General features: G+C 42.1%; 5 protein-coding genes across 5 annotated transcripts in view; 3 read left to right on the forward strand and 2 right to left on the reverse strand.

The window, feature by feature from the left end:
- tapbpl (TAP binding protein like) overlaps positions 1-3,651 on the reverse strand; it is a gene marked incomplete at its 3' end in the record, with an annotated part of 21,650 nt that extends 17,999 nt beyond the window's left edge. The window contains exons 1-7 of the mRNA XM_080858035.1: positions 3,516-3,651; positions 3,045-3,260; positions 2,507-2,785; positions 2,072-2,272; positions 1,825-1,992; positions 1,352-1,455; positions 7-235 (exon numbers count right to left, since the gene is read on the reverse strand). Of these exons, the coding sequence (XP_080714161.1) occupies positions 7-235; positions 1,352-1,455; positions 1,825-1,992; positions 2,072-2,272; positions 2,507-2,785; positions 3,045-3,260; positions 3,516-3,561 (1,243 nt within the window). The 5' untranslated portion in view covers positions 3,562-3,651. The remainder of the gene's footprint in view (positions 1-6; positions 236-1,351; positions 1,456-1,824; positions 1,993-2,071; positions 2,273-2,506; positions 2,786-3,044; positions 3,261-3,515) is intronic.
- Positions 3,652-32,960: 29,309 nt separating this feature from the next.
- Positions 32,961-35,177, forward strand: LOC308380628 (piggyBac transposable element-derived protein 4-like; the record flags this gene model as incomplete). Its single annotated transcript, XM_080858036.1, has 2 exons — positions 32,961-33,001; positions 33,548-35,177. The coding sequence occupies 2 exons, from the start codon at positions 32,961-32,963 to the stop codon at positions 35,175-35,177; spliced, it is 1,671 nt and encodes a 556-aa protein (XP_080714162.1).
- A 2,868-nt stretch (positions 35,178-38,045) lies between these two features.
- Positions 38,046-40,383, forward strand: LOC308380629 (piggyBac transposable element-derived protein 4-like; the record flags this gene model as incomplete). Its single annotated transcript, XM_080858037.1, has 2 exons — positions 38,046-38,164; positions 38,769-40,383. 2 exons carry the CDS (start codon positions 38,046-38,048, stop codon positions 40,381-40,383), a joined length of 1,734 nt encoding a protein of 577 aa, XP_080714163.1.
- Positions 40,384-53,511: 13,128 nt separating this feature from the next.
- Positions 53,512-55,976, forward strand: LOC308380378 (trypsin-like; the record flags this gene model as incomplete). The annotated part of the gene is made up of 5 exons (XM_080857699.1): positions 53,512-53,551; positions 54,081-54,228; positions 54,938-55,191; positions 55,364-55,509; positions 55,827-55,976. 5 exons carry the CDS (start codon positions 53,512-53,514, stop codon positions 55,974-55,976), a joined length of 738 nt encoding a protein of 245 aa, XP_080713825.1.
- An 8,754-nt stretch (positions 55,977-64,730) lies between these two features.
- c1r (complement component 1, r subcomponent) overlaps positions 64,731-68,260 on the reverse strand; it is a gene marked incomplete at both ends in the record, with an annotated part of 8,546 nt that continues 5,016 nt past the window's right edge. Inside the window, 6 exons of the mRNA XM_080857698.1 lie at positions 64,731-65,094; positions 65,187-65,407; positions 65,752-65,945; positions 66,471-66,545; positions 66,984-67,121; positions 67,792-67,870. Of these exons, the coding sequence (XP_080713824.1) occupies positions 64,731-65,094; positions 65,187-65,407; positions 65,752-65,945; positions 66,471-66,545; positions 66,984-67,121; positions 67,792-67,870 (1,071 nt within the window). The remainder of the gene's footprint in view (positions 65,095-65,186; positions 65,408-65,751; positions 65,946-66,470; positions 66,546-66,983; positions 67,122-67,791; positions 67,871-68,260) is intronic.

Consider the following 68,260-nt stretch of genomic DNA (forward strand, 5'->3'; position numbering starts at 1 on the left):
GCTCACCTGTCTCTGCGGCGAGGACCCTGGTGCTGACATCGACTGCCGAGCCCAGTGCCTGATGGGTAACCCTGCAGGTGACGTTGGTCCCGGGAGGGAGTGCCGAAAGGCGAAGCAGTAGGTAGGCGGTGACGGAGAAAGTTCCATCACCATGCTGCCTGTGACTGGACAGGGATGTCCCCTCAGTGATAGAGGCGGGCTCTGCCTCCGATGAGCTGATTGACAGCCACTCAACCTACAAGCCCAGATAAGGTTGACAGATTGTAATTACAGGCCAAACGAGCGTGATGTGCAATAACAAATATGTGTATAGACTATTCTATTTCTGTAGCTCAAGTTGTAGACCAAGGTGGCTGTTTAAGTTAGCTGCTGTGTATTATCGATGTGGGTTAAGTTACTCATTGAGTATTACAGTTTTTTCAATGACTTACACACTGGGCCTATTAACATAACATTCTAAACCATGATGCCATCTACCAAAAGACAGACCCATTTCCTAAAACTATACACTAACACATTTCCTCTGTTTTCACACATGATTCAGATTTGTTGAACTATTTGTGCAAAACTCTACACACAAATCCCTTCAAACATCACTTGCTGCACCATGTGCTGCACTTGCTGCACCATTACTAAGCACTGTCATTCAGTATCATTAACTCAAGTCATCACAGCTCGAACCCAACTGGTACATAATTCTTAAAACCAATCAGAACCTCAGGATAGATTGATAAAAGGGATGCACATGGACTTACAGTTTTTTTCATTGGTTTATATTGGTAAATATAATTATAATAAAAAATACAATTACTGTATACAATTTTACTGTATTCTATGATATTTACGTATCAGTTGCATATTTTGAACGTTCATTTACTTTTTCCACGGAATTTCAGTTTATTTTACTATACTACATTTAGGATTAAACAAATGTGTTGTGTCTTTATATTGTGTTCATCTTTTAAAGAGATTGTTTTTGGGTAAAACCATTCCTTATTGCAGAAACGGGATTTTATGGTAGTGTTCTGAATTGATCTCAACAGTGTGTAATTTTGTACCGGATGTGTATTTGATGGCTTTTGTGTGAGTTAGGTTAAGATGTAAGATGACATGGTTTTGAGTGGAGAGACTGGTTTTAACATGGGAGTTTAACGTTTGTGAAGATGAGTGTACAGCTGTGTGGTTGTGTTCAGAGTTAAGGGGAAATAGAGCATAATTTGAAAAAAGTTATTTCAAAACAAGTTATTTCAAGACATGTACGTAAGTCACTGTGAATACAAAGTTCTGCTAAATGAATGGATGGATGTAAATTCCCCTAGTAACAGTTGAAGACCTGCTGTAAAAGACAAACCTCCACATCAAGAGGATAGTAGTTCTTGCAGTGACAGCTGAGTTTCTGGGCAGGCTCCTCTTGATATATCACCTTCTCCTCAGAGAGAGACAAAGTAGGAGGTTCTGGAGGAAAGGAGACAACGTAGGAGACACACACTTTTAACTATCTCATGGCAAGGCTGCACAGAAGCATGTATCGGCTGTCATGCCAACTAGTCAGGACAGGTGAAGGTACCATGTCAGGTGCCAAAGATGGCGTCATTAAGCACGCATGCACATTGAGATGAGAAGAAGACCCCACACCAACTAGTAATGGGGTGTAACCAGAAGTCAAAAACATGGGAAATAAGGGTAACATTCCTATATTATGGACAATACGTGTGTATAGGAATACAGATGGTAACTAGATGGCTCTGAAAGGTTTTGCCTCTTCCAGGTGTGTTTCAGTGAATGAGTAAGTGTGTGTATGTGTGGGCGGGTGGGGGGACTTACTTGTGATATGTAGCTTGACAATCTGTTGGGTCTGGAACTTTCCAGTAGTGACAGTGCAGATGTATGTTCCTTCGTCAGCCACTCTGAGCTTTGTCAGCGTCAGAGACACATTACCCTCCTCCACCGCCAGGACGGGGTCCACACTAGCGCCCTCCCGCCCTGCAGACACTGTCAATCAAAACAAACAGCTAGAAGCTGGAGGTTTTCAGGTTTATTAATCTAAGTGGCTGACTGAGCTGTCACTCACCATGAGGCCCCGCCCCTGCCTCCTCCTCAACTGTGCTCATCTCCAGGACTTTATGACCACTTCCTTTGTACTGCAGCCGCCACTCAAGCCCCAGCCCTCCTACAGGGGGCGTGTCCTGCTGCCTGAAGCCGCAGTCCAGCTGTGTGTCGCCTCCCAGTGGAGCAGTAAGGGACTGTGAGCGAGAGAACACCACAAACACAACTGTGGGAGACAGACAGAGGGAGAGAGAGACAGGGAGACATAATGTAATGAGGCTGTGGAGCTTTTAAGATCTACTTTTGGCTAAAATAGGACCCCACATTAAGACTTTACGGCTTTAAGTGTTACCTATAGCATACACTGTAAAATAATGTGTGTTGCAGAAGCCTCTATGCAAAGCTGTAAACATTAGTCTACAGTCTATACACATTCAGCATTCACAGTGGTAGACCTCACCCTCTGTGAGCAGGGTCCCTGATTGGCTAAGAGGGAGTTCCAGCTTGCTCTGTATCAGAGGTTGAGTTTCAGATGCTGCCTCCTCATTGGTTAAGACCTGCAAAACCATGGTGAGGCTGATCCCCTCCCCCCCCACCTGCAGGGAGCCAATGAAGTGAGTGGATCGAGCACCGGGGTCAGAGCCACGGGTGACGTAGCGACTGATCTCACAGTTTACTTCCTGTTCATTACAGTCAGCATGGAGGAGGGACTCAGCATCCGGGATCTCCACTGAGGAGCCTGCTCCACAGATCAGTGTTAGTGTATTTTGTGTGTGTGTGTGTGTGTGTGTCCGGTGTACAACATAAAAAGGAACAAAGATGGGTAGATGAAGTAATCTGTAACAAGAACTGCATCCAATTTATTCACAAATACCATATTAGGCTATAATACCAGTATAACAACATAGGGATCAATCATCAGTTCAGGCAGTTTAGCTGATGCAGCTGAGGTTGTGTATGGCTCTGTCAGATTGAGACCTTGGGTTTTACTGACCAACCTTTCACTTCAAAGATGAGATCGTCTGCACTGGGGTTCTCGGGGGGGTTAAATGGGGTCACAGAGTCCAGAGAGGAGTCGGGGGCGGCCGGCAGATCCCTGAGAACCAACATCACCGGTGTCCGGGTGAAGAGCCCTCCTCCACCCATACCCCCCATCATTCCACCTCCCTCCTCTACAAGGAAACAGGACAGCACCACATCTGCGCCCTCAAGAGCTGTCAAGGAAAAGCGAGATTTTCTGACGTGATACACATTTTGCACACTAGGGGGCGCAGATTTACAGAGCTACACAAATTTCAGACTGCTCGTCTGCTTCCTATGGTTCTTTTCACACTTGCAACACGAAAGATACACTAAGAAAAGTCCTTTTGAACAAATTTCACACAAGCTTTCTACGTCTCTTTTATTGTCATGTAGAACTATAAAATATGTCTGTAATAATATAATTATTAGCTCTACATATATCTTACCGTATGCTGATGAGACCAAGCATCCTATCATGAAGACGTTAAGCATAACTTGGCTGGTATATGTGTCTGCTCAAAGGATTGTCATTGGTAAGCTAAAGATAATTAAAATATGAAAAAAATATTACGCATTTCGTACAGGAAAGATTGATTCTTGAAGTCAGCCTACATACAAAAAAACTTTCGCTTTCGTTTTCACAAATGTCTTTCACTTTGCTCAAATTTATTTTACAAACAAACGTAACAGTACATACATTAAATGTACATATAAAACCTCTGACGCTTTACCACAACACTATTCCGTTGAAGGGCAATAGAGCCCGGAAGCTGTGTCGTCAAAAGTCTCCCGTGAGAAGTGAAAGTAAATAATGATCCGCTTTATTTTCACAACCAAAGCGTGAAACACCTTTGACGAATCACAGAAGTGGAAGAAGCTGACATCACAGGGGTGTCTTCCAGTTCTGTAGCCTATCAGACATGCGCTTCAACGAATGGTTTTGTGTAGTTGGCCCTGTAATATGACATGGCAAGGCACGGGTATTTCACGTCTCATACATAAGGTCATTTATGCAAAATAAGTGTAAAAGAATTATAGACAAATGACCCAATTACAAAAGGTAAGTAAAGTGGGCAGTGGTATTATGTACAAAACTGGCAAACCTGTGGCCAATAACGATTAGTAGTACAATACAGATACATACAGATTTATTGATCAAGAAATCGGTCCATTAATTTCACTGTCAAGTAAACATTTCAAATGACAGACCAAATACCACTTCATTGTGGGGATTGAGAGGAGGTGATTCATATTCATTCCAATGTATCTAATCCTAGTGTTGTGTCGGGTAATGTGTTATATATCATGTATGTAACATCTTGCATGGAACTGCCCTATTTCTCCTTCTCCATAGTTTCTCTAATCCAGTCCAGGTAATTCTGTACTTTGGTATAGTAGGTCTTACTTCCACAAGCTGGTCCCCAGGACACAATGCCCTTCACTCGATAGGGTTGCCCAGGCGACCATACCCCCACCATGGGCTGAACCAGAGCCCCTCCACTGTCCCCCTGGCAGGTGTCTGAGCCACCCAGCCCTGCACAGAACATGTTGTGGGTGAAGGCCATGGGCGTCTCCTGGCACTGTTCCTGGGAGTATTCCCTGATGGCTGCGTAGCGAAGCTTCCTGCTCCTCCGGCCCTTCTCCCAGGCTCCAAACCCAGACACCGTCCCCATCTTCCCCTCCAAGGCAGGGTCCTCCGCCCTCTCTGGCAGACACACGGGGAGGAGAGCGGGGCTGAGCCTCACCCTGGAGGAGAGCTTGATCAGGGCGATGTCATTGTCGTAGCTCCTGTGTTCGTCATCAGACAGACCCTTCTGGAAGCCGGGGTGAACGACAACCTTCTCGCTCACCATAATTACTCGCTTGTTGTCTTGGCCGTCGACGATGCCTCCATATAAGGTGAAGTTCTGGTCACTGTAGCCGTCCACCACAGAGGCGGCGGTGAGAGCCCAGCGATCGCTGAGCAGGGAGGCGCTAGCACGGTGCGGCTCCCTCACCAGGAGGTGCCAGGGCAGCGCCCCCAGCCTCGCCACTCGGCCACCCAGGATACGAACACTGCTATGGCTAGGGGTGTCTGTGATTCCACATTCTAGGGTGGGGGAGAGAGAGAGAGAGAGAGAGAGGGAGGGAGTGTGATGTAAGGTGTGGCTCTTCATTCTGTCGGGAGAGCTGCTAACGTGTAGACTTGTCTTATAGCTCTCACAATTTACCATGACCAGTGGTCCCATTTGTATTTTCTATTGCTTATGTGCCTAATTGGTTTTGATTGTCATATCCATTAAGTGTTTTATAAGTATAAGTAATTATGTTATTTTACCACCTTATTGGCCTTATTTGAGGGAAATAAAGAAACCCATCTTACAACTACATCTCCAAGTCCTCCTGAGAGTTATTCTACCTTGCTCTTACTGGCTCACGATCCCCTACCTTTAACAGGGAGGGAAAACATTTATTTTCTTGATAATGATCATGTCTGACTGTACACATATGTCTGGGGCTAGGTGACAAAGCAGACTACCACACTACCTGGAACACATTTTGGCCACATGGAATGTCCAGCCCCAGATCTCCACAGTCCATCATCAGCGCATGTGTAGGTCTCTGTGTGTAGGACAGAACACAGCCCAGTGCAGTTAGCCTATCATCTGCATCAGCATGGCCCGTATGTGTGAGCAGTATTCTGGCGACAGCGCTCCAACCTTGTCCCTCTAGCCTGTAGTACTTCGACACTTCCGCACATTTGAGCTGGATTTCACTGTTGTGCTCATATCTTATGCTGCTGTTCACCACCTCAACCAGGTCTGGTAGTTCAGGGGGATCACAGTCTGTGACGGAAAATTATCAGGAAATGCTGGAGCCAGTGCCTATTCCCATACCCTATTCAGGCACCTCATATCATTTTTAGCATAAGCATTTGCATTACTAAATGTACACGCTAAAAGCTTAGTGGCTGTGCTGCTGCCTCTCAACCTATAATCAGAGTAAAACATGGATCTGCGGCAAAAGAGAAAATTAATTATATAAATTATATAAAAATATATTTATTACTGTTCTGACTATTCACCGTTCTGCTTCTGCATCAGGCCAATGAAACACTGTTCATGGTAAGGTGAGTGAAAACCACTGTACTGTATTTATAATTTATGTTTTTGATATTGATCATCTTTTTAAAGACGTAAGAGATTGTGCTGTGTTAATGCTGAAGACTACTCACAGTGTTGCTGCATGGTGCTGCTGATCCAGTGATGATACGGAGAAACGTGGGTGTAAACACCATATGTACCTTCCTGATTGGCCACTGCCCGAAGGAGGACCCCCGCCACCCCAAACCTGCCGTCCTCCTCCACCCCGAGTGCTGCCCCCATGTCACCGCTGGGGAGGGACGTCACTCCCTCAGGGAGCTTAGAGCAGAGGGTATGGTTAGTAGGGACTGCATGCCTACTGCTGCTGTCAGATGTGCAATACCTCACATGATCCACTAGTTGGAGCCAGACACCATGGTGGCCGCTAGAGCTGGACTTGAACGCTGACACCAAGCTGACAGAGACAAAGAAACACATCAGTGGAGTGAGTGAATGTGTGAGAGTGTGTGTGTGTGTGTGTGTGTGTGTGTGTGTGTGTGTGTGTGTGTGTGTGTGTGTGTGTGTTTGTGTGTGTGTGTGTGTGTGTGTATGTGTGTGTCTGTGTGTGTGTGTGTGTGTGTGTGTGTGTGTGTGTGTGTGTGTGTGTGTGTGTGTGTGTGTGTGTGTGTGTGTGTGTGTGTGTGTGTGTGTGTGTGTGCGCGTGTGTGTGTGTGTGTCTGCTAAAACCATGAGAAGTAAGCTCTACTGAGTAAGACGACAGAAAGGAGCATACTGGAGAGATGAACCAGACATGGTTTTCAAATTTATAAAACTATACAAAAAATTCAAGTTTCAAGCTTCAGTAAATGTTATTGTCAGTGAAGAACAACCATGAATAACTAAATGTAAGCAATATCAATCTTACAGTAGCCTATACTGAATTGAGGTTGGACCGTAAGACTGGTATTAGTCAACACTCTTCTCCATGTCGATCTCCAGTAAGATGGGGTGTTGTGTCCCTTTGTGTTAAAAACATTATTTTAGCATGTAACAGCTCTTACCCACGCTGCCCAGTGCTGTAAGATCAGTGCTGTAAGATCTCTCTGTGGGAAGGCACAGAGGCATGACATCTGCATTGAATGTGATGGGACTCTTCAGTTTGACCAGGGCAATGTCATGGTTGAAAGCCGTCAGGCTGTCTAACTTGTTGTACGAAGGGTGAACATGTACGGATGCAGCCTGAAGAGCCATCTTCCTGATGTACAGCTGAAAAACACACAAAGGATCATCACACATGTGTCAACTGAACAGATCTCAAACTGAAGTCAGTGTCATTGATAATGATAATTGTTCTATCTGGGTAATGGCTGGGATCTATTTTCTTGGCCCTCTAGTCTCCCAGTCTCTCTGTCCCCATTAACCCAACCCTCTCTCTTCTTCAACCTCTACATCATTTTGTAAACAGTTAATCAGATTCATAAATTATTGCAGCTGATATTAATTAACCATTCATTAGTTATGTGGCCAGACTTTACCATATCTCTGCACAGTCAACATTTTAGTTTTTAGTTATACACAGAAAAATATGTTAAATTCCTTGTGCCACTGGTTGGGGACTTCCCACAGCGTGGAACCTTTCAGTGTCACAGGCATGTTCTCATACTCAACAACCTACCCAAAGTATTATACCACAAAAGGCTGAACTACCACCATGATACCGATACTTAAAAATACTCAACAACTACAACAAATATACCTTTGTGAGCATTTCACTGAGGTTGTCAGGTGGACACCTTCCATCATCAGTGTTTCGTCGAGTTCGGCCCCCTCACAACAGTTAAAAGCCAGTTGTACCATACAGACCTTCCTGGCGAATAAGGTTGTCATTCACCACACTGGCCTTGTCACACTACCGGTTCTGTATGGATTTCCTGAATACCACAGCGTACATCTAACATACAATCCAGTCAAATACGGTCTGACGTCTATGCGGACACAAGTGTGTGTTTTTCTACAGAGTTTGTTTCTCACACACCAACCAATCCAAATGCCATGCAGCATTGTGCACCAATGGGTATTTCATAGGGGCTGTGACGGCAGCTCCCCCTTTCATCTGTGTTTCCTTAAATTAGGCCCACGACAACCCCAGAAGGATAAACAGCGGTGTCTGCAGTCCCAAACCCACTGCCTTCAATACTCATGACAGTTTAGGACACGTCACTATATCAGAGACAACCTCATACACCTCCAGATAGACCATGGCAACATTTCACAAGTATAACACTGCACTGTAAACCCGAACAAGTTCAGAGAACTCAAAACTTTTGATGTAACCGATTACATAAGAACATTTTTAGTAAACTTAACTCAAAAATTATACATCGGCTATTCTGATTTATTTTGTTATCATTTTCATAATTTTTGAGTTCTCTGAATTCATATTATTCCAAAATCGTACAGGATTTTGCCTAGTCAGATATTTGCGTTTCTCTGGGTCTTTCACAAACAAGTTATTACGCCCTTACAAGTTTTTGAAAGGGTATCTTCCTTATGTTTCAACTTCTTGCGCAAGCTCTTACTGTAGAGAGAACTGTCATTGGTCAACTGCCTTCCCAGTGATGCCATTGCATTTACATTTACATCTGTGATTTAGCAGACGCTTTTATCCAAAGCGATTTACAAGGAATTTTGCATTTATAGATCAGGAGCAGTTTAGGGGTTCACACTTATACACTTGGTAAGGAGGAGTGGGGAATCAAACTAGCAACCTTCCAACCTCTGGATTACTAAACGACTTCTCTACCTTAAGTCTGCTGTCTCCGTCTCTCATCACAAGAGCTTTGCAATGGTGTTCTCAACGACGTTGATGACGTCAGATACTAAACAAATTTGAGTTATCAGGCAATGTTTACTCAAACAAATACATTCCAATACAATTAAAAGTCTTCACTTGCTCAGAAAACTAATACATTTTAAGTTGGGTCAACTAAACACCAGGTTTTAAGTACTGACACATAATGTTAATGAGTTAGTAGAACTGTCTGGGTTTACAGTGTGGTATCCCATGTAATACAGGTTAAATCCCTGACCCCAAGAAGTCTGTGAGCCCCTTTGGCAAAATCCACAGCTCTCTTTTGAGGTTGCATACGTGAGGAGTATTGGGCTGGAATAGGCTAGGTGCACGAAATACTTAGTGTGGGCTGTTCGTTTCCTGTTTAGCCAGGTGTGTTTGAACCTGCCACTATTCTGAATGTAATTAGTGTCTACAAGTCCTTCTTTATCGTAATGCTGATTCACTAGGTGCAACACCTAACCAGGTCCGTGTAGACGCTAATTACATTCAGAATAGCCGCAGGTTCAAATACACCTGGCTAAACAGGAAACAAACTGCCCACACTGAGTATTTCGTGCACCTAGCCTATAGGATGAGGTTGCATACGTGAGGAGTATTGGGTTGGAATAAGATGAGGTAGCATAAGTGAGGAGTATTGGGTTGGAATAAGATGAGGTTGTTTTCCTCTAAGAAGTATTAGGCTGGAATAAGATGAGGTTGCATAAGTGAGGAGTATTGGGTTGGAATAAGACGAGGTTGCATACGTTGACTTGATGCGCAGTGATGGCTGCTCCTTTGGGCAGCAGGTTGCTGGCAGCAGTGAGGACCCATCTGTCTCCTATCACAGCTCCCGCACCTTTAACTCCTTCAACACTCACAGAGATCTGCCAAGATACCTTCCCATTTTTCGCAGGACGACCACATACTTACGCAGACACACACACAGAAACACAGACACATGATGAATTCACACAAAAACATGACACAAGACAAACACTTATGAGCATGAATACAGCATGGATGTAAGTACAGAGACACATACAAGCACATTAAATATTAATTAGGGATACAACCAGTTCTCCAAGTGAAATTAGTTCCTGTTAGTTACCAGGGATACATGCAGGTATGATGTCACTGTTGTTCCTGTTCCTCCAGACTCCATCTGCTGCACAGGTGTATTGCACTGCACATGAAACATCCAACATAACACCCATTTAAGTCTTCCAGTATATATTTATATATAGTTTTGCTTATCCATTAAGGCCAATAGGACATTGCACTGCACATGAAACATCACAACAGCTCCTTTCAACATCAGGTTTTAGGTCTTACTGAGTATATGACAATATTGTACAAAGGAGAGGGGGAGGACACTACTGTATGCTGATTGCTCTCCATAACAGTATGTACAAGCACCAACAATAACAACAACAAAAACAGAAAGCCTTATTCAAATTTTGTGTGTACATGTCACCTCTGTGTGTTCCATGGAAAGCGTAGTACTCATTGCAGTGGTACTCAATGACAGACAGGTACTGCTTCTTACTGATGGAGAGAAATGTCACCTCCCCATTCAGCAAAGGCTTGGGGTCTCCACAATCAGTGACTGGAATAAGGAAGAATATAAGTGGGGATAAGGGGATGTGAGCAGGCAAACAAAGATAGTAAAGGTTGCCTAAAATTCACCTTGTTACATGGCACATAATATGAGATTATTATTTAATGTAATCTGTTTTCTCATGTGTATCCCGCCATGTATGAGAGTTTGTAGTCAGCTGACCTGAGGAACGTGGGTTTCATTGGGGCTCTTATTGCACTTTCTTTAAAGGGCAAGAGGGACGTGACGCGGGGGGACTGTCGCTGTTTTGAGTATAGGTGGAGAGTGGAGGCGAATGCGCTCAGAGGACCCAATTGTTTGGAATTTACCCTGCCTTTTTCGGCACTGGATTACCCGCGACTCGGATTACTTCCAGCATTGCAGCAAGCAGTGGATTTCCCCAAATTGTGGATTACTATCTGAACGTCGTTAGGGGTGAGATTGCGTTTGGGGTGTTTGTTTGGTAAATTGTTTGGCGATGTTTGTTAATGGTCGGCTTGTTTCCGACTTGTGTAGGCATGGTGCGCCAGAGTAGCGCTTAAGATCATTGCATTTTCAATACATTGTCAGTCGCACTTATTTGCCCTGTGTTTGTGTCGTGTTGTTGGGGAAACCTCGGGTTGTCTCTCTTGGTGTTTGTTCTTCAATAGTTGTGCCTGCAGCAGTGTTAGAAAGCGCAAAATAGGATCGGCCAGTGACCTTAATCGCGTTGAGTAACTGTTTACTCTCCATGAGAAGGGGCGAATTGTTACAAGATATATAGTACAGTATATGTTTTATATTAATATTGTCTACTGTATGCCTTCTAATAGCATTAACATCCAATAATTCATATTCAAAATATTTATATAAACAATATATATATATATATATTTACATAAAGTAAATAATATCATTTTCTTACTTTACCTTGACATTTTGTATTACACTCTTTTGTAACATTCATGCAGTTTGGTTTTGGGATTATATGCTTTACTTCTTAAAAATCCTCACTTACATTGGTTGTCCATAATCCTGTGTATCCAGTCAGTGTATTTTGATACCCGGGTGTACACTCCGTAATACCCCGGTTCACCACAGCCCAGTCCCCAGCTGACGATCCCGGCTGCCCAGTATCGCCCATCCTTTTTAAAAGCAAAAGCGCTCCCACTGTCTCCAGTGCAGGAGTCCTTGCCCCCTTCAGGGAAGCCAGCACAGAACATGTTCTCAGTGTATCTGGAGATGGCGTCATCTGGTTTGGCCGTACGGGCATTGTTGACAAAGTCATGGCACTTCTTTTGATCCACCAGGGGAAGTTGGACAAATCTGAGATCCGAGTCCAGTGTCTGATTTTCTGTAACCCCAAACCCAGACACCATCCTAAGAGGGACACAGGGATAACATGGGGGAGTTAGTACACTAAAACATACACATTTTACTTAACACTAAAAGGTCTATATCCCTCGTCCGGGATATTTTTATTTTTGAGTTTTCGTCTTAGAGACATAAAAAGAACAACCACGGAAACATTGAACATTTTCTAATATTATTGCTGAGGTCTTCTAGAATAGAATCATATATTCCATTTGTGCATCAATGTTTTTAGTTAAGCAAAATGTACAAAAACATCAAGGCATGTCAGACAACTTAGAAAAGTCTAAAAGGCCTTGGACCTTAGAGTGTTAATGTGTAAATCAGGGAAGGTATAGTAATCTTGTAACATTGACAGTAAGTGGTGTAATGCATTGCATTTTCTATATTTGAAGTAAGGGGCGATCTGGAATGGACTGCTTTCTTTGAGTAACTCCCTGAACACTGATAGTAATGTAATACAAATAAATAAAGGTGATCTGAAATGTAATCATGTTTACAATTCTGGTATTTAGTAAAGGTCTGGTATTTAGCAGACACTTTTATCCAACTACAAATATAAATTATTGAGGGCCAACAGTTTGGCACAGAGAGGTCACTGGTTATCAATTGTTCATGAGTATTACAGTTTGATCTCTAGCTGAAAGGCACTTGTGTTCCCTCTCACCCAAGGCGTCCAGGGCTGTACTGATCTTCAGTGGACGGCAAACACAATGGCAAGACACTGGGGCTAAACGTGAGCTTCTGCTTGAGCTGTATCAGGGCGATGTCATGATCAAAGTTCTGATCATCTGGGTTGTTATACAAAGGGTGAACCCGCACAGACTGCACCTCCAGGTGGGGTTTTTCCCGCATTCTATCAACACTGTTTCCTCCAACATACACCTACGGAAACACCCAAATGAACATCTAAAATGCCTCACTTAATGTTTGTTAGTAGATAAATATTTAATTCTCATACGAGACTATTTGGTATTCAAACCAGGCCCTTTATTTCATGTACATAATAGACATAATAACTACTTTTATGATCGCTTATACTAGCACTTTTGTAACTACTGAAAGCATACTTCTGATCTCTGTGTGTCATACTGTTTAGAAAGTGACATATGCCTGTGAAGATTATGTTGACCTAATAGAGGCTACTTCGAAACAGTTAAACATACCTTTATTTCTTCTGCATCATAAATGATTTGATACTTTACCAGGTTTATATCTTTATCCCGAATTTCTTGAGAATGCACAAGGTTGTGAGCTGCAGTGAGTAGCCATTGGTCTTGAATCACAAACGCCCCAGCTCGACCATAATACCCCAGTAACACCTGCCAAGGCACAGATCGTGGAGGGGCTTTCATCCCTCCAAAAATCCTTTGACTTTGGAGACTAACTGTTGGACGACCACATTCTACACACACAGACACACAAACACACACACACACAGGGAGTGAGAAACAAACACACACTTGTGTCCGCATAGACGTCAGCCAGTATTTGACCGGATGGTATAGTTACCCGGAACACACTCAGGACGAGTGTCCATGTGTTTGTGGTCTCTCCACTTGCCATCCTCTGAGCAGGTGTAGTGGACTGCAGAGAGAAGGAATGGCAGAGGATAATCAGGTGCATACAGTCACAGGAAAATATATTTATGATAATATACTGTACATGTGGGTTTGGGTATTAGAATGAGTTATTGTCTTTTTGTAAGGTCTATACAAAGCAAAGGTGGTTTTGGTGGCTTTGAGTTTGCATATGTGTTGAAGAGTGTGAAAATATGATGGGTTTGAGAGTGTGAATGCGTGTTTGGGATTGCGCATGTGAATTTGAAAGACTACATTTGCCTTTCGGACCAGGACTTTGGGTGTGAACGTGTGAATGTTTCCAAAATAACCAGAGAAAAAGAAGGAACAGCGATGTTCAGGAAGTGCCACTCACCAACTGGTGTGCCATGGCGTAGATTGAACGGCTTGTGACAGCGGTACTCAACAACCTGATTGTTTCTGTCAAAGGTCACCTTTTTTTCCCCATTCGTCAAGGGCGCTGGGTCAGAGCAGTTACTACCTGCCGCACAGGAGGGAGAATGGGAAAACCAACAGTCATGTTTAAGTGAGGGAGAAGCAGAAACTCTCTCAGAGAGTTTGTATGACGCATCACACTGGTTTTGGTTCAAAGGCATTAAAGGGAAACTTTGGGATATTTCAACCTGGGCCCTATCTTTTTTAGAACAAACTTTAACTAAGGACAATTAATGATCAAAATCAGTCCATTATTGAGTTTGAATGCGATAACCAGCAACTGCCAAACGGCTATACAATATAATCTCACAGGGCTCATTATTGTAGGTGTCTAACAACAAGGAAAGGATCCAAACAGAGACAGACCTGTGTCTTTTTACCCCAATAACTGTAAAGAAACTGTGGAAAATGACTTGGCACTCACCAACATAAAAGGCATAGAAGCCCTGGTGTGAGCCTGTGTTCATCTCAGAAGTCCTAAAGACAACATGGAGGTGGTTGCCTGGAGATGAGACAGAGTGGTTACCAGGGAGATGACCACAAAGGTTTCCCAGACTCTCCAGCCCAAATGTTATCTGTTTAGAAACACAAAGAATGAAAGAGACAAATGAAAAACAAAAACATACAAACACGACATGAGACTGTAGCAGAACAGAACTGTTTGCTTCTCTGTTGGCAGCCGACTTTGAAAGGGTTTTTGGTGACGTTTTTCTTCAAAACTCCACCGAATGACTTCCAGTCCTCCCCTTATCTGAACTGTTCTCCAATTTGTTGTTCTTTAACTTAGCACAGTCCTTACAGTGAGTGAGTCCGTGCTGCAGTCTTCTGAAGGCTCAATGTCCAGGTGTGTGAAGGTGAGCTGGATCCTGTAGCCGGTGGGAACAGTCAGATTCCACTCGTACACACCAGCTGGGTAGGGCTGAGGGTACAGAGGAGATTTCACCTCCCCATACAGGACTGCAGGAAGAGGAGAAACCCACTCACACACACTCACGCTCACGCTCACACACACACTCACACACAGCAGCCTGGTACAACAATTCAGACAGAACCAGGAGAGGCTACATTACTTGTAGCATCACCTAAGGTAAAGTGTCAATGAATTTAATCTTAACCAGAAAAATTACTCCACAAAGAAAAACAATAGTGTAATGAAAAATAGTCCTTAGCTAGTCAGAGAGCTGTTGAGATATGAGATAAAAGATGATAACTCACCCAATGGGATACCCCCAGTTTAAAGACATGATGGACAAAGCACTTTATCGGAACTATATCGGACTACTGAATGACTTTATCGTCGTGTTGGACTGGAGTTCATCTCTTCCCAGCAAGAGTTTCAGTGTAATCAATGACGGTAGTCCAAAGGTCACCATGAAACATGACAAACATTGTTTGACAACAGCAAGTTACAAATAAATAACTAGAGCTCTAATGTATAAAGGGCTGGCGCTGGTCTTATGCCGGGCCTAATGCTATTGAGGCCAAACCGAAACAGACAGCCTCTCCTAGGTGGATACACCGTTTTCAAGATGATAACACAGATGATCGAGTCAACTGATTTTAACTGCAACTGATTTTGGAAGCTTTTCCTTTAGAAAGTTAGTTCTTCAAATGAATTTCCCTGAAACTATACTTTGCTCTGGTATATGCACTTGGATACCTGTACTCCAGCTTGTCATCACACGTTCTATACTGATGCAACCACTTATGTTACTGTCTGGGCAGGTTGATTTCAGAGACATCCATGTTATAGGTGAGTGCATTGCAGAGGTCATTTTCCATACAGGAAATTCAGCTTGTCTTGAAAGTACTTTTATGATATTATACACTACCGTTTAAAAGTTTGGGGTCACCCAGACAATTTCATGTTTTCCATGAAAACTCACACTTGTATTTATCAAATGAGTTGCAAAATGAATAGAAAATATAGTCAAGACATTGACAAGGTTGGAAATAATGATTTTTATTTGAAATATTAATTTTGTTCTTCAAACTTTGCTTTTGTCAAAAAAGGCTCCATTTTCAGCAATTATAGCATTGGAGACCTTTGGCATTCTAGTTGTTAATTTGTTAAAGTAATCTGTAGGTATTTCACCCCACGCTTCCTGAAGCACCTCCCACAAGTTGGAATGGCATGATGGGCACTTCTTGCGTACCATACGCCTAAGCTGCTCCCACAACAGCTCAATGGGGTTGAGATCTGGTGACTGCGCTGGCCACTCCATTACAGACAGCATACGAGCTGCCCGCTTCTTCCCTATATACTGTAGTTCTTGCATTGGAGGTGCGCTTTGGTCATTGTCCTGTTGTAGGGTGAAATTGGCTCCAATCAAGCGCCGTCCACAGGGTATGGCATGGCTTGCAAAATGGAGTGATAGCCTTCCCTATTTAAAATATTTTTTTACCTTGTACAAATCTCCCACTTTACCAGCACCAAAGCAGCCCCAGACCATCACATTACCTCCACCATGCTTGACAGATGGCGTCAGGCACTCTTCCAGCATCTTTTCACCTGTTCTGCGTCTCACAAATGTTCTTCTGTATAATCCAAACACCTCACACTTTAAATTCGTACACTTTTTTCCAATCTTCCTCTGTCCAATGTCTGTGTTCTTTTGCCCATATCAATCTTTTCTTTTTATTGGCCAGTCTCAAATATAGCTTTTTCTTTGCCACTCTGCCTATAAGGCCAGCATCCCAGAGTCGCCTCTTCACTGTAGAAGGTGAAACTGGAGTTTGGCGGGTACCATTTTAAAAGCTGTCAGTTGAGGACCTGTGAGGCGTCTAATACACTTGTCTTCTTACTGAGTTGTGCACCGGGGCCTCCCACTTCTCTTTCTACTCTGGTTAGCGCCTGTTTCTGCTGTTCTCTGAAGAGAGTAGTACACACCGTTGTAGGAAAAGTTCAGTTTCTTCACAATTTCTCACATGAAATAGCCTTCATTTCTAGGAACAAGAATAGACTGGCGAGTTTCACGTGAAAGTTACCTTATTCAAGACATTTTGAGAGTATAACCGAACCCACAAATGTGATGCTCCAGATACTTAACTAGCTGAAATGAAGGCCAGTTTTATAGCCTCTCTCACCCGCAAAACAGTTTTCAGCTGTGCTAACATAATTGCACAAGGGTTTTCAAGGGTTTTCTAGTCATCCATGAGTCTTCTAAGTGATAAGCAAACACAATGTACCATTAGAACACCAGAGTGATAGTTGCTGGAAATGGGCCTCTATACACCTATGTAGATATTTCATTAAAAACCAGATATTTCCACCTAGAATAGTCTTTACCACTTTAACAATGTATAGAGAGTGTTTCTGATTAATTTAATGACATCTTCTTAAAAAAAAACAGTGCTTTTCTTTGAAAAATAAGAACATTTCTAAGTGACCCCAAACTTTTGAACGGTAGTGTATGTATTTTCCTTACACTGAATATGCAGGTGGTAGTGCTTACTTAGGAAAATTATTGTGTGTGAGAGTGATAAGTGTCAGAAAAATGCAAAGAAAACTAATTAAAAAGATAACATTTATTGAAAAGACCTTTCCATTGACAGTATATACACACATGGTGTCAAGACACACATGCGTGTCTAAAACCCCAAATTGAAAAGATCAAACCGTAAAACACAACAAAGTTTGTTCTCCTCCTAATCCCCGTCTTCTTTCTGTGTGGCATCCCTAATTCCCATCCTCTTTCTCTATGGTCTCCCTAATCCAGCCCAAATAATTCTGCACCTTGGTGTAGTATCCTTTATTGTCCCCTGTTAATGCTTGCCGGCGGCAATCAGAACCCCAGGACACAATACCTTTCAGCCTGTAGGGATCCTCTGCCTTCCCCATACCAACCATGGGCACAACCAGAGGACCTCCACTGTCACCGCTACAGCTGTCTTTGCCTTCCTCTCCTGCACAGAACATGTTCTCAGTGAAAATAAGCCGCTCTCCTTTTTCATTTGAAGGTGTTTCATTGCATTTTTCTTTCTCATATTCTACTATGTTTGCATATCGTAACTTTGCAGAGATGCCTCTATCAGTCCTTCCATATCCTGACACGGTGCCCATTTTCCCCTCAAGGGCATCACCCTCTGCCTTCTCTGGCAAACAGATTGGGAGGAGGTTTTTATTTAGTTTTACCCTAAAGGACATTTTGAGCAAAGCAATGTCATTATCAAAGCTTGTCCGATGGTCATCAAATGTGCCTTTGTTTCTTTCATACTGAGGGTGGATAATGATCTTCTCAGTCTCCATTTCAACTGGATTTCGGTGAGACACCACCATACCTCCATACAACCTCAGTGTTCCCGCTACTTTATCCACCAAAGAAGCTGTAGTTATAGCCCAGTTGTCGCTGATCAGGGACGCTCCTCCTCTGTTTGGATTTCTGATGAGGAGCTGCCAAGGTATCTGTCCTAGTTTGGCCTCCTTTCCACCCAGGATCCTGCCTCTGCTGCTCTGACTGTGTGTTTGTCCACAAACTGAAAATACAGTGAGTGAGGAGAGAGTGAGAGAAGGTTGCAGTTGGGCACAGGGCCACAAAGACTCCTTGGGGCAAGATATCCCTGCGCTCACAAACAGAGGTTTAACTCACCTCAGTCATGCAACAGACTTAGTCTCAGACGAGTCCAACACACAGGAGCTTTTAAGGCCAATGTACACTAAGCGGCTTGAGACAATTGTATTGTTTTGGCGCAAAATAAATAAAATGATTATTGTCTGAAATTTGTTTGTTTGAAATCATTTGTCATTTCGTGACAATTCAAACATTTGCAATACACTGAACATGACCCATCCATATGTGGACAATCCTTTTTTCTTTCATTCACATTTTCATATTGACATTCACTAATGTTTTTTCTTCAAGATAACAAGTTTAAGCTCATTCGTGCATTAATTAATTAATTAATTAATTCATTAATTTATTTATTTATTTATTTAACAATGCTTTGGAGTGAATGTGTATGACTGAATGCAATACATCCAAAGACAGAAAGTATTTGTCAAAGAGACACATACAAGCACATGAAATATTCATTAACGATACAACCAGTTCTCCTGTTAGTTACCAGGGATACATGCAGGTATGATGTCACTGTTGTTCTTGTTCCTCCAGACTCCATCTGCTGCACAGGTGTATTGCACTGCACATGAAACATCCAACACAACACCCATTTCAGTCCTTTAGAATATATTTATATATATAGTAAATATAAAATACATACATTAAGGCAAATAGGACATTTTACTGCACATGAAAAATCCAACAGCTCCTTTCAACATTGGTTTAAGGTCTTGCTGAGTATATGACAATATCGTACAAAGGGGAGGGGGAGGACACTATGCTGATTGTTCTCCATGACAGTAAGTATAAGCAACAACAATATCAACAACAACAACACAAAGCCCATTTCCAATTTTGAGTGTACATTTCACCTCTGTGTGTTCCCTGGAAAGCGTAGTACTCATTGCAGTGGTACTCAATGACAGACATGTACTGTTTCTCAGTGATGGAGAGAAATGTCAACCTCCCATTCAGCAAAGGCTTGGGGTCTTCACAATCTGTGACTCGAATAAGGAAGAATATATATTTTTATTACACATTTTTGTTCATTCATGCCGTTTGCTTTGGGGATTATATAACTTAGTTTTGATAAAGTCTTCCCAAATTGGAGAAATACCTCACTTACATTGGTATTCCATAAGCTTGTTTATCCAGTCAGTGTATTTTGATACCCGGGTATACACTCCGTAAACGCCTTCCTCTCCACAGTTGAGTCCCCAGCTGACGATCCCTGCGGCCCAGTAGCGGTCCTCGTCATCCTTCAAAACAAAAGCCCCCCCACTGTCACCCTGACATGTGTCTTTGCCGCCCTCGGGGAACCCAGCACAGAACATGTTGTCAGTGAAGACGGAGATGTCACCTCCCACGGGCCTTTTCTCGTCAATAGCGATACGGCATTTTCCTTGATCCACTAGGGGGAGCTTCACATACCTGAGCTTATTGACCAACTTGTTATACTCTGTAAGACCAAAACCTGATACATCCCTAAAAAGGCAACCAAAATGTTTTGCTGTTAGCTAGCATATATCATAAGCTATCAGATGTCTATAAAAATACACATATTTAGTTTCTCTTACCCAAGTTTGTCTGTTGGGTATTGAGCATTAGTAGGGGGCAGACACAGTGGCATAACAGATGCTCCAAATGTGATTGGATGCATGAGCTTGATAAGGGCAATGTCATGATCATAGTTACTTTTCCCAGGTTGGTTATCGTATTGGGGGTGAATATGTATAGATGACACTTTGAGAGGAGGTGATTTTATCAGCTGTTCAACATCAGTGTGCCCCACATACAGCTGCCAAAGAAATTCAGATTAATCAACTGAGGACAGAAAATACCTGGTTTAGGTAGGAATAGGAATTTTGCACACAAAAAATTGTTGACAAAAGCTTTTATATTTTATAATCCTCCAGTGACTTTAATGATAATGCTGTCTCACATCCTATTCTACTACGACTGTTAACAGACATAGTTCCTGTGAAATTGTGTACTTCACAGATTTTCATAGATAAGCAAAACGACTTAAACGATTAACAATTAAACATTTAAACACATGCAGTTTTGTCAGCTGTCTCAACAGAAACACGTCCAGACTACCTTGATCTCGTCCTTTGACACAGACTCCAGGCTGTTAGCTGCAGTCATGATCCACTTGGGTGCGATGACTGCTGCTCCCCCGCGGCCAGGTGTGACCAGCAGCGCCTGCCATGGGAACTCCCCTGCACCGGCGAGATCCCCCTTTAGCACCCTCTGACGAGCATCATTAGACTTGTCTAGACGGCCACACACTGGACAGATGGACGGGAAAACGAGTGAATGAAAGGTGAATTTGGGGCAGTAACGTGAGGGAATTTGAATCCAGTTGCTAGTCCCTGGTGTTTATATGGGGCATAACATGCTGTTACTCTGACTAAAGGGCGATCGGAATGAACTAGCCTCATGTTAACACCTCAAATAAACACCATAAATAAACTAATTTTACTTCTTCATTTAGAAGAGGACACACCCTTGGTGTTGCTTTTAACTACCAGTTGACTACAGTTTAAGCTCATTCGTGCATTCATTCAGTCACTCATTCACTCATTCATTCATTCACTCATTCATTCATTTATTCATGCATTCATTCGTTCATTCATTCAACAAAGCTTTGGAGTAAATGTGGATGACCGAATGCAATATATCCGTTAAAGTATTTGTCACAGAGACACATACAAGTACATGAAATATTAATTCGCGATTCAACCAGTTCTCCTAGTGAAGCTAGTTCCTGTTAGTTACCAGGGATACATGCAGGTATGATGTCACTGTTGTTCTTGTTCCTCCAGACTCCATCTGCTGCACAGGTGTATTGCACTGCACATGAAAAATCCAACATAACACCCATTTCAGTCCTTTAGAATATATTTATATATATGGTTATTTCTTTCCATTAAGGCCAAAAGGACATTGCACTGCCTATGAAGCATCCAACAGCTCCTTTCAACATCCGGTTTTAAGTCTTACTGAGTATATGATGATATTGTACAAAGGGGAGGGGGAGGACACTATGCTGATTGTGACATGACAGTAAGCATAAGCAACAACAATAACAACAACAAAACACAAACACAAAGCCCATTTCAAATTTTGAGGGTACATGTCACCTATGTGTGTTCCCTGGAAAGCGTAGTAAGGCTCATTGCAGTGGTACTCAATGACAGACAGGTACTGCTTCTTAGTGACGGAGAGAAATTTCACCCTCCCATTCAACAAAGGCTTGGGGTTTTCACAATCTGTGACTGGAATAAGGAAGAATATAAGGGGGCAAGTAGGGGATAACTGAGAGATGTATAGTATATGCTATAAATTAATATTGTCTACTGTAGGCCTACTAATATAATTTACATCTAATAGTAAATATTCAAAATATTAAAATAAATAATATTCATTTTCTTACTTTACCTTGATATATTTTTGGTTTTGGGATTATATGCTTGACTTTTAAAAAAATCCTCACTTACATTGGTTGTCCATAATCCTGTGTATCCAGTCAGTGTATTTTGATACCCGGGTGTACACTCCGTAATACCCCGGTCTACCACAGCCTACTCCCCAGCTGACTATCCCGGCTGCCCAGTACCGCCCATCCTTTTCAAAAGTAAAAGCGCCCCCGCTGTCTCCAGTGCAGGAGTCCTTGCCGCCCTCAGGGAAGCCAGCACAGAACATGTTGTCAGTGTATCTGGAGATGCCATCATCTGGTTTGGCCAAACGGGCATTGTTAAATAAGTCACTGCACTTCTTTTGATCCACCAGGGGAAGTTGGACAAATCGGAGGTCCGAGGCCATTGTCTGATTTTCTGTAAGCCCAAACCCAGACACCATCCTAAGAGGGACACAGGGATCAAATGGGGGAGTTAGTACACTAAAACAAACACATTTTACTTAATGTGTAAATGAGGGAAGATATAGTTTATACATGTCTCATCATCATATTATCATAACTGTTTGGAGTTATGCACTGTAGTGCACTGTAATGCATTACATTTTGTATTTGAAATCAAGTAAAGTAATAAATAGTGTTACTTTTTCAATGTTAAGAGAAGTAATGAGCGATCTGTAATGGATGGCTTACTTTGAGTAACTTCCTGAACACTGATAGTAATTTATGAACTGAAATTAAATCGTGTTTAGAATTGTTAAAAGTGTTTTCAATTTCATAACGGTAAAAGTAAAGGTCCGGTGTTTAGCAGACACTTTTATCCAACTATAAATATAAATGAATAACAGTACTAATGACAGGGCCAACAGTTTGGCACAGATCACTGATTATCACTTGTTCATGAGTATTACAGTTTGATCTCCATCTGAAATGCACTTATGTTCCCTCTTACCCAAGGCTTCCAGGGATGTACTGATCGTCAGCGGATGGCAAACACAGTGGCAAGACACTGGCGCTAAACGTGACCTTCTGCTGGAGCTGTATCAGGGCGATGTCATGATCTGGGTTACTTTCATCTGGGTTGTTATACAAGGGGTAAACCCTCACAGCCTGCACCTTCAGGTGGGGGAATCCTAGCATTTCAGTAACACTGTTTCCTCCAACATAGACCTATAGAAACACCAGAGTACCAAAATGACCATTTTAAATGCCTCAGTTAAACATACAGCCGCGGAAAAAAATAAGAGACCACTTTTTAAAAATTATCAGTTTTTCTTTTCTTTTCTTTTTTTTTTACTATTTATTGGTATGTGTTTGAGTAAAATTAACACTTTTGTTTCATCATATAAACTACTGACAACATTTCTACTGAATTTCAAATAAAAATACTGTCATTTAGAGCATTATTTGCAGAAAAATGACAATTGGTCAAAATAACAAAAAAGATGCTGTGTTTCCAGATATTGATTTCTGATCTCTTCCTAAGTTAAAGCATTAGTATTGTGTAGTGCATTGCATTATCCGAGATCTGAAAACATTCCATTTATTTTGCTATTTTGACCAATTGTAATTTTTCTGCAAATAAATGCTCTAAATGACTTGTCTGGGAATTCCCCGCCCCTTCACTGCATTTCATTTGCTCAGTTGGTCTGGCAACTACCCAACAGCGGTCCACTTCAGTCACGTAATTGGACACGCCTTTAACCAATCAGACCAACGATACTATACAACGATACAACGATCGGTAATAAAGCAAACACATATTTTTTCTGTATGAATTGTTCCAGGGCAAGTTTCTGTCTGTGTCGTAGCTTTTGTTACGTAGCTGTGGTTATTTTAAATTCGCCAATGGCGCGCCAGGTAGCCAAAAGCCAGTTTGTGATTGGCCCCAAAGATCCTGGAAATCTTGAAATGAACTTCTGTACAAACTTTGCCAGACCCACTTCTCAGGCAAAATCAAATTTGCCGGAAGAAGAGGGGCGGGACTTCCCAGACAACTAAATGACAATATTTGTATTCGAAATTTGGTAGAAATATGGCCAAAATATAAAATATAATATAAAACTATAAATATAAAACTAAAATGTTAACTTTACTTTAACTCATACCAATAAATAGTAAAACCAGATAAACTGGTCATTTTGAAGTGGTCTCTTAATTTTTTCCACGGCCCCATATTTCATGTACATAATATATAACTACTTTTATGAGAGGTTATCCCAGTTGTTCTCAACCTTTTTTCAGTGATGTACCCCCTGTGAATTTTTTTTCAGCCAAGTATCCCTTACCAGCGCAAAGCATTTTTGATTTGAAAAAAATAATGATGGTGGCAGGGAGGCAACTGCTGTGATCAAGCTCTTCTCCAAGCACATTCTATTTCTCTGCTTTGTTTTGATCACAGTCATTGCATAGAAGGAGGCCTCACATAAATATGTGGAGGCAAAGGGTAGTAGCTGTTACAAAGCTTTCTCTCCCAGGTCAGGTTCACACACATCCAAAACTGTGTGAGTGTGGATGTGGCAAACTTCAGGCCACGGTGGGATGAAACTTCTAGAAGCTTTGTGTCAGGAAAGTAGGAAATTGAAAATTTAAATTTTGAATTAAATTGGTCAAATGCCCCACTGACTGGAGCTCTGTCCACATCCTCACTAGAGAGAAAATCCATCCATCTGGGGAAAGCAGGTGAAATCCCCCTGTGCAGAGGCTCTTCTCCACAGCTCTGCTTTCTTCAGGAAGCATCCCACCTTGTCATACAACAGGTTTAAAATGCTGGTGTCCTTTCCCTGCAGACATATTCAGTTCGTTCAGTTTGCTGAATATATCTGCCAGATAGCACATATTTTGCAAGCCAGTCTGTGTGGCATGGGGAGTTCTGTGCTCAATCAGAAAATTGTGTAGCCTACTTCAGATAGTAATTCCAATAGCCATTTGAGTGTTCTCCCTCGAGAGAGCCAACGCACTTCTGTGTGCAGCAGCAGTTGTGTGTGTTCAGCTCCCATGTTTTCGCGAAAAAATTTGCGCTTACTATACAGTTACTTGCCAAAACGATAGAAGACATTCCTCCAGAGTTAGTAAGTGTGTTGCCATTTCATATTCCTGCTAAGAAAAAAATAGTTCTTCACGCAAATGCATAGCAAACCACCTTCTGACTTCAAGTTTCAATGACCTTCCGATGATATGAAAGATGTGAATTAGAAGCAAAAAAAAACGTTGCCAATGACAGCGGTCTTAAACTTATTGCAGCAGTGAATATCAAGAAATTACAAACCTGCGAATGGAGACATTTAACCCACCCATATGGCCCATACAAATCAACGGAACTCCTGGAACATTCTGAAGAGCCGTATAATAATACATTTTTAAAGGATTTTTGAAGGCTAATTTTAATTATATCTTTTAAAAATCTCACGTACCCCCTGGACTACCTTCACGTACCGCCAGGTACGCGTACCCCCGGTTGAGAACCACTGGGTTATAGTATCACTTTTCTAATTACTCAAAGCATACTTTTGTGCTCTGTGTGTCATACTGTTTAGAAAGTGACAAATGCCCGAAGTTTATGTTGACCTAATAGAGGCTTCTCCGAAACAGTCAAACATACCCTTATACCTTCCTCCTGAATAATTTGAGACTGCACAAGGTTGTGAGCTGCAGTGAGTAGCCATTGGTCTTGGATCAGAAACGCCCCAGCTCGACCATTGACAATCAGGAACACATGCCAAGGCACAGATCGTGGAGGGGCTTTTTTCCCTCCAAAAATCCTTTGACGGCTTTCGAAACTAACTGTTGGACGACCACATTCTACACAAGCACCCACACACACACACACACACACTCACACACACACACACACACACAAACACACACACACACACACACACACACACACACACACACACACACACAGGGAGTGAGAACCAAACACACAAACAAACCCACACTTGTGTCCGCATAGACGTCAGCCAGTATTTGACCGGATGGTATAGTTACCCGGAACACACTCAGGACGAGTGTCCATGTGTTTGTGGTCTCTCCACCTGCCATCCTCTGAGCAGGTGTAGTGGACTGCAGAGAGAAGGAATGGCAGAGGATAATCAGGTGCATAGAGCCACAGGAAAATATATTTATGAGAATACACTGTACATGTTGGCTTGGGTAATAGAATGTGTTATTGTCTTTTTGTAAGGTCTATACAAAGCAAAGGTGGTTTTAAGATTGTGTAAATGTGTTTAAGAGTGTGAATGTATGTTGGGTTTGAGAGTGTGATTGTGTATTTGGGATCGTGCATGTGAATTTGAAAGACTACTTTTTGACCAGGAATATAAAGTGCCACTCACCAACTGGTGTGCCATGGCGTAGATTGAACGGCTTGTGACAGCGGTACTCAACAATCTGATTGTTTCTGTCAAAGGTCACCTTTTTTTCCCCATTCGTCAAAGGCGCTGGGTCAGAGCAGTTACTACCTACCGCACAGGAGGGAGAACGGGAAAACCAACAGTCAGTGAGGTAGTACCAGAAACTATCCAGATTTAACAAAGAGCACGGGCTAAAGCGCCAGAACAGATCCAGTTTGCTTTCCCTCCCTTCTCACGGGGCAAATATTTGCGTCAGAGTAAATCACTTGTTTACATAGACACAGACCTGTGTCTGTTTACCCCAATAATTGTAAAGAAACTGTGGAAAATGACTTGGCACTCACCAACATAAAAGGCATAGAAGCCCTGGTGTGAGCCTGTGTTCATCTCAGAAGTCCTAAAGACAACATGGAGGTGGTTGCCTGGAGACGAGACAGAGTGGTTACCAGGGAGATGACCACAAAGGTTTCCCAGACTCTCCCGTCCAAAGGTTATCTGTTAAAAACACAGAGAATGAAAGAGACAAATTAAAAAACAAAAACATACAAACACGACACGAGACTGAGGTGCAATGTAGAACAGAACTGTTTGCTTCTCTGTTGGCAGCCAACTATGAAAAGGTTATTGGTGGCGTTTTTCTCAAAACTACACAGAACACTTTCCGGTCCTCCCCTTATCTAAACTGTTCTCCAATTTGTTGTTCTTTAACTTAGCACAGTCGTTACAGTGAGTGAGTTCCTGCTGCAGTCTTCTGAGGGCTGGATGTCCAGGTGTGTGAAGGTGAGCTGGATCCTGTAGCCGGTGGGAACAGTCAGATTCCACTCGTACACACCAGCTGGGTAGGGCTGAGGGTACAGAGGAGATTTCACCTCCCCATACAGGACTGCAGAAAGAGGAGAAGCCCACTCACACACACTTACGCTCACACACACACTCACACACAGCAGCCTGGTGCAGCAAAGCAGACAGAAGCAGGAGAGGCTACATGTAGCACTTGTTGCATCACCTCAGGTAAAGTGTCAATGAATTAATCTTAACCACAAATAAAATAACTCCACAAAGGAAAACAATAGTGGAATTAAGAATAGTCCTTAGCTAGCCAGAGAGCTGTTGAGATATGAGATAAAAGATGCTAACTCACCCAATGGGATACCCCCAGTGTAAAGACATGATGGACAAAGCACTTTATCAGAACTTCATCAAGGCTACTGAATAACTTTATCGTCGTGTTGGACTGGAGTTCATCTCTCTTCCCAGCAAGAGTTTCAGTGTGATCAATGACGGTAGTCCAAAGGTCACCATGAAACATGACAAACATTGTTTGACAACAGCAAGTTACAAATATATAACTAGAGATCTAATGTATAAAGGCTGACACTGGTTTTATGCTTTCGAGGCCAAACAGAAACAGACAGCCTTTCCTAGGCGAATACACTGTTTCTCTGAAAAGAAACGGATTTAAAGTCAACTGATTGTAATATCAACTAATTTTGTAAGCTATTCACTGAAATCAGTTCTTCAAATACATTTCCCTGAAACTAAACTATTCTCTGGTATATACACTTGTATTTTGGATACCTGTACTCCAGCTTGTCATCACACATTCTATACTAATCATGCAACCACTTATGTTGCTGGGGCAGTTGATTTCAGAGATATCCATGTTATAGGGCATTGCAGAGGCCATTGCCATACAGGAAACTCAGCTTGTCTTGAAAGTATTTTTATGGAATTATTTATATATTTTCCTTTTACACTGAATTAGCAAGCGATAGTGTTTAATCAGGAAAATGACTGTGAGAGTGATTAGTGCATCAGAAAAATGCAAAGAAAACTAAATTAAAAAGATAAAATTTATTGAAAACACCTCAGCAGTGACAGTATATACACATATCATACATGGGTTTGTGTCAAGACAAGGCGTGGCGAAAACCCCAAATTTAAAAGATCTAACCGTAAAACACAACAAAGTTTGTATAAAGAAAATGGCCGCTACAATGGCAGTTCAAATCTCTTGGCTATAAGAAGCCACCATTATTTGTGCCATTTTTCAAAACAGTTTCTATCCACCTGTAGGCAAAGGGCAACATCACAAACCTTGCACATCCAAGGCGTCTTCAGTTTCTTTTTATTAATGCTGCACATTAGACACATTCTGCGGCCATTTGTGGCCCGCTTCCCAACACCTGGCACTGGAACGGGCACGTGATCACAACTGGCTCGTTTGTAAGAACGCTTATTTGATACCCCGCACAACTCTGCGATCAGCTCCTCCATGAAGGCCTTGTGGGTCATCACTTCTTGCTGCCGCTGAGTGGCCAGCTCGCTGTGGATGATGTATGCGTTCATGGCAGCAATGTCCAGGAAATTCAAAAACAACTTCCTGTACCATTCCATGGTTTTGTGCTGTGTTGTGAAGTACGGAATCAGCTGGACAGAAAGGTCAACCCCGCCCATGTGCTTGTTGTAGTCCATAACAGACGAGGGGCATGGATAACTCTTAGGCACCGAGCCACCACTTTTTGGCTTCACCCATCCCTTCACTTTGGTCCCAGAGTAGGCTGTGTGTATCGTGGAGCAGACAGACACTTCTTTTCTATCCTGCCACTTCACAAACACCAGAGGACCATCCCTAAACCACCTGATGGCCCCTCTGTCGGAACTCTTGTTCAGTGCGTTAGACGTTGTGCGTGGACAGTTCTTCCTGTTCTCCCTGTATTGGCCACAAGCACCAAAGCTTTGTCCACGCAAGTCTCTGAAGAGCTTTGGGCTTGTGTAGAAGCTGTCCGTGTACACATGATACCCTGAACCCAAGTAGGAACGGTTCATGAGCGACATCACAGCATCATAGGAAACTCCTTGTCCTTTTTGGAAGCGAGTCTTTCTTGTGTATACAGTGAAATCTACGGTGTATCCATTGCATGCATCAGCAAGTACAAATAACCTAAAGCCCTTGGTCGCCGCCATTCCATCACGCATGACAAGGTTCCGGTGAGGGTGGTAGAAGGCTTTGCAGGCAGTCCGGATTGTGTCCAGCAGTGGTTCCGCTTTGAACAAACTGTTGTGTTCTGGTGTTCCCTTCTTCTTGTCATTTTCCTGGTCCTGGTGTGGGTTGCTCATTTTAACATTCCAGTAGATAGATCTGTACCTCTCCCTGCTCATCATAGTCACTGGAAACGGTATGGAGAAAATGTCCCCCTGCTGCCAATAATCTTTGATCTGATCCAGCTTAATTGTGGCCATATAGAAAATCAGTCCAATGTATTTGTAAAACTCATTAATGCCAACATCAGTCCAACTGTACTTGCAACCTTTTGCAACATTCACGGCAGCTTGCTTGTTAGTGTTGTCACACAAAGTCTTGACTGTCCCCTCTGAGAAGAAGAGTTTGAACAGGTTCAGGGGGGTGTGGGTGTCTGAGGATCTCAGCTGAACACCAGGTGGTCGTACAGGGGAGAATCGCAGTAATGGTGGAGTTTCATCAACATCTTTCTCCGTCCTCCAGGACAGAGCTGGCTGGGCTGCTTGTGCACTGCTATGACGGCATCTTTTTGTTGGTGGGGGACGAGGCAGTTTCTCCTGCCCATCATCACTTGTGCCTGACTGATCATCTACCCCATCTCCATTACTGTAAACATAAACAAAAGTCAGACAGTAATTCACATCTGAAACACATTGTCCTCACAACTGGCCAATCATATTCACATGTAGACCTGCAAAATGGTGGCGCAAAGAAACACAATGAAACTATAGAACGGTCATGCAAGCTAAATTATTACTTGCCGTCTCTTAATTCGTCAAAATATCTTATCTTAACTTGTAAAAAGACGTGTTGAATGCATTCACTGGTACACACAGTAAACCGATGTAAGTATTACCATTAGGTCATAACAACACTAAACACGAACTAAATTTTAACACTTACAGTTCATCTTCAGCTGGATCAAGTCGTTCCAAATAATACAAGTCACCATCAGTGTCGTATTCGTCTGAATCTGACTGGGCATCTTCACTCAAGATGTCCTCGTTCATGGTCGTGCTGCAAGGTTGTTTTGGGCCGGAGTGGTCAACTGTCTTTATCACCATCCTCCAACGGCAAGGTTTGCTTCATTGAAAAAACTTCTAGAACAGGGTAGCACTTTATAATGTTTTAAGCGGCGTTCACACTAGACTTCTTTTTTAAGAAAAAAACGCAGCCTTCAGCGCCTTTTGAGCGCTTCAGAATTCATGGATATTATGTGACGTCACTGTCTTTTAAGCACCGCCATATTTGTGTCGGATGCAAACACATTACGGTCATAACATACGGTCACAACTCACAGAAAGTTCAAAACGCTAGGGGATATGTTGCGCTGTTGAATGTGACAACCTAAATATACAATTGCTAAAGATTTAGGGAATGACTGACCTGTTAAGTGAAACGCAGCACGTTGATACAGTCGTAGTAATGGCTGTGTATTATCAAAGCTATATCTTCAAAGCTAGCAAGCTATTTAGCCCTTCACCCAGGAATTTGGCTACAACTCGTTAGCCAATATTGGCACTCTTGCCTGCTCAGAAGAGTTTCTGTACGCTTGAAATCTCCAGTTTATGGGAATGGATTATGTACAAGATACATGTCAATGTCGGGAAAAGAAAGTTGGGGCAGATGCTTTGCAAAAACACAGTTAATCGCTAACGGCTAGTAGCATGCTAACATTAGTTAGGTAGCTCAGACACCTCGCAAATCCTCTTAGACGTATTTTTCAGTTACAATAATGTGGTTTGTAAATTGTACAGTGTCTATTCCTCGGTAACTTTCTAAAAATATAAGCAAAAAAAAGTTAACCTTAAAACTTCTAGGTTCAAATACGATGGTCTACGGCGTTTTGGTCGGTTAAACTAGATAGCAGGTTACTAGGGAAGGTACGCGACTACCTACTCTCCTCGTCCTGATAGGTCAGCTGTCAAAAAGGCGCTTGACGTCACCCGGCGCCTTTCTGAAAAGTTGAGAAAATTGAACTCAAAAAGGCGTCGGAGGTTGCGCTTTTTTAGAAGTTTATAAAAGGCGGCGCCTTTCTGAAAAGGCGTCCGCCTTTTTGCTTTTTCCCATAGAGTTGCACGTAAAAAAGGCGCAGAAGGCGGCGCTTTTTTCTAAAAAAAGAAGTCTAGTGTGAACGCGGCCTTAGGTGTGAGCTCTCGTGCACGCGTGACTTCGGACTCCTCCTCCAAAAATAATGTTGTAAGTAATTATCAAGCCGTTAAAGAACTGCAAATAAACGGAGCTGCTTTAGTTCAACTCCAGGAAGTATGAAAAGAACCGCCGACAACAGAGCCAATCGGCTGAGCTGCAGACCACACATGACTAGTGATCGCGGTAAAATGAAACTTACAATTGGCCACAGTCCTGTATGATTGAAACCAACACAACAGTGTATGAACCAAAACCCGCCAAGTAGTGCGAACGCGCGAAAGACTGACTTCCCTTCGGTCCCTTCTTCTTCTTGCTCTGCTGTGAGTAATGTCAGCCCTTTTAAGAAAACACAAACTACGTTTTAATCGAGTTTCAGGAGGAAACTGACCATTGAGTTTTAAAGAAACTATAAATGGCACCGACATGCGTTTTGTCCAGAGGAAATACACACTTGTTGTAGCGTTCAGACATTTCTGCAGCAGGCTATCGTTTTAACAGTCACCAATGTGGTTAGCTTATACATTCTAGTAGTTAATATTCACGGGAGAAAAAGTACAGACAACCATCTTCTCTTTGGTCTGGGAACTCACACACTGACCGTTTTCCCAGTGCACGCACGTTTTCATGTGACGTTATTGCACAGGCTATTTAACATGGCTTTGCTATATTATCAAATATGCTCAACAACACTCCTTATCATTTTGTCCACTCGTTTCCATGCATTTTTGTTGTGTGTAGGTATGATATACGCAATGAGTGATCAAATGCCTGTCAAAAGAAGTAAAGTACATTCGGTGATTCTGGAGATGCTGCCAATACAGATACAGCGACATCAATTCACTTCAGCTTACAGAGTTCAGTAGCCTAGATTCAACACGAAATTGACCGTAAATTAAACTGACCGTCTAGTTATAAAGAGACGGTAAGGGGATGAGTACATTAGGGGGATAGAAAGGATTGGATGGAAAGTAAGGAGAAGGAAAAATCAACAGGTAGCCGACGTGATCAAGTAAACGTTTTGTTACTTTTATAATAATAATAATGACTATAGTCGGTACTTAAACTTGGACGTTTCTTGCCATGGTTGAATCCAGTGCTAGGGTCTGTACACTTCCATGCAGCCCTTTCCCCCAAATATTTCCAATGACCAAAGACGAATGTTTTGAGATTGACTTCCCTGTGACACAATTCTATAAATGTCAACATGGTATTAACAAACCATTTTTTTTTTGCAGCAATATCCCTGGCAAGAAGGCTACAGTGTATTTTAAAACGACCTAAATGATACTATATTTGTATAAGTAGATAACACACACATACACACACAGGCGATAATAGCCTTTCAGGAGGAGGTAGAGGCCAGGAAACGCCCACTTGAAACACCATAAATTCCCCCTGCTTCAACCACACCTCACTCATTTCCAAACACAAACTCTGCATTTTAAAGATGGTGAAACGGATGGAAGGACGCAGTGATTCACTGAAAGCAGACGATGTGACCCTCAACGAGGAAGTCTGCAGTGAAGATGCCCTGTCCTCAGGACAATGTCACTGACCAACTCAATGGGTAAGTCATAACAATGTACTCTTCTCAAATTTTTGAGGGCACGTATATTTGAAACCCCTGTTCTCGTGTGAATATTGGCTAGCTTAGTTGATCCAGTAATGCTACAGGCTATTGGATTCTATTTTACATTAACTGTATTTGTATTGGTGTATTTGTTATTTATTAGAGTAAGCAGGTCCTAATGTGCACAGTTTCTGCTCAACAAGACAACACATACAATCAACACAGTCCGCTAAGATGGACTGATGAAAATGTGTCTGATTTGAGATTGCATTGCATATGTCAAAAATAATCTAGCCTGCAAGATTTAACTTGGTTTTGGGATAGACAACCTTCTGCACTGATGGGCAGTGATACTTGTTTTTACATGTGGGTGCTGATGGCCCTTTCACCTCTCAGGTGTGAATGGTTGGAATGTGTAAGGACTGCATGTATCAGGTGTGAATGGTTGGAATGTGTTCAGATCACTGACAATGTGGACCCTAGTCTGCAAGTATGGCTTAGCTTGCCTAAATGCAACACCTCTAAAACATTTTATGTTTACAGAGACGATGACGACGATGATGATGATGATGCGCTGGAAGAACAGTCCAGTTCCAGTGTTGAAGGAGAGGACAGCTCACCACCAAGAAAGAGACACAGACAAAGCGGCACAACAGCCCAGCCAGCTCAGTCATGGGGGACGGAGGAAGATGCTGATGAAGCCCCACCAGGACTGCAGTTCCACCCTGCACGGCCACCTGGTGTTCAGCTGAGATCCGCAGACACCCACACCCCTCTGGACCTGTTCAAACTCTTCTTCTCAGAGGGGACAGTCAAGACTTTGTGTGACAACACTAACATGCAAGCTGCCGTGAAAGTTGCAAATGGGTGCAAGTTCAAGTGGACTGATCTTAGCATCAGCGAGTTCTACAAATACATTGGACTGACTTTCTACATGTCCGTGATGAAGCTTAACTACATCAGGGATTACTGGCGTCCAAATAACATTTTCTCCGTACCGTTTCCAGCAACTATGATGAGCGGGCAAAGGTACAGCTTTATCTCTGGGATTGTTAAAATGAGCGACCCTCACGACGATCAGGAAAATGACAAGAAGAAGGGAACACCAGAACACGACAGTCTGTTCCAAGCGAAACCTCTGCTGGACACAATCCGGACGGCCTGCAAAGCCTTCTACCACCCTCATAGGAACCTTGTCATGCAAGAAGGAATGGCAGCAACCAATGGCTTTAGGTTATTTGTACTTGCTGATGCATGCAATGGATACACTGTAGATTTTGTTGTTCACACAGCAAAGCACAGCCGACGCATGGGACGGAAAGTGTCACACGACTTTGCGATGTCACTCATGAACCGTTCCTTCTTGGGTTCTGGGTATCATGTGTACACGGACAGCTTCTACACAAGCCCAAAGCTCTTCAGAGACTTGCGTGGACAAAGCTTTGGTGCTTGTGGTCAATACAGGGAGCACTGGAAGAACTGTCCACGCAACACGTCTAACGCACTGAACAAGAGTTCTGACAGAGGGGCCATCAGGTGGATTAGGGATGGACCTCTGGTGTTTGTGAAGTGGATGGACAATGAAGAATTGTCTGTCTGCTCCACGATACACACAGCATACAGTGGGGACACAGTGCAGCGGACACAGAGGCCAAAAAACGGTGCTTCAGCCACCAAGACATATCCATGTCCCTCACCTGTTGTGGAGTACAACAAGTACATGGGCAGTGTTGACCTTTCTGACCAGCTAATTCAGTACTTCACAGCACAGCACAAAACCTACGGCTGGAGCGGGAAGTTGTTTTTGCATTTCCTGGACATGGCTGCCACAAACGCATACATCATCCACAAGGAGCTGGCCTCTCAGCGGCAGCAAGAAGCAATGACTCACAAGGCCTTCATGAAGGAGCTCACTGCACAGCTGTGTGGTGTGTCCGAGAAGACCTCTCACAAGGAGACTCCAAACACACAAGTCAGCTGTGACCATATCCCAGTGGCCAGCCTGAGTTCTGATGTCAGCAAGCAAGCTACTCAGGGCCGCCACACCTGTCAGCTGTGCAGGATGAACAACGGCAAGAAATACAGCACTCCATGGAAGTGCAAGGCGTGTGATGTCTCCCTCTGCCTGCAGTTGGACAGAAACTGTTTTGAAGAATGGCACAAAAGGCCATGACTACTTGAGACCTTGAACTTTGCATCTACTACTGTATATACCGCCATCTTCCATGTACTGTATAGTGTCTACTTGCTATAGTGATATTACTGCTATAGTGGTTGTCCATGTATACGGTTTACTTACTAAAGTGCAGCCATCTCTGTATAGTCAACTTGCTTTAGTGATCTTCCATGTATAGTGTTTACTTGCTATAGTGATCTTCCATGTATAGTGTCTTCTTTGCTATAGTGATCTTCCATGTATAGTGTCTTCTTTGCTATAGTGATCTTCCATGTATAGTGTCTTCTTTGCTATAGTGATCTTCCATGTATAGTGTCTTCTTTGCTATAGTGATCTTCCATGTATAGTGTCTTCTTTGCTATAGTGATCTTCCATGTATAGTGTCTTCTTTGCTATAGTGATCTTCCATGTATTGTGTCTACTTGCTGTAGTGCTTGATGGGCCTCCTGGTCTTTTTGATTTTGCATGTCTGCAGTAACATGTGTGGCACTAATATGTGTGTAGTCTACACTAACACTTGTGGAGAGGGGTTTCCTTTAGGATAAGTAGGGGAATGCGTTGAGGAGGTGCATTTTAGGCGTATCGAATGTAAACAGACTCTTACTCCTTCTGCTGTTAACTGCTCCTCAAACACAATAGGAGCATACATTCTAGACAAGCCTTTTAATTGTTTATACAAGTTGAATTGTATTGTTATAATTAACCAACCAGAGTTATTTGTTATCAGAGAATTGTGATGTACAATCATTAAAACCTATAACTGACTGGTTATAGTTTGTTTGCTTCGGCCCAGCTTATTCTGCACCATGATGTTATATCCCTTGTCGTTTCCATGACAATCACACCCCTTTGACACAAAGCCTTTCAGAGTGTAGGAGTCCTATGGCTTCCCTATACCCGGTATGGACACACACACAGAGGACTTCAGTTATCACCATAGCAGCTTTAATCACCCTCCATTTCTGCACAGAGCATGGTCTCTGTGAAAATGAATCCTTGGCTGGCTCTATTCTTCTGAGAGTCTTTGAATTTCTCGTCGTCATGTTCCTGTTCATGTCCAAATAGTAACAATCTATTTGATCCATACCCTGACACAGTACCCACCCTGCCCTTTACTGGAGACTGGGATGAGGTTTTTATGGAGTTTTACCCTGGAGGACAGTTTGATTCAATTATTGTTATTGTCATAGTTGGCCCGATGGGTCCACAGGGTTTTGATTAATGACTGTAGACATTAACTGATGTTTTGTGACCTTATAAACACGCAGTTTATCATACTGGATGCTTAAAAGATCAGCAGAATCATTAACAGAGTGTAATGTTGTGGTCATTGCAATGGACAAGCATGTCAGATAAGGACAGTGGCTTAGGCCTAAAGTAAACCTCAAAATGTCTGCACAACACTGATGCGTACATTTATGTGTGCAGTTGTGTTTATGTATACTAGTATACTAGTTTTGCTGACAATAATTGCAGACTGTATGGACCAACATAATCAGTTTATCTTAACACATTCCAACCATTTATATCTTGAACACCAGTTCAGTCACGAAGAGTTCTGGGTAGTGACATTCCAGTCACATCTGACATCAGTAGATCTATATTTAGGACTGCAAAATGGCACAGAAAGACATTAAACTACAGAAAAGTCTTATAGGCTATTTTGTTTTACTTGGCTGTTGTCGAATTCATGCGAATTGCATTTATTGTCTCGTAATTGCCATTTTTTGCTTGACGTCTACAAAATATGACTTATTATTTTTGCTTTCATTACAACGTGAAGATATTTTAACAATAGTCACATCGTGCACTGTAAACCAGCAAAGAAAGCCTAGGGTGAGAGTGCTGCACCAAACAAGTTTTTTTTATCCTTAGGTTGGACAGAAGCAAATGTCAATGGGTGAAGTAAGCAAAAGCTGTAGTTACTTAAGTGAAAGTCACTTTAAAAGTTACTTTATAACTGACTCAAGTAGAAGTAAAAGTAGGCTACTCATCAAAAATAATGAGCAAAAATGTTTGTCCTAAAATGAGTACTCAAGTAGTGAGTAGCTTCATAAGATATTTTAAATCGATGTATTATAATAATTTTCCCTGATAAATAAAATATTGCACTTAACGAAATGGAGCCCTGACGTACTACACTTTGTGGAATGACAGAGAATGATATGCTAAAGTTACATCTGAAGCTGTAGAGAAATAGGGTCTATGATGTTCTTTTTAAAGAACCTTTAAACCTTTTAAAACCTAAAACCTTTCAACAGACGGCCTCTTTGTTAATCAGTCGTAGAATAAACCACACACTCACGAATTTTAATGCTGGCTAGCGTTAGCTTTTTGCCCCATAGGCTGTCTTGTACATTGAGCTCTCTAGCTCTACTTAAACCTGGACGTTTAATGCCATAGTTCCAGTGATGGGATGTGCACACTCTTATTCAGCCCGTTTCCACGCAGAAACTAATGTTTTGGAAATGACAGAAGACACGGGCATAATGTATATTGCATAAACCCCGTCGAGTGTAGGTCTTCGCTGGCAACGTCAAATCCATGATCTCGAATAAAAGCTTTTCATGACACAATTCAATAAATGTCAGCATGGTATATTTACAAACGTTATTTCATTTCGCAGCAAAATCACTGTCAAGTAGCCTCAAGTGTATTTTAAAACGATAATTTAAATTCTAAATTATATATTGTTATTAAAAGCAGATTTAGTCACAACAGGCGCCCCCGCCCCCTCGAATTCGAATCAAGAGTTAACTGCGTGATCATAGCCTTTCAGGTGGAGGGAGAGGCCAGGAAACGCCCACTTTAAACACCATAAACCACGATTCACTCTTTTCCAACCACAAACTCTGCATTTTAAAGATGGTGAAACAGATGAGAGGACGTGATCCACTTGAAGCGGACGACGTGTTGACCAACGAGGAGTTCTGCAGTGAAGATGCCCTGTCCTCGGAGGACAATGTCACTGACCAACTCAGTGGGTAAATCTAAACAATGTACCCTCCTCAAATGTAGGGCACGTGTGTTGAGTTTTTTTAACTCCTTGTTGTCGTGTGAATATTTGCTAGCTAAGTTGGTCCAGTAATGCTACAGGCATTGGAATCTATGCCAGGCAAAGCAACTTTATATGAACTGTATTTGTAGCCTATTGGTGTACGTGAGTTCTTGTTATTAGAGGTCCTAATGTGCACGGGAACAGTCCTGCTCAACAAGACAACACCTACAATCAACACAATCTGACCATGTGTTCGTTGGCTTTAAATATAGCACTGCTTATGTATACAAATAATTTAGCCTGCCAGATTAAACTTGGTTTTGCTGGTATGGACAACCTTCTGCACTGTTGGGCAGTGATTTTTTTTTTTTGTTTTGTTTTGTTTGTACTTGTGAATGCTTATGGCTGATGCATACTTGTGAATGCTCCTCTGTCAGGTGTGAATGGTCGGAATGTGTAAGGACTGCATGCATCAGGTGTGAATGGTTGAAATGTGTTCAGATCGCTGACAATGTTGGCCCTAATCTGCAAGTAGCCTCTTGCGTAGCTTGCCCAAATGCAACCCTTCTTAAAACATGTAATGTTTACAGAGACGATGATGATAAAGAGCTGGATGAACAGTCCGGTTCCAGTGTTGAAGGAGAGAGTTTACCACCAAGAAAGAGACACAGACAAAGCAGCACAACAGCCCAGCCAGCTCAGTCATGGGGGACGGAGGAAGATGCTGATGAAGCCCCACCAGGACTGCAGTTCCACCCTGCACGGCCACCTGGTGTTCAGCTGAGATCCGCAGACACCCACACCCCTCTGGACCTGTTCAAACTCTTCTTCTCAGAGGGGACAGTCAAGACTTTGTGTGACAACACTAACAAGCAAGCTGCCGTGAATGTTGGGAAGTACAAGTGGACTGATGTTGAGATCAGTGAGTTCTACAAATACATTGGACTGACTTTCTACATGTCCATGATAAAGCTGAGCCACATCAAGGATTACTGGCGTCAAAAACACATTTTCTCCGTACCGTTTCCAGCGACTGTGATGTGCAGGGACAGGCACAGACACATCTCCTGGAATTTTAAAATGAGCGACCCTCACGACGATCAGGGAAATGACAAGAAGAAGGGAACACCAGAACACGACAGTCTGTTCCAAGCGAAACCTCTGCTGGACACAATCCGGACTGCCTGCAAAGCCTTCTACCACCCTCACCGGAACCTTGTCATGCAAGAAGGACTGGGAGCAACCAATGGCTTTAGGTTATTTGTACTTGCTGATGCATGCAATGGATACACTGTAGATTTTGTTGTTCACACAGCAAAGCACAGCCGACGCATGGGACGGAAAGTGTCACACGACTTTGCGATGTCACTCATGAACCGTTCCTTCTTGGGTTCTGGGTATCATGTGTACACAGACAGCTTCTACACAAGCCCAAAGCTCTTTAGAGACTTGCATGGACAAAGCTTTGGTGCTTGTGGTCAATACAGGGAGCACTGGAAGAACTGTCCACGCAACACGTCTAACGCACTGAACAAGAGTTCCGACAGAGGGGCCATCAGGTGGATTAGGGATGGACCTCTGGTGTTTGTGAAGTGGATGGACAATGAAGAAGTGTCTGTCTGCTCCACGATACACACAGCATACAGTGGGGACACAGTGCAGCGGACACAGAGGCCAAAAAACGGTGCTTCAGCCACCAAGACATATCCATGTCCCTCACCTGTTGTGGAGTACAACAAGTACATGGGCAGTGTTGAGCTTTCTAACCAGCTGACTCAGTACTTCACAGCACAGGTCCGAACCCACGAATGGACCAGGAAGTTGTTTTTGCATTTCCTTGACATGGCTGCCATGAACGCATACATCGTCCACAAGGAGCTGGCCTCTCAGCGGCAGGAAGAAGCAATGACTCACAAGGCCTTCATGAAGGAGCTCACTGCACAGCTGTGTGGTGTGTCCGAGAAGACCTCTTACAAGGAGATTCCAAACACACAAGTCAGCTGTGACCATGTCCCAGTGGCCAGCCCGAGTTCTGATGTCAGGAAGCGAGCTACTCGGGATCATCGCCAAAACTGTCAGCTGTGCAGGATGAACAGCGGCAAGAAATACAAAACTCTATGGAAGTGCCAGGTGTGTGATGTCTCCCTCTGCCTGCAGTTAGACAGAAACTGTTTTGAAGAATGGCACAAAAGACTGACTACTTGAGACCTTAAACTTCGCCATCTTCCATGTATAGTGTCTACTTGCGCTAGTGATCTTCCATGTATAGTGTGTATTTGCTCTAGTGATCTTCCATGTATAGTTTGTACTTGCTCTAGTGATCTTTTATGTTTAGTGTCTACTTCCTATAGTGCTTGATTTTGCGTGTGCAGTAACATGTGACACTTCTGTGTGTGTAGTCGGGATTTACAACACTGACACTTCTCATAACGTTTATAAATGTTTAATTTGTATTATTATAATTAACCAACCAGAGGTACAAGTAACTGTGTAATATGATTATTTATTTGAATGTATCATTAAAACCTATAACTTTGACTGGTTATAGTTTGATTTGCTACTGACTGCTGGGTCATTCTGTCTCCTCAATGGTGTCCCTGATTCAACCCAGGTAATTCTTCACCTTGGTGTAATATGCGCTGTCTTTTCCATGACAATCACCCCACAAAGCCTTTCAGAGTGTAGGAGTCCTCTGGATGCCTTATACAGGTTATATACACAAACCGAGGACTTCCGTTATCGCCATAGCAGCTTTCCTCACCTTCCATGTCTGCACAGAGCATGTTCTCTGTGAAAATGAAGCCATGGCTGGCTCTATCCTTCTGAGAGTCTTTGCATTTCTCGTCGTCATGTTCCTGTTCATGTCCAGATGGTAACAATCTATTTGATCCAAACCCTGACACAGTACCCACCCTATCCTCTAGTGGAGATTGGGATGCGTTTGTCTGATGGGTCCACAGGGTCTTGATTAATGAGATATTTACTGATATTTTGTGATCTTATAGACATGGCCATGATGTTTCATGCAGTTTAGCATAATGGATGCTTAAAAGATCAGAATCATTAACAGAGTGTATTGCCATGGTCATTGCAAGGGACAAGCATGTGAGATAAAGACAGTGGCTTAAGGCTGAAGTAAACCTCAAAATGTCTGCACAACACGGATGCTTATGTGAGTAGTTGTGTCTGTGAAGTATACTAGTTTTGCTGACAATAATTGCAGACTATATGTATGGACCAAAATAATCAGTTTATCCAGTTCAGTCATGGAGAGTTTCAGCCACTGACATTCCAGTCACACCTGACATCGGTAGATCTATATTTAGGACTGCAAAATGGCACATAAACACATTAAAACTACATAATAGTCATATAGGTTGAATTTATGCAAAATGCATTTAAAGAACGGAATTGCCAGTTTTTGCTTGACGTCTACAGAGTATGGATTATAGTTTCTGCTTTCTTGACAATGTAAAGATATTTTGAAACCCCTCGTCACTGACTGAGTTGAACAACAGTCACATTTTGCACAGTAAACCATCAAAGCATTTTTCAGGGCGCCGATTAGCGTCCAGTCTGGTCAGTGGGGGGCCAGTCTTTTTTGATCTGTTGGCTTGCCTATCACAATGCTGTAGATACCACTTTTGAGTGTTGCAAACTTACAGTGTGTGATCAGTGGTACAATGGTTAGTGTTGCTGAATTACAAGTATCTGACCTGAGTTTCGAGTATGGGCAATGCAAGACACTCTTTGGATAAAGGTGTTTGTTATAGTAGCATTTTTGGATCACTTTGTCTCATTGGCCCATGAATTACATAGCAGTAAGCATGGTGGCTCAGGTGCTTACACTGCTTGCACTGGCGCCTCACAGCAAGAAGGTCATGGGTTCGATCCCCGCATGGGCCGCTGTTAGCTCTGGGGGGGCGGGTCCTCCCCAGACCTTCAGTGCTCAGGTGGGCTATCTCCCAGGCCTTTCTTTGCGGAGTTGGCATGTTCTCCCCGTGTTCACAAAGGGTTTTTCTCCACTAAGAACCCCAACAGAAAAAACATGCAAAATAACAGAACACATGTCCATCCCTGACCAAAGATGGACAGTTCACTGAACCTGGTCTCCGGGCGCTACAAGCTGCCCACTGCTCCTGGGGGGTCCTTGAGGAAGGATGGCCCAGGATGGAAAAAAAGCAGAAAATAAATTAAGCGCGACCTCGGGCCTGCCTGCATGTGTGTGTGTGTGTGTGTGTGACCTGTGTCGCCTCCATATATGCATGTGTTTGTTCCAGGGTGTCATGTGTGCCATTAAAAAACCTGAAAAAATGATGTAATAGTGGGACAATATCTTCATTGACAACTACATATATTTTTCCTTCATATTTTCACATTTCAAAGCTAATTCTGTACTGCACCTCTTTTGTATAGTTGGTAGCAAGGCTGCAAACAAACAAAACAAAGCGGAACGGAAATAAAGGAATACGGAATGGAAAACGGAATAAAGTTTTAACAACCGTGTGTGGTTATTCCTCAGAGGACTTTCATTACAAACCAGCATGCTCAATTGCGTCACACAGTTGCTCAAAATATATCCTAACTTGTGGTACGGCGGTTTTTACATAAAGCAATTTCTCTGTCACTTCAAACTGATTGTTCACACCGTGGGAATAAATTCAGAGCTGAGCATTGTCATTTATGTCAGTATACTGTCGTCCAGAGCAATAATATGCACTGAAACGTTTGCCTTTGTCACACCGCTAGATTTATTTTTCGATAATGACTGCCGGATTTTGCACAAAGCAATTCCTCTGTCACTTCAAACTGATTGTTCACACCATGACACACAGCTAGATTTTTTTTCCGATAATGACCGCCGGACTATACATTTCCCTGCGTATTATTCAGTTACTTGTCAAAACGATAGAAGACAATCCTCCAAAATACCTATTTATAATGATTTTGTTGCCATTTCGTGACTTCCGCTAAGAAAAAAATAGTTCTTCACACAAATAGAACTTTAAAGTTTCGGCTGTTGAGTAGCAACCCATTACTTGCTCACTTCATTCACACATTTCCAGCACGTTAAATGACCGCACTACTTGCGGAATGATATGAAAGATGTGAATTAGAAGCACAAAACCCGTCGCCAATGGCAGCGGTAAACGTTTGGGTGTCCCATTCAATTCAATCAAACTTTTTGCAACATTCTGTGGAGCCGGCGGGCCGGATGAAATAGCTTGGTCCGGGGGTATGAGCCACCTGATGTATAGTGTCTACTTGCTCACTTGATCTTCCATGTATAGTGTCTACTTGCTATAGTGCTTGAAGGGCCTCCTGGTCTTTTTGATTTTGCATGTGTGCAGTAACATGTGTGTAGTCTGGATTTGGATCTGGAGTCTGCACCTTGGTGTAATATCCCTTGTTGTTTCCATGACAATCACCCCCCTTTAAAACGATGCCTTTCAGAGTGTTCCTATTGGTCTCCATTGTGTGCAGGGGGTAAGGTAGATGGTGTGAAGTTAATTTTGTTAATTTTGTTTGGTTGTTGGTTTAGTCTGTGGCTTTTTGATGCATGTGATAATGTTACTATTCTGTATGGTGACTTTTACAGTTTGAGTCAATATCTTTTGAGTTTGAGACTTTTAGTCCCAGCCAGGGCAGCCGACCTGTACTGAGATTTGTACGTAGTTATAACATCTATGGACAAATCGCTGTAGCCGGGGGGGGGGGGGTGTAAGTGGTCGAATTGCTAAACTCACTCAAGTCTCGAGACTGCTTGCTGTGAGCTGTCAGAGTGCTTTTAACCCCTGAAAGTGAGCAGTGTCCCCAAAACTCCCCCTTGTGCTCCCAACTGTCATCTCAATAAATTAGTAACGTATTGACCTTTTGACTGTGACTCTTCTTTGGTGCTTTACCACTGGTTGATCAGAGAGAACCTGGTGTTGCACAAGAATAGCTTTTCTGTCAGTTAAATGCAGAAAGGTTGGAATAGGAAAAACCCCGAAGTCATAAAAAAAGATTGTTTACAGTCTTTCACATTGCAAAAAGATATAAAACGTGTTCTTTCACTTTAGATGTTCATCAATTTCCACTAACTTTGTCTTTGACAAACATGAGGTCAGGGTACCTTATTTGCCTTCCCTATGGAACATCTGTTGCAGCACCATGTAGTCTCAAGGTAAAACTGGCTCACACCTAGACACCACAGCACCTGTCGAACAGAGCAGGTGGATTTTCTTCAACGCACCCCAACCCAACTGTAACCCTATTACCTATATAGTCATGGATCACATAACATTAGTACATTTAACAAAAAGCTTGAACAACATACTGCCATGTTCAGTGGATTAGTTAACCTGAACTTTCCTTCTGGGATAAGGTGAAGGTTCCAGGGACACCTGCAGCTCTCCCACTGTAATGATAAGCCTTGAGGTGGTTGTGGAATTACAGTACATCCTGTGAGTGAACATGAGATGCATGATCAAGCAGATGCTGTGACCACCAAAAGTTGGCCAGCATAATATCCAAAATGAAAATCTTATCATGGTAGCAAAGAAAAGAAACCTGGGGCCGTATTCACAAAGAATCTTAGGGCTAAAAGTAGCTCATAAGTGGCGAATTTAGGAGAAACTCCTAAAAATAATGGGCGTGTCAGTCTTAAATGTAGGACTCCTAATTTTTTTTACTAAGAGCAATTCACAAAATATTTTATTCCTAAAAGTAGCACCTAAGTCTAGGACAGCTTAAAACTCCTCATGAGGACTCCTAAATCACTAAGACCTATTCACAAAAAATCGTAAGATGGCTGCAGCCGACTTGGAATTGATAAAAGACATTGCTTAAACCGTGAAGGTATTAATATTGTCGTAGAATTAGCGCGGGATGCAATGACGCCTTTAAACAACGATGTGTCCCGAAGTGAAATGTTTGGAAACATAAAGATAGCCTATTTGGCTTCTCGGAAAACGCAAATGACGACACTGGAAATCATCAGTCAGCCGTTTAATTCATCAAACTATCAACGCACTGTAGACCCCACATCATCCAACAGTTTATCCAGTTGCTTTTGGACAATCGCCTATTACACAATATCAAAGTAAATTCCATGGTGATCGCAGGAATGTCCAGTGACGGGACACACATTACAATAATTCGTCCACCGTGGCCTGGATGTACCGATGACTCGTGCATTTCAACGGAGAGCGGTCGCAGGATTTTGAGAACTTACCAGCTGGATGCCGCTGGGGTGACAGTGGCTATTGGTCCTGGGACCAGTAGGCTTTCGCCTAGGCTACGGTTCACGTTCGTTTCGCTTTGATCAATTAAGATTGGAGGGCTTGAAGGACCGTATGTGCTGATATTTGAAGTGGTCAAGGGCTGGAAATATAATAGCCTAACAGTTTGCTGGGTGCTTTAATTATTACTGCCTTGATTACATGCAATTGCCATATTATATATTGATCGCTTTCTAATTATCTTATCGTGCAAAGTGTCATTCCCGTTGGATGCACAAACTTGTCATCATGCGTGTGCATTCTGCTAACTGCACTGTCCATAACTATTTAATATGACTTAATTTGAAGCCTAGGTTATTCTCTTATTTTCAGTTGATATAGTAGAGGGACGTCACGAATGAGTTTTTAATGAGAGAGTCTGTCAACAACCAATCACCGTCCTCACCCCTTCTAAACTCGTGCATGAGAACCGACGTCATCCATAGCAACGGAGTTTTTATCTTAAGCTTAGGAGTTGGTATTATCCTTAGTATGAGTAGGTCTCAGAGCCGTTGTGAATCACTTTTAAGATATTACTCCTACGTAAAAGGTTTTAGCGCGAGTTAGGAGCACTCCTAGTGGTAAGATAAAAGGCTTTGTGAATACGGCCCCTGATTATCAGAACAGCAAAAGGTTGCCAGACCACAGATTGCTGCATCAACCATCAACTATTTTTTCTTACAAAGACAGATTGCTGCATCAACCACAAAAGAAACTTCTTTTCTTACAAAGACAGTTTGCTTCATCAAAACACAAAGAAAGTTATCTTTTCTTACAATTGGCAAGCCACCCATCCTGCAATTTCTAAAAGTATTCAACTATTATTCTGTTTCAGGAGATCTGCAAGTTTAAAACAATCTAGAAAGGAGGTTTACAGATAGGCGTATAGGCGAGTTTGACAATGTGTTAAATACCACCCGAAAGACACAAGGTCAGCGCGACTAATTGTGGCATAGTATTAAAATAAGTTGGCTGGATAACAGAGAGTTTGTTGGTGGTGGTGTAAGCAGCCAGGGAGCGCCAACTGCTGAGTGTAAGTCAGAGAACATGAGTGTAGATGTTAATGATGGCACCACCAGATTACGACGGTTAACAGCTAGGTATGCTGGTAGGCAAGATATAGACCAAGATATAGGTCCAAAAGTAGATCACATGATTTAACCCATAGGTGTGGGAGATATGGTAATTGGACAAAGGAATGCAGGTCTCAGGGACGCGGCAGACATGCTCCCCATTCTAAACCTAACATAGGGGATGACAAGGAGAGTGGTGATGATGAAAGCATGTTCTGTAACATCGTGGTTAAGGGAAATGTATGTGACCAAGAACACACTAAATTACTTTATTTCAGTGCAACCTAAAAAGGAAAATATTTGTTAACCGGCATTTACATTTTCACAGGTGAAATCCATGGACGGATTAAGAAACCACGGGCCCCTAGGCCTGGACATGTAACATCAGCCTAAAATGGACATCAGCCTAAAAACACCAGTTTATGGTGAAATGACCTTCTTTCCACTACTGGATTATGGCCCCAACAGTGCTAACTGAAACATTTAGAAGTTTAGAAATGCATCTGTATCCAATGCCATCAGTATTTTTTGCAACATTAAGGTTGAGAAGGTCTTGAGAGAGCTGTTTGCTCTTACCCATCATGAGCTGTTTCTTTAGTGACACCTTGGTAATGAGACACCTTTTTAGTTGGGACTGAACCTGTTGATATTATTTTGCACTTACAAGGGGCCGGATTGATTTCTTAATACTGACAGATTTCAGCTGTTGTCTTGGCTTTCCATGCCTTTTTGCAGCTCCCTTTCTTAACTTAATTTCTGAACATACTTGTTTTGGTTTATTTGTATGTACTTATTTTACCTGCTGTATTATGTTGAATGGTTTTGTAAAGTGCGTGTGTGTGTGTGTGTGTGTGTGTGTGTGTGTGTGTGTGTGTGTGTGTGTGTGTGTGTGTGTGTGTGTGTGTGTGTGTGTGTGTGTGTGTGTGTGTGTGTGTGTGTTTGTGTGTGTGTGTGTGTGTGTCCAGAACTGAAATAGGTTGGGAAATAGGTTGGGCCACTATTCGTACTCTTACATTTCTGTCCTTGCCAAAGTGCATACATTTCCCCTGTGTCATTTCACATTATTACACATAACTTAAATTTCTGAACGTACTTGTTTTGGTTTATTTGTATGTACTTATTTTACCTGCTGTATTATGTTGAATGGTTTTGTAAAGTGCGTGTATGTGTGTGTGTGTGTGTGTGTCCAGAAATGAAATAGGTTGGGCCACTATTCGTACTCTTACATTTCTGTCCGTGCCAAAGTGCGCTGATATACATGTATATGTGCATTCGATTGTGTGTATGGGGTTGGCTTGTTTTTTGTAAATATGTGTTGAGATAAGAATATGTTTTTTTAATATATATCCTGTTCTTTATGCATAACTCTCTCTCACACACACACACGCACACACATGCACACTCATTCTGTCACTGTCACACTTCCAGCACATCCATACCTGAACGTGGGCCAGCTAAGGTGACTGTAGGTGAGTCCCTTTCTCAACCTGTATCACCTAAAGAACTCATCCCAGCTCTGATAGTTTAATAACTGCAGGTGACAAAGTAACTACATGTACTGCATAGCGCTGTGTAACATGACTGCTGCAGTAAGTGAGAGAATGAGCAAGAACGAAGATACATGATTTCCTTTCACGGAAGAGTGGTTTATCTTGAAAAAAATAAAGTTTTTTGCAACAATAGACTAAAACGTTTATTGTATATCTACTCAGAGTGAAAACATAAAGAGTTTCCATTTGGAAAAGGATCACCCGGCTGTTGCCAAAGTTACATAGGTCAGAAACAATAGCAGGGCAGTGCACACCTCACCTCACCACGATCAGAATCTTGGCAAATTGGGAGATTGAGGACCGCTGAGCAATCTGTTCTAAAACAGGCCCTGAATGATAGGAGTTGTGCAAGAAAGTAATTGCTATGCCCCTGTTGTAGTGGTCAGACAGACGTTTTGCCCTGTCATAGCTCATCATCGCCTACGAGCTATTGACCACTACAACAGAGACATAGCAATAATGTTTCCTGCACAACTGCTATCATTTAAGCTTCCGAGCCCCTATTTAACAGGTTGTTATAATTCAGAGTCAGGTCGCTGCCAAGCGCCTGTTGGGTTGTGTATGTGTTTTTCAGTTGTGGGTTAAGCTGCTGTGTGTGCCGGTGCAACAACTTGTGCCTTTTATTAGGGTTTTTAAATAACCTTTCAGCACTTTTATTGCCTGTTTACGTTAGTGTGTCAGAGTGCTATCCATGTTTCTGATATCTTTCTGTTTAACCTGTCTACTTCCCCAATACAAACATCTCATGATGGGTAAAAGCAAAGAGGTCTTGCAAGTTCTTCGCAACATTAATGTTGCTAAACATACAGATTGCAGTGGTAACGGACACATTTCTAAACTTCTAAATGTTCCAGTTAGCACTGTTGGGGCCATAACCGGGCAAGACTCCAATGCTGAAGAAAAAGAATGTTGAAGCTTGTTTAAAGTTTGCTGCACAACATTTGGACAAGCCTGTGAAATACTGGGAGAATGCCGTCTGCTCAGATGTGAGCAAAATGTAACTCACTGGGCCCTATCTTGCCGATCAGAAACGCAAGTAGGACGGCGCCAAACGCAAGTAGCTGTGTGGGCGGCTCTATGGCGCAGTTGCTATTTTAACGGTGGAAAAAACACACTTGCGTCCAGCGCAAGTGTCAAAAGGGTTGGTCCAAAGGAGGTTACTCAGCCATAGGTGTGGTTTGGGCGTAATATGCAATAAACCAATCCGAGCGTCATCTCACATTCCTATGGAAGCCCATTTCCGCCAGTAAAAGAAAAAAAAATTGGTCACAAAAAGTCATAATTATGAGATAGAAAGTCATAATTATGAGATAGAAAGTCAAAATTATGAGATAAAAAGTCATAATTATGAGATAAAAAGTCATAATTATGAGATAAAAAGTCAAAATTATGAGATAGAAAGTCATAATTATGGGATAAAAAGTCATAATTATGAGATAGAAAGTCATAATTATGAGATAAAAAGTCATAATTATGAGATAGAAAGTCATAATAATGAGAAACAAAGTAAGCATGCCTCACTTTGGCTTGAGTCTGATACAAAAATGGAGTACATTGAGGACTACTTTAAACGTGGCTTTACCACAAATTAAATGCTTGATTTGCTTGCTGTTTCGCATGGAGTTGTATTACTAAGCAAGCGTACTCTTGAGAGGTTTTTAAGCAAGAAGTTATGGCGACGGAAAAATAAAACCGATGTGGCTGAGGTGGCAGCATTCATTGATCAGCCACCAGCGTTCAATTCGCTGGTTTGCAGTACTAGGACCTAAGGTTACGCTGTCTGTATCTGAGAGGAAGCTCTGCATATCAGCTACATGCCCATTTTCTGTCCCCAAATCAAGTCTAATTCTGGAAGGGCATCCACCAGCGTGGATCACAGCATCCATAAAGTATCCAGCGATGACCTTCGGATCATTGTTTGTTTTATAGGCTTCAACCCATATCATCTTTCTTGAAAATCTGTCTATGCATCCGCTGATTGCAATTCCAAATGGTTTAAGCTTATCGTAGCCATCAATGTGCCAGACGTAGTTTGGACCACAGCTGTGGTAAACACGCCGTCGTAGTCTGTGTCTTGATCTCAGATCAACACCTTCACCATCTAGTAATCGTAACAATATTCGAACAGTCTCTCTGTCCGTCACAATTCCATTTAACCAACACTTTTGGTGCATCCATCGGTACCCATGACACTGACCAGATGTTTGCAGCTGCAGTTCAATGAATGCTGCCACCTCAGCCACATCGGTTTTATTTTTCCGTTGCCATAACTTCTTCTTGCTTAAAAACCTCTCAAGAGTACGCTTGCTTAATACAACTCCATGCGAAACAGCAAGCAAATCAAGCATTTCAATTGTGGTAAAGCCACGTTTAAAGTAGTCCTCAATGTACTCCATTTTTGTATCAGACTCAAGCCAAAGTGAAGCATGCTTACTTTCTATCTCATAATTATGACTTTTTATCTCATAATTTTGACTTTCTATCTCATAATTATGACTTTTTATCTCAAAATTATGACTCTCTATCTCAAAATTATGACTCTCTATCTCATAATTATGACTTTTTATCTCATAATTTTGACTTTCTATCTCATAATTATGACTTTTTATCTCATAATATTGACTCTCTATCTCATAATTATGACTTTTTGTCTCATAATATTGACTTTCTATCTCATAATTATGACTTTTTATCTCATAATTATGACTTTCTATCTCATAATTATGACTTTTTGTGACCACCTTTTTTTTTCTTTTACTGGCGGAAATGGGCTTCCATACATTCCCTTTAAGAGCGAGGAGCGCATAGTCCATAGCGGCTTGTTATTTTGATGGCGGAATTACCTGGTGGAAGACCGGAAAAGTTCACAGCCGAGGAGACCGACGTGAGATTTACACCAATTTTTTGGCAAGCCATATATAATTACAAGGAAAATAAAGTATTTACCACATGAAGAAATCATTGTGATATCCATATCCAAGATATTTTAAAAATAGGCATACATCTAGCGTACACATTGACCCAAATGATTCAGGTTAATTGAAGCTGCGTGACATTTGATTTATTGTATGGCTTTGTAAAAAGCCGGGAGATAGATATATATGGGGATGCGAGAAACCCTCCAAAAGTTAGCAAAGTCAAGCAAGCATGGGAAGATATTGCCGTGATTGTTTCTACTACGGGGCACCCGAAAACGGTGCCGAAAACGCTATAATGACGTCCGGAGACGTGGGACATCCAAGCTGGAAGGTAACACACGTTCTCGTGGCCTCACGGGAGGTGGATCTGCCTCGACCCAGGATCTGCCGGCAGCAGAGGACATCACCACGTCTACCCTCACGCCTGAGAGCGTGCAGGGATTTTGGGGCATGGAAATCGGCACCCAAGCCAGTGCACCAGCTGACCAAACCCAAGGTACATAAATAAAGTCCACATACACAGAGATGAGTTTACAAGATTTATAATAATACTGGCATTAAATAAATGCAACAAAGCCATACAATAAATCAAATGTCACGCAGCTTCAATTAACCTGAATCATTTGGGTCAATGTGGCAGGAGAGGCTGAATGGGCTGGCTATCCTGTCCATTGAAAGAACAAATCATGCATCACCACTTTTATGTTTGAAAGGCGTTGTTTGGCAAGTGTACTTCAGTCAGCTTGTAGGTCTTGAATTTCAGATTCTGCGCCTAAACAAGCTGTATCGTATCATCTCGTCACATGATCAAATACAGACTCGACGTTACGGAACAAGATACATATTACCCAGCAATCGTCACTGCATATCTGTATATGATAAAAATAACAAATTAAATAAGAAATGATTCATTTCATTGAATCTGCTTTTTAATAGTGTCTATAGTGTATGTACAATAAGCAAATAATTGTGTTAGATTGCTACTGAGGATTTCCCCCTAAATATTATGAAAACCATGACAGAGGCAGGTTTGCCATTTTGAGGGAATATATAGCATAAGGTATCTTACAGAGTAGAACAAAAAAAATATCCTTGATTACTGTCGCATTAAACTATCAACACTTTCACATCCATATGAGCGACAACATTTAGAAGGCAGGGTCTGCTTTACCTGCAAACCTTCCGCGCTGGCTGCATTGTCTATGGTTACGCCCCTGGCCCACGTGACATTTTTGAACACAGCAGAGGTCCACTCATTTAAAGCCATTAGCAAATGAACAAAATGCACTTTTTTCAACCACAAATAAGAGATACATAACAGTGACTTCACGCAGAGGCTCTGGCTTAGGGCCCCCCTGAGCTCACGTTGGCCCATTCGTTAATCAATCCCTGGTGAAATCACCAAATCTAAGTAGAATACAGGAGCCGGCTTACTGACAGACACCTCACAGACTGCCTCAGACTGGCCTTCTGTGCTTATGAGCCGTACAACAAGCCACTCACAGACATGTTCAGTCACAGCCATCACACCTTCTCACGCTCCAGTCAAGGTACAGGGAGATCTGAAATGGAATGAATTCACCCACAGCATACAATGCATGCCCCCAGAACAACCGTCTCTGGTGGGGCGCAAGGAAGAAACTTATGACTACGGCTAAACTCAAGTCCTGCTCCTTTGTGTTAGTCATGTAATTACTTTTAACAATAATATGATGTAGTAGGCGAGTGTCGCTGTACAAAAGAAGGACAGTAAAACAATTTTACACTAAATTAGAGGATAAGAGGGTTTTCGCTTTTACCTGTGAGATCAGGAACTTGGCTTCTTGGTTGTTAAATGTCTACCACTACACTATAGGAACATTTGTTTTGTTTAAACCTTTTTACCACTACACTATGGCAACACGTGTTTTGTTGATCATGATGTCTGATAATGTTCATTATGGTTTCATTAAGTTTTATTATGATCATTGTGTAGTTTGACTTATGAGATGAGTTTGATGAGATGGGGAGATTGTAAGATTTCATATATCAGACCATAACTCCACATATCAGAAAAAAAACACTCAAAAATCAGGCTTGGTTCCTGGACTTTTGTCTATGTTGAGAGCTATCAGACATGGTTCCTGGCTACTGTGTGTCTTGGAGCCAGAGCTATTAGAGTCTGATTGTCTTTGTCTACAGCCACGATGAGATGGTTGAAGCAAACATATTAGCTTTAATTTGGCCTTACCTGGCTATAGCCCTTGGTCAGCTCTCAGCTCATTTACTGAATCGGGAGTAAGTTCCAAGTGCTTCGTTACTGCACTTTTCTGGAGTAAAGACAGATTGCTGCATCAACCACAAAATAAGCTTCCTTTTTCTTACAAAAACAGATTACTCCATTACCCACAAAAGAAACTTAGTTTTCCTTACAAGGACAGATTGCTGCATCAAACACAAATAAACTTCCTTTTTTACAGTAGGAAAGAGTTATAAAAAGGACAGAAAATGTCCATGTCTCACAGCAAGCAGCTTGCAGACCAGTTTGGACATGAAGACCCTAATTTTGTTGGCATTGCTCGGAGCAGCCTGTGAGTATACTGCACATAAGGGGTTATATGAACGTTTTCATAGTTTAAGCTAGGTACTGTAAGGTAGGAGGTGTTGGTGGTACAGGAGGTGTTGGTGGACCCTGGTCCACTGCCTGTACAGAGGGAGATAGCTTTGTAAGTAGATTCTATTAAAGAGCTACTTAATACATGCCCTTTGCCTTAGGACGTTTCTGTGTGCCCTAGGGGGTTCAATCAAGTGCTTTCAGACACTGATCATAGTTAATGGTACTATGCAAATAAGTAACATTTAATTGATTTAATTTGAATGACCTTACACAGTTAATAGCCACACTGGGAGAGATCTAGCCTGGACCAATCAGGCAGAAATGTAATTATTACACAATCAGCTGTAATCTGGGTTGTAATTGCACTCTAGCATTTGGATGTATCTCCACTTTTGGTGTGAGGTTCTTTTTCTCTTGATTTTTCTTGCATCTTTACGTGTGTGTTGCAGTAAAACGTATCTATCTTTAATTCACATGTTGTTGTGGTGGTTGGGCTGCTGTAGGGGCTGATGTGGAAGTGATAGGAGGTCATGAGTGCCCCAGACACTCCGTGCCCTACCAGGCCTCCCTGAAGAATCGTCACGGCCACTTCTGCGGTGGCTCCCTCATCTCCAGCCAGTGGGTTGTGTCCGCTGCCCACTGCTACAAACGGTGAGTCCTAACCTCCTCTCTGAAAATAGGATCCACCTAACAAGGGTGTCTTAATCCAACAAGCGCAAATCTATAGCATGGTGTCTGAATTCACCAAGCAGAAATCTAAAACGTGGTGTCTGAATTAAGCAAGCAGAAATCTAAAACATGGTGTCTGAATTCACCAAGCACACATCTAAAGCATGGTGTCCGAATTCACCAAGCAGAAATTTTAAAAAGTGGTGTCTGAATCCACCACAAATTGCACAAGAGAAAACATACACCTGCTTATAGTTCTGGAACAGATCTGGTGCTGATTAGACACACCGATCCAGCAGACTGATGCCTTTCCTCCATCTGCTGCTATCTGTGTAGGTGTATACATTTGGTTGGATGACGGTTCAAACCAAATAACAGAAAAGCACCGATAACAGGTGCATTAAAACTGGGCTAAGAAATGAGGATCTCCCAGGCGACTGGTGATCTCTGTACAATTTAGCATTAGCACAGGGTCGAAACTGCGGTACGTTGTATATTTTCCCACGCACAATATGCACAGTCATTGTACCTTATAAGATATTTTTCCAAGTTATCAGCTCCATAATTTATGCTTACTCTGTTAGAGTTGTAGGTTGCTGCAGTCGTTACTCTGATTGACAGCCTGCATTAGCATTAGCTCATGCTAACTCTTAACTCATAACTAAGCCCAGCTGTTCACTCCTCTCTGAAGTCGCATCATGGTGGGCCTTGGTGAGCACAGCCTCTCCTCCAAAGAGGGCACCGAACAGTTCATCCACGCCGCCAAGATCATCATACACCCCAACTACAACGGCAACACCGTGGACAACGACATCATGCTCCTCAAGCTGAGCCGCCCGGCTAAACTCAACCGCTATGTCCAGACTGTGGCCCTGCCCAGCAGATGCCCCACTCCCAACGAGCCCTGCATGGTGTCCGGATGGGGCGCCACCAACCCCAAAGGAAGTAAGTAGTATAGTTACTCCTTTATCTCCGTATCTTTGTGCACTCTTATGTGTTTTTTTGGCAGAACTTCTTCAGAGTAAGGGCTCATTCTGAATGACTCTTACATACCAAACTTGAATTCTGTGACATACCAAACTTGAATTCTGTGACATGATTGTTTTCTGTCTATCAGCAATCTATCCTGACCGCCTGCGGTGCCTTGACCAACCCATCATCGATGATCACACCTGCAAGATTGCCTATGGGCGTGAGGGCCGCGAAATTACTACAAACATGGTCTGCTCTGGGCACATGGAAGGAGGACACGACAGCTGCAAGGTCAGAGCCATGTCATAATCACCAATGCCCCCTGGAATTATGACATCATAATCATAGATAACCCCTGGAGTCCTCATATCAAAATTAATTAATCACACACTGTGGAATCATGACATAACTATAATTTCTTGCTACTATAATACTGAATGCCTTGAAACATGAATCATCCATATGATAATGATATCATTGCCATACATCAGCTCTAGGATAATGCAACTACTATTATACCTTGTCTCGAGCATGTAGTTCTCACTTTAAAGCAAGGCTGTCTCTGTGATGTGCATCATTATAGTGACCTACGTATTAATTCCATACAGGCTGACTCTGGCGGACCTCTGGTGTGCCGTGGCCAGCTGCAGGGTGTGGTCTCCTGGGGCATTGGGTGTGCTCTGAGGGGCTTTCCCGGTGTCTACACCCGCGTGTGTCGTTACGACGGCTGGATCAAGCGTGTCATGAGGAGCAACTAAAAGCCCATACACACCTCTGTTCAGTGCTGTCATGATGATCTCTATGGCCAATAAAGACAATTGCACTGAAATATAGCTTTCACAGAGACCTTATTTATTGCACACACATAAATGAACAAATAATTAGAATGGCTGTGACATCATCTCATTCAAGTCGTAGCTGGTAGCACAATCTTCATGATAAGATTTTGCAATTTTTTTTATTGACTACTGGTGTTTTTGCAGGTTATAAATTAGTATTGCTTCATTTTGTACACTTAAACCATAGCACTTGTAGGCAGTAGAGTAGTGTAGAGTTGGCAATGAACTGAACTCTTCCTCGGTGAGAAGAGAACTCAGTGGCTGTGATATTTTCCATGATTAACATGTTCATCTACAGGCTAAATTCTACACCTGTTGCTTCACACATACATCTGAATTGAGGAGGAGGTAGAGAGGGCTAGTTCCATGGTCCTTCCTCTCTGGGAGACATCACTGTTTTCTGCTTGCAGCTGCAACCTGTAGTCATACAGGCACAGAAATCCAAACATAAATACCTTTTTTTCTAAGAAGGTACACTGAAATGATACTGAAATACTGCATACATTGAATTACAACGACAAAAGCCAGAACGATATGCCTAGCGCTCCATTGAAAACCAACGCAGTTTAACCACTCATTCGGCTATAATCTAATTCTAAAGTGTAAGTGCACCCTAAACTGTGTTTTTTTTTTAGCTGTAAACTAAATGATCTTATTTATACTTCCGTTATCGCCATAGCAGCTTTCCTCACCTTCCATGCCTGCACAGAGCATGTTCTCCGTGAAAATGATGCTATGGCTGCCTCTATTCTACTGAGTGTCTTTGGATTTCTCGTCGTCATGTTCCTGTTCATGTCCAGATAGTAACAATCTATTTGATCCAAACCCTGACACAGTACCCACCCTGCCCTCTAGTGGAGATTAGGATGAGGTTTTTACGGAGTTCTACCCCTGGTGGCAGTTAAAAAAAAAGATATGACCATGTCTATAAGTTCAGTTGTCATGAGTATTGTCATTGTCATAGTTTGTCTGATGGGTCCACAGGGTTTTGATTAATGATCGTAGACATTTACTGATGTTTTGTGAACTTATAGACATGGTCATGAGGTGTCATGCAGTTTAGCATAATGGATGCTTAAAGGATCAGCAGAATAATTAACAGAGTGTAACAAGCATGTCAGATAAAGACAGTGGCTTAGGGCTGAAGTAAACCTCAAAATGTGACTGTTTGCGCAACACTGATGCGTAAACGTGCACTTGTTTCTGTGAAGTATTCTGGTTTTGCTTTTGCAGACACGTGTCTCAGCAACAAAAGCTCAATCACTCAATCGCAGTATTTGAAATAATATCTCTACATCATGTGAGTCTCCATCAAAGACTTATTTTGTACAGGGCTATAGATTTCTCTGCCCATTCATAACCGTTTATTCCTCTATCTAAATAGCTATCTATCATAAAATACTCTTGCTGCTAATCTCATCAGCTATGATTCACTGAGCAATAAAATAAACAAACCTCTTTCTACCAGTAGTTCTCCAGTAGTTTAACTCCCAGGGAGCAAACATACTAATACTAATGTTTATTTATACTTACTTTATTTAGGCTATATACTTTGTTTTCTCTTGACCCTGAGCCACTGCTTGAGGTCTGGTCAATAAATAAAAAATAATGCTATTGGCCCCTTTTAAAATACTGATATGGCTGAATGTAACAAATTAATGTTATTGATCATTATACACGCTAACAAAGTAGGTAGACAAAAGATGAACACACATTCATCTCTGACGTACAATTTCAAACGTGTATAACTAATTTATACTCACAGTTTTCCTCCATTGTTATGTTGATCCAGTCTGAGTACTGTGCAACACGGGTGAATACTCCATAACTTCCCGCTTGCCCACAGTAAATCCCCCATCTAACAATCCCTGCAGCTTAAAAATACCCATCATTCCAATAAAGTTTAAATTCCAAGTTTAAAAAATAAAAAAATAAAAAATACCATCATCTTCCAAAGCACAAACACTCCCAGTATCGCCCTGAAATGTGTCTTTGCTGCCCTCAGGTAACCCAGCACAGAACATGTTGTCAGTGAAGATGTCACCTGTGTCACTCCTTTTCTTGTCAATAGAGGTGCAGCACTTCGCTTGGTCCACCAGGGTGCGCTGTACAAACCTGAGCTCATTGGCAATGTAGCCTCTCTCTCTCTTATACCAAATCCTGACACATACCCTAAAAAACAAGAGCAAGATAGGTAAGATGGTATATGTAATCAGTTACAGTAAGCATGTTCACTCTTTGTCTAAAGAGTCGCTTACCCAAGTTTGTCTGTGGCATAGTATTGGCAGTGGCATAACATTTGAACCAATTGTAATTGGATGCATGCGCTTGATAATGGCAATGATGTATTCATTGTTACTCTTCCCAGGTTGGTTATTGTACTGAGGATGAATATAAATGGATGCCACTTCAGATGAAGGCAATGTGATATGCTGCTCAACTTCAATGTGCCAAACAAACTTCTATTAATCTGTGCGCTGTATAAGTTTATACTAGCAAACATTTTTATCTAAAAGAACTTTACGTAAGTAGCCCAGATACACATTTTTATCAGCATGTGTGCTTACTGGGTATCACATTTATGGCTGTGATGTTTAGCACCTTGTTCTATCAGTTGAGGCACAAAGTCATATTACCACTGACACGCTCGCCCAATACCGCTCAATACCACTGCCACTCTTGCCCAATATCACCGCCACACTTGCCTAATACCATTGCCACTCAATACCACTGACACACTCGCCCCTTACCACTGACACACTTGCCCAATACCACATTGCTGTTAATTCACCCTGGGCCCGTATTTAAGCAGTTGCATGATCTCAAACAATTAATGGACACTGTCAGCTATATTGCAAAAAGATGCCAGGCTAGCAAGTTTTTATCATTGTTATCTGTGATGTTTGCAAGGTTTCTTTCCTATCTTATAGGCAGGCTACAAAGCGTGCTGTTTTATAGCAAAGCTCCTTACTGCTGCTTTAAGACTGCATACCTCATCATTGTAGTGCCGGGTTCTAAAATTGACTATGTATGCATCAGAGAAGTACAGTTTTATGCAGAAGTTTCTTGCTTCCTATTTTTTAAGTTCATGAAATAGAAACTACCTGTGCCTTAACATTTTTAGATAGGCTAGTTAGTTTTCTTCAGAGGTTGAGGTTTAAACTCCAATAAACTATGTCCTATCGCCCTCGGCCATGGGAAGCCAAAGTGTTTGTGTAATATGGTGCAATGCAGTCCTGCACACTTTTCAGTTTATAGAGGATAATGGACCCCAGTGAAATGCAGCCAAGCAGAACTACTTGGGCATCAGATTACAGATGCCTATTATAGGATGTGTTTGTTATTTGGTAATGATCCATCTGATCCATCTGTCCACACAGATTAACTCCAGAAACTCTGATATGGGTTGCTCTCTAATTTGCCTTCTTGCTGAATGAAAACAGTCGTTACAGTGAGTGAGTCCCTGCTGCAGTCTTCTGAGGGCTGGATGTCCAGGTGTGTGAAGGTGAGCTGGATCCTGTAGCCGGTGGGAACAGTCAGATTCCACTCGTACACACAAGCTAGGTAGGGCTGAGGGTACCGAGGAGATCTCACCTCCTCACACAGGACTGCAGAAGGAGACTCTCACACACACACACACACACACACCCACACACACACACACAAATGGGGCATGGGGTATGGGGTAAATGGGGCACAAATATCAGACGCACAGAAGGGTGCGATTTAATAGGAACAACTTTATGACAGAATTGTGGACTACATCAACCTAAAAACAATAAACAATAAATTAAATCAAAAAGAAAAAAAAATATATAGTATAATGATATATATCAAAAATAAAATCCACAGAATACTGTATACTTAGCTCGAAAGCCAAAAATATAACAGAGAAGAAACAGCAGAGGACTCAATGGGATGCCGACATTCAAAAATCAGGTCACTGTCATGTGTCCTTTACCCATATCTGTCCTTTGTGGAGTTGGAAGTGAAATCACCTCTCTGCACAGCAGATTGAGCAAAACAGACTGGCCAGCGCGATCAATGACAAGGGTCTAAAATTCACCTCAAACTCGGCCTTGTTTGATCAGGAACAGGGCCAGAGCTCTACTCTTTCAACACTCTGGACCTGACCTGGCTCTGGACTGCTTCAGAACTGTTTCAGACTGAGGTTCTGCCTGGACCCAAATAAAACCAGGACAGGAATAACGTCTCCTAAAGTAGAATGTTGGTCAGTCATGTGAGCAAATATATTTGTCTTATAATGATGAATTTATTTATCTTTAATCTTTTACTGATGACTTGGGCAAACCCTTTCGGCTGGCATTTACTGCCAAACAAATAGAGAGTTTCAAGCCAAAAGACCAGTGTTATTGAATAATTATTTATTTGTATATAAAGAACTGTGCCTAGACAAGACTAGCCGATTAGCCTGCTACAAACTCTCCTTTACAGTTTGGTGTAATGCTGCAGCCCTGGACACGCACATTCACTCACCGTCTACAGAGAGATGAGGAGTTACAGAAGCAAACCCACATCCTCTACAGTGGTCATGTATTCTCTCCTGGTCTGGCTTTGAGTTAGTTGGGAGAGAGTTTCATCGGTCGGATAAAGCCGTACCAATCAAATTGTCAGGGCGGGCTTTATACGATGATGGACAGATGACCAACCAATGCTTGAGTTGATTAGATAGATAGATTATAACTTGAACCAAGATGGCGGCGTCTCGGGACCTTAGTGGGACATATTTTATGTGATTTAAGCTATCTACACGACTTTTTTTATGTCTACATTGACTCGGTTAGTTGTGTATGTGCAGCACGAATGTTGCTAAGGATTGTAGGTCTTAACTGAAGCGCTCTAGACCATTATTGATAGGTTATTGCTAACGCTTAGACAAAAAATCCATTGAAACACATAGTAGCTAGCTAGCCTTGCTGCTAATTTTTTACGTGAGCAGGCATATCTCAACAGATATTGACAGCGCATTCATTTTGAAAGAGGAACAGAGAAACGCGATCAAGGCATTTGTCGATCGAAAAGATGTTTTTGCCGTCCTCCCTACGTGATCAGGTTAAAGTTTTAATGTATCAGATGGTCATACTACGTTGCTCTGATTGGTTCTAGGTATCCAATTAAGCGAAGAGGCATTTTTTCCCCCTGGTTCGTTGAAACACGCCCCATAATCACAGCCCAATAGTTCAGTATCAGACTCATATTCTGACTATAATTATGAGTATGACATCGTCAGGCTACCAGACGGCACCTTTAACATCCCAAAAAAGGTCCTCATAAGGAGCTAATTTCATTGGACGCTGTACATTGGGGTCAGAAAAACCTCCATGACGGAGGCAAGCTATAGAGCAGGGCTCTTCAATAGGCCGGATCCGGCCCTTGTGATGCTTTGGACTGGCCCCAAGAGTGAGCTCCGGTAGCCTCATTCAGTTTGTGACTATTGCTAATTGTACACTCCCACGTGCAGTGGGTGGGCGGTATGCACCCATTTAGGTAGTGGTATATTTTTTTCCTACTCTGATATATGGCCAGAAAACCTTTGCCTGTAAGTATTTTCTTAAACAGTTGATCAGTTATTACTTAGAAACATTACTTCTTGTGGAAACCACTTGTAATGAACCGTAGTTTGTTTGGATTGTTAACTTTGATGAATATGCTAAACGCTAGAGCGGTCTTTATGGAATTTCCCCTACAAGTTAGCATTAAGCTAACGTAATTTCTATCCGTTAAAAATGCAATGCTAAGTGATTGTTTTTAGAAACAAATGTTACGAGATGAGATTACCAAGATTACTCTGTATGTCTGCTCAGTTTTACAGTGCTTCTTAAGTAAATGTTTGAAAAGAACTTCAAGCTTCAGACTTTCTCTTGGGAAAACTGTTATCTATCTGCCTAGCCAATTTAGCAGGCTAGAGGGATCATGCCACAAACAGAGAAGCACGGGCAGAATAGTAAAAAAAAAGAATGGGTGCACTTGGAAGTTGTTTTCCAGTTAAATGAATTAAATTCTAAAGAACTGGTACAGTTCACCTGAACTGAGTGAAATTTGAAACACTTTTCCTTGATATAATACCATGCACTTTTAAGTTGTTGCAATTCTATTCAGTTCCATGCAATGCACTTTGTTGCTGGAGATACATTTGATTCAGCCTGTCACTAAAATCAGTTTAATTCTAAATATTGAGGATAATGACCAGTAAAGTTGTGTTGGTACATCTAGTTACAATGAAGTGCATTCTTCAATTGTCTGTTAATATGTCAATATTGTTATGATATTATGGTTATTGCTCACCTGGTTTGATTTTTGAATCCTTGGGCCTATGCGCCTCTAGCACTTACAAAATAGAATATATTGACTCCTTCAGTATGTTGTATGTTGTATGTTGTATGTTGTAATTTCTTTATAAGTTACCATGATATTGCCTCAGTTTCAAGAACCGGCCCCAGCTCCAAACTAATTGAAGAGCCCTGCAGAGGATGTCGGGAAATACTGAGAACTAGGGCTGCCGCGATTAGTCGATGTGGTCAACGAAGTCGACGGTAAAAATGCGTCGGCATCAATCATTTAAGTCGAATAATTACAGTGCATGAAATGCCCTGTATTGTTATTCCTAGGCTTCTTCTTCTTCTTCTTATTCTTGTTACCTTTTTCTGCGATTAATTCAGCCCGAACCGCTTAACGTAGAAACTTCATTCAAACTTTGTCGCGTAGGTCTTGTAAAAGACACTTATGCTATGTATTTTTCACTTTTCTAACCTTTATACTTTTTAAGATATTAAAGAAAAACGAATATAAATTTCTCCCATTGACTTACATTGGGCCATTATGACATCATAATAGGGTCTTTAAACTGGCTTGCACCTGTGCTTTACTGACACCTGTGCCAAATCAAAGGAATCTCTTCTCTCTCTGTCCCTCTCAATTTAACTGTAACTAGGAACATAAAGACACCATCCATTCTCTATTTTTTTTCTCTCCATCTTTCTCTCTGTCAACTTTCTCTCACACTCAATCTCTCCTTCACTCCATTTTTATCTCCTTTTTTCAATATTTTCACTTCCATTTTTCTTTCCTTCTTCCACTCTTCTTGCCTTTCTTTTTTTCCTCCATCCACTCTTCTTTCCTTCTTCCACTTTTCTTTCCTTTCTTCACTCTTCTTTCCTTCTTACACTCTTCTTTCCTTTATTCTTTCCTTCTTTCACTCTTCTTTCTTTTCTTCTTTCCTTCCACTCTTCTTTCCTTTCTTCACTCTTCTTTCATTATTTCACTCTTCTTTCCTTCTTCCACTCTTCACTCTTCTTTCCTTTTGTCTTTCCTTCTTCAACTCTTCTTTCCTTTCTTCTTTCCTTCTTTCACTCTTCTTTCTTTTCTTCTTTCCTTTCTTAACCTTTGCATTTCATGCACTGGTATTTCCTTCAGGAAATGCATTTTCTAGTTTAAGTTGCTGCGTGCCTGACGTCAGTCTTTTTTTTTTTTTGGCACCAGTCATTTGTCGCCTTCAGTCTACGCTTCAGTTTTTGGAAAAACATGGCGGCAGCCAGCGGAGTCCGACTTGGTGGGGAAAGAGACGGAATCTACACGTTTCCAAAGACCAAAGGCGTCAAAAGTATGGGAGTTTTTCAAACAAGCACCTTACAAAAGGGGGGTTTGTGCACTCTGCAAAGTGTTGATGGCTTCTCGCAGCAGCACCACTGCTATGCGCGAACACCTCAAACGAAAACATACAGGCGCCGTTGTGGACGATGGAGTATTGTCTTTTCATGTTTATTAAATTGCCGTAAGTTTAAATATCTTTTGTCATTGTAGCTGCTAAATACACGCATTATTAAACCCATAAAGTTGTCTGCCTGCGACCTTAGAATTTCCATTGAATACGTTTTTACGTTTTAAATAACAGAAAATGTGTAGGCTAGATCTGGGCTTATTCTACGTTGATTGACGGTGCCAATGTTTGTTCGTGCTTGTTGAGAATGTACCGTATCGAAATATTTTATTTCTGCCATTATTTGAAGCACATTTGTGTGGGGGTGCCTGTAATACAATAGATAACATTTGAATAATTGTGATCAATAAAGTTAGCCTAAAAGGTGACAAAGGAACATAGGGAATATTACTGTCTTCTTTTGGAGTTGTGCTGCTGACTTATAACAAGTCCTCTTTTTTATTTATTTTTGTATCATGTTGGGAGTTGCGAGTTTAAACTTGCAGCTTTGCACTTTAATATGTCAGCCTTTGTTTACATTTTGTTTTGTGCTGCATTATGTAAAAATAAAATGAATGAACTGAGCTGAAATGGTGATTTTTTTGTTTTTTTGGGAGGAGAATTAATCGTTTAGATTAATCGATTTATCGATAAAATAGTCTATAGATTAATCGATAGAAAAATAGTCGTTAGTGGCAGCCCTACTGAGAACCACTTCCAGTTCAGTTCAGTCCCAAAAGCGTTTTCAAATGTAAATGATTCCAGATTTATCACTGATATTAGGCAATAAGTACACATTAGAGATGTTTCTGGGAATTTATTGAGAAAGAATGAGACAACTGTGTGGCTGTGAACTTTGAATCACTGAAATGAAATGTGTACGGTTTTGTGAGTTCTCACATGGAGCCTTTCTTTGGCAGCTTTACCCATTTCACATTATTTAGAATTCACTCTCTCTAATTAGCGTTTTCCTCCATGGTCTTGGTGATCCAGTCCAAAAATTGGGCAACTCTGGTATACACTCCGTAAACGCCTTCCTCTCCACAGCTGATTCCCCAGCTGACGATCCCTGCAGCCCAGTAGCGGCCGTCGTCCTTCAAAACAAAAGCCCCCCCACTGTCACCCTGACATGTGTCTCTGCTGCCCTCAGGGAACCCAGCACAGAACATGTTGTCAGTGAAGATGGAGATGTCACCTCCCACGGGCCTTTTCTTGTCAATAGCGATACGGCATTTTCCTTGATCCACTAGGGGGAGCTTCACATACCTGAGCTTATTGGCAATCTTGCTCTCCTCTGTAATACCAAAACCTGATACATCCCTAAAATGGCAACCAAAATGTTTTGCTGTTAGCTTGCATATATCATAAGCTATCACATGTCTATAAAAATACACATATTTAGTTTCTCTTACCCAAGTTTGTCTGTTGGGTATTGAGCATTAGCTGGGGGTAGACACAGTGGCATAACAGATGCTCCAAATGTGATTGGCTGCGTGAGCTTGATAAGGGCAATGTCATGATCATAGTTACTTTTCCCAGGTTGGTTATCGTATTTGGGGTGAATATGTATAGATGCCACTTCGAGACGAGGTGATTTTAACAGATGATCAACATCAGTGTGCCCAACATGGAGCTGCCAAAGAAATACGGATTATTCAACTGAAGACATAAATAAAACTGGTGTAGGTACTATAGGAATATGAGTTTTGCATGAAAATTAGTTGACAAAATAGCTTTCTATTTGATAATCCTTCAGAGACTTTAATGATAATGCTGTATCTCACATCCCTATTACGACTGTAAACAGACATAGTTCCTGTATAATTGTGTACTTCACAGATTTTCATAGATAAGCAAAACGACTTAAACGATTAACAATTAAACGATTAAACCCATGCAGTTTTGTCAGCACCAAAATGGACATTCAGGAAACTGCAGTTAACCCCAGCTGTCTCAACAGAAACACCTGCAGACTACCTTTATCTCGTCCTTTGACACAGATGCCAGGTTGTGAGCTGCAGTCATGATCCACTTTGGTGCGATGACTGCTGCTCCCCCGCGGCCAGACTGTACGAGCAGCAGTGCCTGCCATGGGAACTCCCCCGCTCTGGCGAGATCCCCCTTTAGCACCCTCTGACGAGCTTCAATAGACTTGTCTAGACGGCCACACACTGGACAGATGGACCAGCACACGAGTGAATGAAAGGTGAATTTGGGGCAGTTACGTGAGGGAATTTGATTCTGGTTGCTAGTCCCTGGTGTTTATATGGGGCATAATTAATATGCAGTTACTCTGACTAATGGGCGATCAGAATGAAATTACACCATGTAAACACCTCAAACAGGATGAACTACCTCAATCAAAATGAAAATGAATTTGGACTGAAGGCCTTGGATGTGATGGAACACTCTTTCCCTGTCTTTTCAGAAACTTCAAGAACATCACCTGAAGTGGCAAACATCAGCTAACAGGCCTGATCTTTAAATGAGACTCACTTTGCAACTCAGTACTTCTTCATTTAGAAGAGGCGACCCCCTTGGTGTTGCCATTCTCTACCAGTTAACTAGAGTTTAGTAAGTCAGAAAGTGTTTGTCACTTTCCCAAATAGCAAGGGGTTCCTAATGAAGTAGGGATCATGCTCGTTCATGTGCTATGGAGAATGAAAGCGTATATTTAACAGCATCCATAGACTGACCTGGAACACACACAGGAATGACATCATTGCTGGTCTGCTTCCACTTGCGATCAGCCTCACAGGTGAACTGCACCACTGCCATTGAGGATGAAACACACACATGTGAGAGAGAGAGAGAGAGAGCGAGAGAGATAAAGTGAGAGAGACCTATACGTTTTGCCTTGTATGCGAGAAAACAATCCATTGATATCTCATCATAATTTGTTTCGATTTCATTTGTATTGTTTTACAGTTTTGCTTGGTCGATATAAAGGATAAAAACCTGCCCTGACTAAAAGTGCTGTATAGTCATTTGCTTACATGTTTCTTTTATCATTCATTTGCAATAGTTTTATTTTAGGGAAGTTACCTTCATAGACTTCACCTAGAGTTCTGTCAGACACTGTTTAATTTCATTTCAGAGACATTTCAGAGTATTGGGCACAGTGGTGAAACATGCCCTGGCTGCCCGTTGGCCAAGGAGCAGAACGGTGCAATGTGTTTGTTGTGAAACCGAGTTTGTGTGGTCCATACTTGCATGGTTCTTGTCAAATGAGTAGTAGGGCTCGTTGCAGCTGTACTGGACGACGGAGCGGTACTTGTTGCTCTTTGTGTCAGAGACGAACGTAAAGTTTCCGTTCAGCACAGCCTGAGGGTTTCCACAGTCAATGACTGCAGGAGAGAAGAAAGCATCAGGAGCAACCACCTCACCACACACCCGTCTCTGAGGCACAGGCCAGGACGTTGCATTAAAGTATAGACGTTCACACACAGAGTGATGTACACCTACCCTCCTTGACCTGTTTTTCAGAGACTATGATATTTGGCGAGCATTTCACATTCTAATAGCTATCAGTGGTTTAGAGGGGGAAAGCAAATGGTCTCTGCAGTTTAGCTTGGGGATAAATCTAAACCAGTCAGAACAAAGAAGCTTTCAACCAAGGATAAACTCAACCACGGACCACTGTTGCCCGCTAGGGGGAGAGCTGACGGTCCGCTGGCCTTTTGCTCATCAGGTTTCGGGCGGTCCACTTGGAATCTACAAACAAACAGCCCACCACTTTTTCCCTCGCTTTTCATTTTTTTTCTCGTTTAGACTTCTACTGTCTTTTGCATGCACCCTTTGGCTTTGCGTTTTGCCACCTTGCATGCCTCCCATGTCCGAGGGTGCAGTTTCGAGTCCAGTGTGGAACTGCGCTTCAAACAACCCAGGCTTCATATGATTAAGAGAGCAGAGAGTCAAGCAGAGCTGGTGGATTAGAGTGAATCGGGTGAGTTTTAAAGGGTATACAACCGTGAGAATAGACATTTTGTGATGGTATTGTGTGAATCCAAGCCTTACTGTGGCACTCAGGAAGAGACTTGTGCCAATTCCCGTCACTCTGGCACATGGACCTGAACGCCTCAATCTCCTTCCCGCCCTGCGCAGAGGAGAGAGAGAGAGCGAGAGAGAGAGAGGAGAGAGAGAGAGAGAGAGAGAGAGAGAGAGAGAGAGAGAGAGGAAGAGAGAGAGAGAGAGAGAGAGAGGGTGGTGAACAGTGAACAGTGAGTGAAGACCGGTAAACGGTGAGATGAAAAGTTACAACACTCATTTAGCTTTGATAAGAATGCTTCATCTCTTAGTAGCTGTCAACACAGTGAGAGCAGTGAGAGCAGGCCGCCCTTTGCCCGCACCAGCACCAGCACCAACACCAGCACCAGCACCAGCACCAGCACCAGCACCAGCACCAACACCAGCACCAGCACCAACACCAGCACCAGCACCAGCACCAGCACCAACACCAGCACCAGCACCAGCACCAGCACCAGCA

This window comes from Sprattus sprattus (genome assembly GCF_963457725.1).
Source record: "Sprattus sprattus genome assembly, chromosome: 19".
In the NCBI taxonomy this organism is placed as follows: domain Eukaryota; kingdom Metazoa; phylum Chordata; class Actinopteri; order Clupeiformes; family Clupeidae; genus Sprattus; species Sprattus sprattus.